The sequence below is a fragment of the Pantherophis guttatus genome, chromosome 6, assembly GCF_059756535.1.
Source record: "Pantherophis guttatus breed Tessera chromosome 6, ASM5975653v1, whole genome shotgun sequence".
In the NCBI taxonomy this organism is placed as follows: domain Eukaryota; kingdom Metazoa; phylum Chordata; class Lepidosauria; order Squamata; family Colubridae; genus Pantherophis; species Pantherophis guttatus.
Genome location: NC_142068.1, coordinates 94,339,385 through 94,411,258, shown reverse-complemented (window position 1 = coordinate 94,411,258; position 71,874 = coordinate 94,339,385). Strand labels below are relative to the sequence as shown.

The 71,874-nt window shown below is 43.3% G+C and overlaps 2 protein-coding genes across 2 annotated transcripts in view; one reads left to right on the top strand and one right to left on the bottom strand.

Annotated features, from left to right (window-relative positions):
- The window catches only part of MMRN2 (multimerin 2), a 34,392-nt gene extending 10,107 nt beyond the window's left edge, over window positions 1-24,285 (bottom strand). The window contains exons 1-5 of the mRNA XM_034435385.3: window positions 23,761-24,285; window positions 4,202-4,324; window positions 3,353-3,459; window positions 2,168-2,233; window positions 1-39 (exon numbers count right to left, since the gene is read on the bottom strand). The exon at window positions 1-39 is cut by the window's left edge and continues 114 nt beyond it. Of these exons, the coding sequence (XP_034291276.2) occupies window positions 1-39; window positions 2,168-2,233; window positions 3,353-3,459; window positions 4,202-4,324; window positions 23,761-23,993 (568 nt within the window). The 5' untranslated portion in view covers window positions 23,994-24,285. The remainder of the gene's footprint in view (window positions 40-2,167; window positions 2,234-3,352; window positions 3,460-4,201; window positions 4,325-23,760) is intronic.
- Window positions 24,286-31,265: 6,980 nt separating this feature from the next.
- On the top strand, window positions 31,266-53,012 carry SNCG (synuclein gamma). The gene is made up of 5 exons (XM_060694146.2): window positions 31,266-31,523; window positions 41,751-41,792; window positions 44,114-44,241; window positions 51,315-51,392; window positions 52,596-53,012. The coding sequence occupies exons 1-5, from the start codon at window positions 31,403-31,405 to the stop codon at window positions 52,608-52,610; spliced, it is 384 nt and encodes a 127-aa protein (XP_060550129.1). The 5' UTR covers window positions 31,266-31,402; the 3' UTR covers window positions 52,611-53,012.
- Window positions 53,013-71,874: the final 18,862 nt, after the last annotated feature.

Genomic DNA, 71,874 nt, shown 5'->3' with positions numbered 1-71,874 from the left:
ACAGTGCTTCATGACTTTGATGGGCTTCTACAACATCTCCTGAATCCAGCAAAGATGACATTATTTGCAAAGAAGCAAGACAAAGTAAAAACACATCTACCATATTTTTGGGTGTATAAGATGCACTCCCCCCCCCCAAAAAAAGTGGGTGGAAATGTCTGTGCGTCTTATACAGCAAATGTTGCTAAAGCCTCGCCCACCTGCCGACCCCCACCCTTCAGCCTCTGCCTCCCAGCAATTTACCTCCTTGCAGCAAACAGCAAAGAGACTGGTCTGCTTCAGCACAGCCTGATTTAGCACAAGCAGCTGATTAGCGGTTGGATCAGCCTCCTGAAATACCACCTATCAGCTGTTCCAAGCTGCAGGGATCGCCACTGTTTGCTGCCTATTGCTGCTGCCACCTATTGCCGCCTCCGCACACCCCATTTTCGGCCTCCACTCATCCTGTATTTGGCCCATTCCAGGCGGTGGGGATAGGCAGCTGGGGCAGCGATCCCCATTACCTGGAATGAGCCAAAAACAGGACACGTGGAGGCCAAAAACGGGTCATGCAAAGGCCAAAAACAGGATGCATGGAGGTGGCGATAGGTGGCAGCAACAATGGGCAGTGGCGGGCGGTGGCGATCCCCGCAGCCTGGAACAGCTGATAGGCAGTATTCCGGGAGGCTGATCCAACCGCCAATCAGCTACTTGTGCTAAATCAGGCTGTGCTGAAGCTGACACGGCTGTTTGCTGTTTGCTGCAAGGAGGTAAATTGCTGGGAGGCAGAGGCAGATTTTTTTCCCCCTTGTTTTCCTCCCCAAAAGTTAGGTGCGTCTTATACTTCATAGCATCTTATAGTCCAAAAAATACAGTAAATGTAATTTAGCATGGAAGGTGAACCTCCTGATTTAAAAAAAAAAAAAAACCATGTGCACATGTTGCTAATAGAAAGAAGGAAGAAGAATGTTGGTTTTTCTTGCAGTAAATGAAATTTCAAAAGAGCAAGAAATGTAGTTAGTTGTTGTCAATCAATATGGAACACGTTTAAGAAATACATCTTCAAATCAGCAATATAATTTATCTAGGTTTCAGATCACTTTAAAGTCCTTGTTTGCATCATCTTTGTGTACAATAACCTTGAACAAAAGTATACACTCCAAAACACATTAGTATTAATTTTTTTTAAAAAAATCACTGGCACATGGAATGCCCTCATCTCTATCTTGTTTATGTTTTCTTACTGCCTTTCTCTTCCATTGTTCTTATTTTGCTAATGCCTACAGGTGAGCAGTTAAAAGAGATAAACATGGGTTGTAATTTTCAGGCGTGATTTTAATGGGCAATTAAGGACTCTGTAGATAATGTTGGGTTAAGAAACCTCCAGCTTAAAAAGCTGGATGTAGCAGAAGGAGAAGACTCTTCAAAGTCTAACACAGGAGTGTCAAACTCAATTTCATTGAGGGCTGCATCAGGGTTGTGTTTGACCTCAGGGGGGTGAGGGCATGGCGTGGCCAAGGTGGACGTGGCCAGCTCGACATCACTCATATTGGGGGCACCTGTGATGGCCCAAGCACTCTGCCAGCGAAAATGGGCTCCCAAGTTCCATTTTTGGCTACCACAGCCTCCTGCAAACCTCTGCCAGTGAAATCGGAGTTCGGGAGCCTGTTTTCGCTGCCAGAAGCACCACTGGCCAGTCCCAGTGGTGGGCTGCTGCCAATTCAGACTGGTTCGGGCGAACCGGTAGTTGTGACCTGCGGATGGGCCCGCCCCCACCCACCCACCTGGGTGCAATCCTGTTCTATATCATTGTGTTGTTTGATGCCGCACGTATGTGTGGACAGTACGCGCAAGCAAATTCCCATGTTTTGTGACGCACACGCTCACATTTCCAATGCTGGGCAAACTGGTTATTACGGTATGTGACGCCCACCTCTGGCCAGTCCTTTGCTATTTCCAGGGCTACCCCGCAGGCCAGATCTAAGCACCCCACGGGCTGGATCCGGCCCCCTGGCCTTGAGTTTGACATCCCTGATCTAATACATCTGAAAAACAGCAGGTGATATGGATGAGGAAGCTGCAGAAATATCCTCCGTGCATACAATGAGGATGTGAAGTACAACTATGGACTTAAATCACTAGCAGTGTCACAGATACATTCTTCCATAAAGGATGAGTTGAAACCTACTGTGGTTTGAGAATGCTTCTTCCCAATGTTCAGGCTGACTGGTACTCACTGGAAACTGAGCTGGATCTGCAAATCAATTCCATAAGACATTTATTTCCCTTTTCCCCCCAATTTATTGTAGAAAAAATCCCCCACAACTATTAAAGGACGTTTTTCATTTGTGTGTCATCCCAGAGATCAACCTGTTTCTTAATACTAATATGTGCACTGATGCAATAGTGTTAGGAGAACACCTAGTTCCAATTCAGAAAATTCAGGTTTTTCTGCTCCTTTGAAATAATTCTCTTTTATTTTTGACCATCCTTACTTATTAGGAAGGCCGGGATGATCTTCATATTATAAGGGGACAAGAAAGTCTTAGAGACAGAGATAAAAATTCAGATTCTGAGAAGACAGGAAGGAAGGACCTTTGTGGCTTTACAATTTTCTTTGCCCTTCTGCTACTTATGACCGGGGTGGGATTGAAAAATTTTAGCAACTGGTTCTCTGCCCAATTGCTGGGTGGGCGTGGCCATGGGAGCATGGCCTAGTCGGCTTCCTGCACCATGGCAGGGGAGCGTTTTCAGGCTCCCCAGGCTCCAGAGGCTTTCCTTGAGCCTCTTGGAGTGCAAAAACAGCCTCCCCCGGGCTCCAAGGCCCTCCAGAGGCCAGAAATGGGCCTGTTTCCAGACTTCCGGTAAGCCTGTTTTTTTCCCTCCCCAGGCTCCGGAGGCTTTCCTCAGGTCTCCGGGAAGGCGAAAATGGCCTCCCCCGGACTTCGGAGGCCCTCCAGAAATCAGAAACGGGCCCGTTTCCGGACTTCCAGTACTTCTGGTAGACCCATTTATTGCCCTCCCAGAGCCTCCGTGTGGGCCCTGCACTTACCTGGCATCCAAAACAGGCCACGTGGAGACTCCTGGGAGGGGCGGGGTGGGCAGGGTCAGCCAGTCCTTGCAACTATTGGTTCGGTGAACCAGATTAAAATTAACATCCGGTTTGCCTGAACTGGTCTAAACTGGCTGAATCCACCCCTGCTTATGACCCAGCAGAGACCTTTCTCAACAGTCAATAGTCCCTTTTGGTTTCTCAACCTTCCAGATAATTGGACCTGATCGGCCAATCTGGTTGATTTCGCCAGCCTGGTTGATTAGTTGATAACACAGAGTGCACCCAACTACAGAAGGCTACTTAAAGATGTATTCTTACCATATTGTTCACAATCCTTGCCTACATAACCTGGGCAGCACTTCCAGTCTAAAAAGCTTACAACTTTCTCTTTTATCCTGTAGACTGGCTTCAACGCTGTTCTGTACCTAGAAGAAGAAGAAGAAAGGAAAGAGTGATAGATTAGAAATAAGCCTCATCTCATACCCTGAAGGTCTTGATAAAGGACCGTAGCAATTAGGGGGACCTATCAGAAGTTTTGGCTAGGGAAAAGCTATCAGCAGAAATCCAGGTGATCCTATGATATTTTTTTTCTCCCTCTACTTCTTTGCTGCTATCTCGTCTTCATCTATAGGTGCTTCATTTGCTTTTGTGTGCCAGCCCAGTTGCTGAAAGACACAGGGTTCTTTAACCATCAATCTGGTTCTGCAAAAGGCCATTCTCTGCTCGGAGGGCTTTTGGAGACACAGCCTCTCTGGGTGCCATCTCTTCCTTTCTCTGCAAAATTATCCACTTGAAGCTTAAATATGCCCTAAAGCAGACTCAAACTTAAGGCCCAGGGGCCGGATTTGGCCTGTGCGGTGCTTAGATCTGGCCTGTGGCCCTGCCCTGGAACTAGCGAAGGACCAGCCTGTGGTGCTTCTGCCAGCGAAAACAGGCTCCCGAGCTCCATTTTCAGCTATCACGGCCTCCTGCAACCCTCTGCCAGTGAAAACAGAGCTCAGGAGGGCCACACGCGCAAGTTGCCCCATTCCCTTTTTTGAGGAGAGGAAGGAAGCTCTCTTCCATGTCAAGGGAGGCACCTGACACTGGATCTCAATAGGCAACAGGCAAGGCTGCTTTAAATACTGGGTTGACTCCCCCTTCAGAAGGAAAGATGGTGCTACGTACATGATCTTCTGGCAGTCTGGAGTTCCATTCGGACATGGTTGTTGGGACCTGATTATGTATTTCTCTGTCCTGCAAACTGCAATGTACGTGGCAGTCCGATATTGAACAGAGGAGCACCAGTTCCTAAGGGAAAAGAGAGAACAGATTTAATTTGCCAAGAGAGATCTCGGAAATCAGGCAAGTCATTCATCCAAGCACATTAACAGAATAACAAGTTGGAAGGGGAGGTCTTCTACGCCAACCCCCTGTTCAAGCAGGAAGCCCCATACCATTTCAGACAAATGGCTGTCCAAACTTTTCAAAAAAACCTTCCAGTCCACCCACAACTTCTGGAGGCAAGTTGTTCCACTGATAAATTGTTCTGTCAGGAAATTTCTCCTTATTTCTAAATTGCTTCTCTCCTTGATTAGTTTTCATCCATTGCTTCTTGCCCTGCCTTCTGGTGCTTTGGAGAATAGGCTGACCCAGTGGTGAAATTCAAATTTTTATACTACCGGTTCTGTGGGCATGGCTTGGTGGGTGTGGTGTGGCTTGGTGGGCATGGCAGGGGAAGGATACTGCAAAATCTCCATTCCCTCCCCACTCCTGGGGGAAGGATATTGCAAAATCTCCATTCTCACCCCACTCTGGGGCCAGCCAGAGGTGGCATTTGCCAGTTCTCCAAACTACTCAAAATTTCCACTACTGGTTCTCCAGAACTTGTCAGAACCTGCTGGATTTCACCCCTGGATTGACCCATCTTCTTTGTGGCAGCCCAGAAAGAGAATTAATGCCATTCTCTGTTATTAAGGGGGAAATTGTCATGTTGCTGCTTTGGAAGACCATTCAAGAGCCTTCTTCTCTTCTTCTGGTGCAGTGGTACAAACCCAATGTCAGCACTTCAACCTGCATTTACTCTAGTGCTGACATAAGGAGAAGAGGGGGCAGCTGGCAAGAGGACGCTTGACTTCTCACCTACTTATTTTCCCTGAAGATAATATCCCCTAGGAGATGAGATGGGAGGGGGGACATTCCTGAGAGCTGAAGTAGTAGATATGGGGAGAATGATTTGGAAGAGGGCCAATGAGACGCAGAGAATTGGGGAACGGAAAGGGAAGGTTTGGGGTCAGGAAGGCAGTGTTGGCTACGCCACAATCGGGGACAGGTTGTCGTGCTTAATAAAATGAAAGATTTCTTCAAAGACTATTTGTTTGGAAATGCAATTTATTTTATTTGAGACGACATCGAAACCTGACACCCAATAGAAATTAAGGTCTACAAGCACTGAGTCAACCAAATTAGGACTTTATGCCTCATCTCTCCTCAACCTGGTTTCCTCTACATGCCTGAACTAGTTAGGTGATCAACCTCAGCCAAAATATCTCAAGATCTTCAAGATGGGAAAAGCTTTCAGAAGTTGTGGATGCTCCATCACTGGAGATTTTTAAGAAGAGCTTGGACAACCATTTGTCTGGAATGGTATAGGACAGTGATGGCTAACCTTTTTGCCGTCGCGTCCTGAAAGCGCGCGCACAACTGCATGCACCTGCGCATGCCAGCACCCATACTGCAATGCATGTGTGACACCCCCCCATGTACCCCACCCCTTGGGCATGTGCATCCACCCACACTCCCCCCCACCTGCATACATGCACGTGTGACCCCTCCCTGCATCCTGTTTTGGGCCTAGCAGGCCTCCCTGCAGCCTCCTTGGACCAAAAATGGGCCACAGGGATGCATGCCGCACCCCCTCGCTCTCCCTCCTGCCCCATGCACATGCCCCACCTCCCCGCACACGTGCATGTCTCCCGCATGCATCCCACCCACCCCGCCATGTGCGGCAGAGACCCAAAAATCAGCTGGCCAGCAGGAGGCGTGCATACATGCATGGTGGAACTGAGCTGGGGCAACAGCTCACATGCCCGCAGAGAGGGCTCTGCATGCCACCTGTGGCATACATGCCATTGGTTCGCCATCACAGGTATAGGATCTCCTGCTTGAGCACGGGGTTGCACTAGAAGACCCTTCCAACTCTGTTATTCTGTTAGATGTTCTGTCCTAAGGATCAACAACCAAACAAATTTTCAGAGAAGCAATGCCTAACTTGAGATACCAAAGACTGAGCTTGTATGCAAAAATGAGACCTTCTGCATTTGACCATTTTTGGATGGTGATGGTGAGTCTTTGAGTCAAACTTGACTGCAGGTGACTGCCTAAGGTAGCATCTGCAGCTTTCTTGGCAAGATTTCAAAAGTGGTTTGCCCTTGCCTGCTTCTTCCCAGGTCTGAGACAGAGTGATTGGCCCAAGATCAACCAGCTGGCTTCATGCCTAAGATAGGACTAGACCTCATGGTTTACCATGGCCTGGTACCTTCACCACTACAGAAACTGGCTCTTCTAACTCCCAGCATTCTGACCAGTGGTGGGTTGCTCCCAGTTCGGTCTGGTTCTATAGAACCGGTAGTAAAACCATCGGGAGGCTCCGCCCACCCACCATGACATCATCATGGGTGATCTGCACATGTGCAGAAGCTTCTACGTATGCATAGAAGTGCGTGCTCGAACTCCCGCTGCGAACCAGTAGTAAAGGTAAGTGGAACCCTCCCCTGGTTCTGACCTCCATGTTGCCTCCACCTCAGCTGATCCCACATGGAGTGGGTCAATCTATTGTGTTAGGATCTCTGTTCACCCAAAGTGTTGGTGTTTTGGAAAACATGAGAAGGCGGTTCCACCCAGAATTGTCCTGGATCTGTAACTGTGGCCAAGATGCCAAGAAAGTGGGGGCATTTTGTTCCCTTCTCATTGTGCTGCTATAAATACTCTTTTCTCCTAAAAGGGCAGGTAAGCGAATCAAAACAGAAATCCTCATACAAGCCTCCAGAGAGGAACTGGGAAAGGTCAGGGGCCCTTTACCCAGGGCGGCATCTGAGGACTTGCATGGACCTGGGTGTGGGCCTCCTAAGAATAGAAAGAACTTCACCCTGAGAAGAATGGCCAGTGGAGTTTACTCTCTTGACGTGGGAATTGAGGAACTGAGGTTCTGATAACCTCCTTACATGGGAAAGTTTCTGCTTTGGAGGTGGAGTGGACGAAACAACGGGAAGTGTGTAAGGCCCCTGAGGGGAAATGGACATCACAGCAGAGGTGGGGCAGAGTTGTGTTTGTGGCTATGTGGTAGAGACTGCAACTTTGCAATTGAAAGTGGTAAGCAGGCAGCAAACTAACCCCAAACCAAGGAACAGCCCGCAAAAAAAAACACTAAGGTGGCTTTTGCCATGAACTCTGTCCCTGAAATTTCTATTTATAATGGATGTTTGAATGCATATACACAAGAGGCATATACAGTATTGGCCAAAATTGTGGAAAGCTTTTGGGAAAAGTATTTTTGAGGTTTGATGACTAATAACACCATTTTGTTTTTTTGGAGTTTCAAGATAATCCTATTCCACTGCTGGAATGGCCTGGGAATAGCCCAGACCTTCTTAACCCAGTTGAAAATCTATGGAGCCGACTAAAGAAACTTGTTGGTCAGAAGCGACCCAGCAATAAAACCCAGTTCATAGACAGGGCGCGCAACTTGGGCATCCTCTTGGATTCACGGCTAAGTCTGGAGGGTCATATCACGGCTGTGACCAGGGGGGCGTTTGCCCAGGTTTGCCTGGTGCGCCAGTTGCGCCCATACTTGGACCAAGATGCCCTACACACAGTCACTCATGCGCTAGTCACTTCCCTGATCGACTACTGCAATGCTCTCTACCTGGGGCTGCTCGTGAAGACCACCCGGAGGCTTCAGCTGACACAGAATGCGGCCGCGTGGGTTGTTGCGGGAGGGACCCAATACTCCCATATTACACCACTCCTGCGTGGCTTGCATTGGTTGCCAGTTGCCCTCTGAGTGAGATTCAAGGTGCTGGTGTTAACCTATAAAGCCCTTCATGGCTTAGGCCCAGGATATTTGTCGCACCACCTGCAACCAGCGTCAACTTCCCATCGCCCGGTGCGTTCTCACAGAGAGGGCCTACTCAGGGTGCCGTCGGCTAGACAATGTTGGCTGGTGACTCCCAGGGGTAGAGCCTTCTCTGTGAGCGCCCCCCACCCTGTGGAATCAACTTCCCTTGGGGCTCCGGTTGGCCCCTGACCTTCGCACCTTCCGCCGTGAATTGAAAACCTGGCTATTTATGTCCCCCGGCCTGGACTAATGGGATAGTATATTTTAATTTTTTAAAAAAAACTTCCTTGATTTTTATGTATATTCGTTGTTTTTAACAGTCGCTTGGTCAACTGTCGTTGTGAGCCGCCCTGAGTCCTTAGAGATAGGGTGGCATACAAATTTTATAAAACAAATAAATAAAATCATTCAATCTTGGTTTCACATGATAACAGCTGCAGAACCAAAAGACTTGGTTCACTCCATGGGAAGATGTTGTAAGGCCGTCATTCATGCTAAAGATTACCCAACTAAGTATTAACTGACATGGTGATCATTTTTGTATATCTCATTTTTTCTATAGTGATAATTTTTGTATCTTGTTTTTTCTACATGTTTCACTTTTCTTCTTTATACTGCAACTGCTATTCTAATAACAAATCCTTCATAAAAGTGATTGCATTACATTCTTGATTAAATTATCTTTCCGTTGATATATAATTTTATGGCACTACTCCCCCCAAAAAAGTGGTGTTATTAGCTAGTTTTAAAAAATACACTTTTCCCAAACGGCTTCCACAATTTTGGCCACGACTGTACATTGCAAATGTATGGTACCATGGAATTGATCTTGAAAAAGCTAAGCGAATTGGAACTTGGTTAGTACTTGGATGGAAGATCAACCAGGATTGTTAGCTAGACTGAGAAGTTTAAAAATGGTTGCAGAACAAAGTAACAGTAAATGTGCATCTACCAATAGAAGAGGATATTTATAGCCCAGGGTTGAACTGTGGCATCCTTGGTATTCTCTGAAGTTGGTGGGTTTCCAAGTAAGATCTTCAGTACTTCTAGAAGGGAATGGAGTTTGCTCTCTGTTTATATACAAGTAGCTAGCCCTACCACTGTTGGTAGGTGATCGTGGCTGTTCCTTGATTAAACTAAAAGACCACAACATCTCCAGACCAACAATCAACACCAGTGATGGAATTCAAATTTTTTTACTACCGGTTCTGTGGGCGTAGCTTGGTGGGCGTGGTGTGGCTTGGTGGGCGTGGCAGGGGAAGAATACTGCAAAATCTCCATTCCCACCCTACTCCAGAGGAAGGATACTGCAAAAACTCCATTCCCACCCCATTCTGGGGCCAGCCAGAGGTGGTATTTGCCAGTTCTCCGAACTACTCAAAATTTCCACTACCGGTTCTCCAGAACCTGTCAGAACCTGCTGAATAGCACCCCTGATCAACACCTTTATAAACAGAGATTAACCACAAGCAGTAAACATCAGTAAATAGCAATAAATCCCAGTCAGGATACCACCGATTCATAAACAACAGCCTAATCAAGGAACCACCAGAAACTCCTACCAACACTGACAAAGGAAGCCAGTAGTATATACACAAAGAGCAAACCTCACTCCCAACAGCACTGAAGGTGTTACTTGTCAGGTTTTGATGCTATCTCAAAATAAATGAATTTCCAAACTGCCGATCTTTGAGGAAATTTTCTCTTTATTGAGCATAGTGATTTGTCCCTGGCTCTTTCGCGGTCAGTACTGACCTCTGCCCCCCAAGCCCTCTCTTTCCGATCCCCAATTTTCTGCGTCTCATTGGCTATCTTCCAAGCCACTCTCCTCATCCCATCTCCGTCAGATCACAGGAATGTCCCCCCCTCCTCCCATCTCCGAGGAAACAGAATCTTCAAAGGAATTAAGTAGGCAAAAGTTCAAGCTTCTCCTCTCCTTTCAATATGTCAGCGCTGGAACGCTGACAGTTATCTAGTTGGGCCATGAAACATCTGCAAGAACCTTCAGAGAGCACCAAGAACTTCATGAGCATATAGTTGCCCAGTAATTGCATGTCCATGTCCATGTAGTCATCCAGAATTGAGTTCGATGGAAGAGAAATATTCTTTTAACAGAATAACAGAGTTGGAAGCGACCTTGGAGATCTTTTAGTCCAACCCTCTGCTCACTCTTCCTTCCTTCCTTCCTTCCTTCCTTCCTTCCTTCCTTCCTTCCTTCCTTCCTTCCTTCCCTCCCTCCTCCTTCTCCCTCCCTTTTTCTTTCTTTCTTTCTTTCTCTCTTTTTTCTTTCTTTCTTTCTTTTTTTCTCCCTCTCTCTCTCTCTCTCTCTCTCACACACACACACACTTCTCATCTCTCTTATTAAAGTGAAAGAAAAATGATCTCAAGTTAAGATCGATCTGAATTTAAGACTGAAAATCAATCATAGACTGGAATCCTACGCAGTGCCTTCTTGCCAATCCCATCTAAAACAGTCCTGGAGACTTGAGCTGTTTAAAACTGAAGTAAAATGCAAAGTCCATCGATTCCCACCTGCGGTGCATATATCTATCAACCAGCCTCTCTTTCTCTCCTCTCCTCTCCAGCATAAATGAAGGACTCTTGGCTTATGACACTACCTGGGGCTTGATCAGAAATCCAATATTTTTACAAAGGAAGTTCTGCTATAAATGGGCCTCCAAGAGGCGATTCCCCCAGTCACATCCATGTGCTTTGCTTGTGCTGAAAATGTTTCCGTGCTCGTTAAGTTCTCCCCACACGACTTTATCCCCTCGGCTACTTTCTCATGCAAATGGAAACACCCACGTTGCCAACTTGGCTGGCATAATTTTATTCTGAAACAGGCTTAGTGTTTTGGGAAGCCTGCCAGCCAGAAGCACAGGCTAGCTTTCAGGAAAGGAAAACTCCTTTCAGACAGCCCTCTCTTCCTGTAATTGTTCGGTAGTCCCTCACCCCAAACCGGCTCTTGCTTCCTGAGTCAGCATCTTGCTTGCTTTCCTTAATCCAGGATCAAAAGTAAAAAAAAAATCCCAGACCAAATACACCAAGTCTGGTCTATCATCTCTCAAGCCAAGTAAGAAGCAAATTAATCTATGGTTTAAGGCAGGGGAATCCAAACTTGGCAACTCTAAGTCTTGTGGACTTGAACTCCAGAATTCCCCTGGCTGAGGAATTCTGGGAGTTGGAGTCCACAAGGTTTAGAGTTGCCAAGTTTGGAGACCCCTGATTTAGGGCTTTGAGTGGTGAATTAAACTGGGGACATCTTGGTTAGCTCCACCACTGGAGATGTTTGAGAAGAGACTGGACAACCATTTGTCTGAAATAGTATGGGGTCTCCTGCTTGAGCAGAACATCTCCAAGGTCTCTTCCAGCTCTGTTAGGAGTCTGTAGAGATTCTCCATCATCCAGGTCATGGTTGTCCCAAAGGTGCTTTTTCAGGAGGCAACTGGACTTTCTTGAGTTTTTCTTGAAAACGTTTCTCTTCTCATCCAAGTAGTTTCTCCAGTTCTGGTTTCTCTCTCACACTTTTTTTATATTCCTTGTAGACAGCTGGTCAACCTCCAAGTGCTTCAAGGACCCTCTAAAAGATGTGAATGACCAGCTGCTTGCAAGGAATATAAATCCTTCCATTCCCCACCATTCAGTCAGAGCTGAAGAAGCTTCTTGGATGAGAAGTGAAATGTCTTTTAAAAAAAAACAAAAGTCCAGTTGCCTCCTGAAAACAGCACCTTTGGGATTCCAACTTTTGTTATTCTACTCCCATTCAGTGTGCCTATACTTTCATCTTAAGGTATCTCTCAGGAAGTTGTGAAGGTAAGATGGCTGAAGAAGGTCCACACATGGTAGCTTACACTTCTTGTAAGAAAGCAAAGTGGACATCATTGACTACATATTGGATTGGATTGAATAAATGATGGACCAGGGATTGCTGTTGCTCTGCAACCATCAAGCTCTCTTCTGTTTCTGAGCTACAGACATAGGCAGGAGCCCATCGGTGTCCTATGAAGAACAGCATTCTTGGTTAAAATCACAATAATGTCCAAGGTTGTATGAATGCACCAACCCATTTCAGGTTTCTGTCCACACTGGAGGAGCAGGATTAACATTTTAGATGAACTCCTTAGCTAGGAATCATCAATTCAGTTACACCTACCATATATATACTATATATGTATATGTGTGTGTATACATATATATATATTTATTTATTCTTACTTTTCATAGGTTTTATGTGTGTTTTTCTTTTAGTCAGGTTTTTCCTACGTAACCAAGATTACGTGGTTGCACGTAGGGCTGCAGAAAAATCTTGGTTACGTAGAAATGCCGCCCTTCTCCAGAGACTCAGGGCAGCTTACAATGCGTTAAGCAATAGCCTTCATACTTTTGTATATTTTATACAAAGTCAGCTTATTGCCCCCACAAACTGGGTCCTCATTTTACCCACTTTAGAAAGGATGGAAGGCTGAGTCGACCTTGAGCCTGTGTGTCAGCATCAGCTTTCCTGCTTTAGCTGCCATAAGAAACGGGGAGGGATTAGGTATGGAGCAGAGGGGGGGAAGAGAGCAGGAGGGGGTTTGTCTTTGTAGGAGGGTACTTCGGGGAAATCGAAACTACATTTCAGAAGGGGATGGCCGACCAACTGTCCTGACATTCCTGATGGATGACGCTGCCAGACGTGTTGCCACCTGACCTTTGGAAGACCTTTAGATTGGCTGAGAAACTATAAACACGAGGGGGGGAAGAAGCTTAGTAGATGCATTTCGCGCGTTTTGATCACTTCCAGCTTTTCACTGGGATGTTAATCTTTTCATATTCAGTAAAAGTACCAGATTCTTCAAAATGCTTGAGTTTGGGGTTTTCTTTCCTGGATACTGAAGGAAGCATACCTGACACTGTGAGAATTGAACTCGCAGTAATTGCAGGCAGCTGGATGTTAAATGCTGCCTTAGTAGGAGGCATTAGCCTACACCAGGCTAGTTGTTCCCGACTCTAGGGGGATCTCTGTTTCAAAGCCGAAGACGTCCGAAGTCGTCTCCGTGGTCATGTGGCCAGCATGACTCATCGCCAAAGGTGCACGGAACACTGTTACCTTCCCACCAAAGGAGATCCCTATTTTTCTACTGTACTTGCATTTTTTATGGGTTTTTGAACTGCTAGGTTGGCAGAAGCTGGGACAAGTAACGGGAGCTCACCCCATTACGCGGCACTAGGGATTCGAACTGCTGAACTGCCAACCTTTCGATCGATAAGAGCCCTTTGCTACCACCTAGTGGTTGTTTGAAATGTTGCAGTCCATATAGGGGACCTTAACTTGAGCAGGGACTGTATGTATTAAGGAATTTTGGGTGGGGGAAAGACCACAACCAAAAACCAACAAGTTCAAAAGTTTTATAGGAAGCTGGCCTGGAAATGTGAGGTTTAAAATGAAATTTTGATTTCTGATAGGAGTCCAAGACTGTCCTCAACCCTAGAATAACTCAATTATTTTCTCTTTTCTAAAACCTGCCTTAGTTCTTCCTTTATCCACATTATCACACCAACAGGGGAGAATCCTTGAACCATTCAGGATGAATATAGCTTACAGTTCTAAGTCTGATCCTAAATCCTGGATCGGACTTAAAGGAATAGATAGAAAATAATGCCATTTGACAAAACAAGTTTCTGGAAAGGAGACCTTTTGGAGAGACTGAGATTGAAAGAAAGACCATTTAAATGTGAAACTAGAACATAGGATGGATGAGAAGCATGGAACAGTTGCTACTGAATTCTTCGCTCCTCTTGAAGAGTTGGAGAATGTTGACCTGTAGCTGATAAGTCAAGATTCATTACTGCAGATGGATTTGATTAGAAGAAGACTGCCTGGCCACAATAAGCCTCAGGTTCCAAAATGTCTTTTTGGGCTAAAAGTAGGCTCCAATTTTGTTAAGATTAAAGGCTGAACCCAACCCTGTCTGTCTGTCTGTCCATCGAGCTTCTCATAGAATGCTAAGAGTTTGGAGAGGACACTGGGCAGGGGTGGGCTTCAAAAATTTTAGCAAGGAGTTGACTACCCGGTTGCTGGGTGGGTGTGGCCATGCTGGGTGTGGCCTAGGCCTCCTGCACCATGGTGGGGGTGGCATTTTTGCCCTCCCTGGGCTCTGGAGGCTTTCCTCGAGCCTCCGGGAGGGCGAAAACGGCCTCCCCAGCCTCCGGAGGCCCTCTGGAGGCCAGAAACAGGCCTCCTGAACTTCCGGTAGGCCTGTTTTTAGCCCTCCCCAAGCCTCCATGCACACCCTGCACTTACCTGCATCCAAAACGGGCTGCGTGGGGACTCCTGGGAGGGGTGGGCAGACCCAGACGGGCCTGGGATTTGGGGGTTCTCCGAACTGCACAGAATCTTAGCTAGAGGTTCTCCCGAACCCCTCCAAACCCCCAGCAGCCCACTCCTGGCACTCGGGCCATCAAGTCTTTGCTCCATGCCAGAAAGAGGAATTTGTAAATAGCTGAATCTTCTGGCCCATTTCAGCCCCATATTTTAACTATAAATTATTGGATTAAGAATCATTTTAAGATTCCTAGGCAAAATTGCTTCTGTCAGCAAGGATGGCATTAGAGATAAAAGTCAGGTTTTACGCAAAGGAGCAGATATTTGAGCAGAAGACCCTGCCCTGCTTAGAAGGAGAGAACATTTTAGAATTTTGTCACCACATTTTGCAACGTGAAGTGTAAGGAAAATGACTTTGACAGAGATAGGCAGGCTCTGTTGCCAAGACAACAAGGGCTAAAATACCTTCCTAATTGGTTGAATTTATAAGATGGAGGTGCAGTAAAATCAAACTTGGAAATTTTTGTTATTGTAGCTAACCTCAAGAAGTAAAAGTAGTCAGTAAAACTAGTAGTATTCCTGGCAAATAGATCGGGAAGAAATGGAGGTAGTGACAGATTTTATTTTCCTGGGCTCCAAGACCACCACAGATGGGGACTGCAGCCAAGAAATTAAAAGACGCTTGATCCTGGGGAGGAAAGCTATGGCAAAGCTAGACAGCATACTAAAAAGCAGAGATATTGCCCTGCCAATAAAAGTGCGTATAGTCAAGGCTATGGTTTTCCCAGTTGCAATGTATGGCTGTGAAAGTTGGACCATAAGGAACGCTGAGCTCCAAAGAATTGAGGCCTTTGAACTATGGTGCTGGAGAAGACTCCTGCAGTCCCTTGGACTACAAGGCGATCCAACCGGTCAGTCCTAGAAGAGATCAACCCTGACTGCTCTTTAGAAGGCCAGATCCTGAAGATGAAACTCAAATACTTTGGCCACCTAATGAGAAGGAAGGACTCACTGGAGAGGAGCCTAATGCTGGGAACAATTGAGGGCAAAAGAAGAAAGGGACAACAGAAAACGAGGTGGCTGGATGGAGTCACTGAGGGTCTAGGACTCAGTAGACGTGAGTTTAAATGGACTAGGAGGGATGGTAGAGGACAGGAAGGGCTGGAGGAACATTGTCCATGGGGTCTCAATGGATCGGACACAACTTTGCAACTAACAACAAAAAAAGTAGTAGTAGACATCCACTCCATCCTATGGAGTTGATTTCATGGTCCGGTTCTACCTAATGAGTTGGACATCAGCCAGCTATTACCAAAACCACCTAAAAGAAATTGGGGTCATAAGACCATTTCTTGGTGTCTCATTTCTAGAGGAGACTCGGACCTTCTCCTAGAGTGAATTGACACCCTCAACAGTTTATGGCTTCCTTTCGATCTTGACTTGTGACTGGCTTTCTTACCAGTCACTTAGTCTTGTTCACAAGCCATGCGGAGTTTCATTTGGGTCTTCATGATGACCAACTGGGAAAGCTATCTCAATCAACTGGCATTCTACCCGATTGTTGATTCTGTCCAAGGGCTACAAACTCAAAACACCGAGGTTCTCATAGCATTCTGGTGACCAGAAGGCAACAGGATTTTCTTGGTTTTTTTCCCTTGAAAACATTTCACTTCTCATCCAAGAAGCTTCTTCAGTTCAGCTCTTCAGAACTGAAGAGAATGTTTTCAAGGGGAAAAAAACAAACAAACTCCACTTGCCATTTGGAAAAGTACCTATGTGGCAACCATGACTTGGATGATGGAGAATCTCCATAGACTAGTTCCATAACTGTTCCATAACTGGAACAGCCCACCTGGAGCTCTGTTCTGTTTTCAGTGTGAGATGAGAAGATTTTATTGATGGAAAGCCTCATTGTCTAACATGCTTTTCTTGCACCTCGCTGAATGCAGCCTCCAGTGATAGACATGAGAGGCAGCTTCAAAGATTTCCTGCTGCTAATGTATAGAACTTCCTTATATCCGGTCACATCACAAAGTTGCTTTTTTAAACATCTCCCGGATAGTCTGTCGGCGATCGTGAAGCCAAGATGAAATGGATAGAAATAATAGGACATCCCTTCTCCTCCTGCAGCTATACATTCAACCACCTGCGGTGAGATTACAGTCGGTAGGATAATGCTATATATGACCTTATATGGGAAACTGTGGACTTAGGTCGGATTTATTTATATAGGGCTGGTTGATGGATCCATCTGGCCATTGAATTGTTTCCGCTGATTATATTCTCACGCCTACACACGCCTACATGAGAGGCCATTTCAGCATCGTCACCATGTTCATATATGAAAAGCCACGTTTAGATCATCGCACTTATTTCACGCGATGATGCCAATCCAAGAAAAGAATTTGAAGAGTCCCATAAACAAAAAGCCTGGAGCTTCTGCCTCTTATCCAGAATTAACTGCAAGCACCAGAAGTTGCTTCTGTCCGTTTTGGGCGAACCGGTAGTGGCGACTGTGGGAGGCTCCGCCCACCCGCCCGGATGTAATGCGCGAGCAAAGAGCATGTGCGGAAGGCCATGCACATGCGCATAGGAGCATGCATGCTCACATTTGCAAACCGGTAGGGAAGGTAAGTGAATCCCACCTCTGGCAAGCACCCCTATTTGCAATTATGCATTTCTATCTAAGGTGCATGCAGCCTAGCCAGTAGTCCTAAACAAACATCCTAAAGGGCAGATCCATCAGAAGACTAGTTTCATCTTTGATCACCTTGCTGGATCTGAGCAATAAGAGACCATGTGGTTAAATGCAAGCAAGAAAGTTTCTATTAGCGTCCCTCAAGCTGGCACCCCTGTTGTTCTGGACTACACTTTCCATGTTTTGTTTAGTTTACTTTATTGTCACTGCACCTCGTACAACGAAATTAAATGCCATCTTCAGTGTACATTATACATATAAAAACACACCTCCTTCACATTCTATACAATTGAATTGAAAACCCCTGATATTGCATTAATATTGCACCATACGGTAGAATTCAATATAGTTACTGCTCTGGGATAGAAGCTGTTTGTCAGCCTGTTTGTCCTTGCTTTTATTATCCTGTACCGCCTGCCAGATGGTAATAGTTCAAAAAAAGGGTGCCCAGGATGAGGTGGATCTTTAAGAATGTTTTGAACTTTCTTAAGGCAGCGGGAGCTATAAAGCTCTTCCAAAGAGGGGAGACGGCAACCAATGATCCTCTGGGCCAGGGGTCAGCAACCTGCAGCTCTGGAGCCACATGTGGCTCTTTGACCCCTCTGCTGTGGCTCCCTGTCACTCAAAATATGCATCACAACCGCCAGTATGCGACACCTGCCGACATGCGGTTTATTGAGCTTTTCAACCCCCAGTAGGCCAACCATGGAGAAATCCAAGAAAAGAAAAGTTTCAGAAGAAAACAGAACATTTAATTCAACTACATATGCTAGTTTTGTGGTCGCTCAAGAAATAGTCAGGCACGGGAAGGGTTTTGTGGCTCCCGGTGTTTTTTTTTCTGTGGGAAATGGGTCCAAATGGCTCTTTGAGTGTTTAAGGTTGCAGACCCCTGCTCTAGGCAATGATGTTAACCCTCTGGAGTGCTGTCCTATCTGCCACTGTACAATTGGCAAACCATACACAGGTGCAGTAAGTTAAAATACTCTCTATGGTTGCTTGCTAACCATGAGGGCTGGAGTTGATGAGAATCAGGGGTGAAATCCAGCAGATTCTGACAGGTTCTGGAGAACCGGTAGCGGAAATTTTGAGCAGTTCGGAGAACCGGTAGTGGAAATTTTGAGTTGTTCGGAGAACCGGCAAATACCACCTCTGGCTGGCCCCAGAGTGAGGTGGGAATGGAGATTTTGCAATATCCTTCCCCTGCCACACCCACCAAGCCACGCCCACAGATCGGGTAGTAAAAAAAATTGGATTTCACCACTGATGAGAACCATAATTTGGAAGGCAATAGATTGTGAAAAGATCTTCAGAAGATTGGATGGTTATGTTACTCTCATTGCTCATATATTGTGTTGATTGCTTAGCTGCTTAGATTTTATGCATGCAGAACGTTAGGTTTTTGGAATAAGAAATGTATGAATAAAATGTGGGACTGTTTAATCATGAAAACCTGTAAAGAATTTCACACACAGAGGATACCATCAATTATAGCTTCTTTGATTACTGTGCAGAGAAAGGCAACTTTTGTCATCAGAAAAGAATAAATAACAAAAACAATCTTGGGCTTTTTTAATGCTGCACATTGCAAAAAAAAAAAAAAATCTGCAAAGAACCAACACAGGTTAATGTCAAGGGCAACAATTATACTGAATAATAATTTAGAGATGAGACAAAATGAGATACCAGGAATGGATTTTGATTTTTTGCAGATATCTAAAAGGGGATGATGGTATACAGGTGGCACCTTCCTCCCGCCCGACTATCCAAGATGTTTCCTGGACTCTCCCCAAATTGTTGGAAGTGTGGGGAGCTAGGTACCTATTTTCATGTATGGTGAACTTGCCCCAGAGTAACTGAATTTTGGAAACTCATTCAGAGGTGGTTGTTAGAAATTACTGGTTACAAACTACAACTGAAACCTGAATTTTACTTATTAAACATCAGGCCAGATAAAATAGGCACTAACAAATGGTATCTGATCGTTTACATCACAACTGCGGCTAGAATATGCCTCACCCAAAACTGGAAGGGTAAAGATCTACCGTCTGAAGATATGATTATAGGGAAAATCATGGAATGTGCAGAAGCCGGTAGGCTAACTAAAATTTTAAGAGATCAAAAAGACTCTGCCTATTTCCAATGCTGGGACCTATGGTATGTTTGGTTAGATAATAGAATAAAAAGAGGACAATGCTAGATTAGACTTTTATTTTTTATCTGTTTATTTAGATTGAATGTTATGTATTGTGTAATGTTCTCACCGTAATCTGTTTGTCAATAAATCGTCTGTTTGTACTTTTTTAAAGAAATAAAATTTATTTTTTTTAAAAAAGGAGGGGGATGATTAGGTTTGCAAGAGGAGAAAGAAATGATCCCATGGGATCTTGTGCTTGTAGGAAACTACACAGATGGCCTCAAAAAAAAAAGAAAAGAAAAGAAAAGAAAAGAAAAGAAAAGAAAAGAAAAGAAAAGAAAAGAAAAAAAAGATGCAGCAACTGTCAGAACAGCACAAGCATCATTCAGGAGAACAAATAAGTGTGAGAAAGAAACCAGAACTGAAGAAACTTCTTAATGAGAAGTTTAGTGAGAAGAAAAACATTTTCAAAAAAACCTCAAGAAACTCCAGTTGCCTTTTGAAAAGCACCTTTGAGACAACCATGATGGAAAAAACCCTCAAGACTGCCCCACTCTTGGATAGAAGAGATAGAAGGGAAAAAAAGAGAAACTGTGTCAAACTTTTGAGTTCCTGTTATTATAGCCTATATAATATGGCCACTTGTTGTGTCTGTTTCCTGGCCTGGCCAACATTGAAGGGTTAACATCATCTGCCCTTATCTAAGAACCAGAAGAAGAACTGGTTCAGGGATTTCTTGAAGTAGAACAGAGTAGGCCCTATTTAAATCTTGGAGGGTGGTGGTACTGTTCTAGAGAGACACACTTTTGGGATCACATCAGATGACCCAGTTGGTACGCAGATGACTCTGTTGGATCACATAGGCTGGGCAGCAACCAGAGGAAATATATGGTCCCTCAAGTAGCCAGGACCTCACGATGTAAGCTTTTATAAGGTAAAGTAAAGGTTCCCCTCGCACATATGTGCTAGTCATTCCCGACTCTAGGGGGCGGTGCTCATCTCCGTTTCAAAGCCCAAGAGCCAGCGCTGTCTGAAGATATCTCTGTGGTCATGTGGCAGGCAGGATTCAACGCCAAAGGCGCACGGAACACTGTTACCTTCCCACCAAAGATGGTCCCTATTTTTCTACATGCCTTTTTTACCTGCTTTCGAACTGCTAGGTTGGCAGAAGCTGGGACAAGTCACGGGAGCTCACCCCGATACGCAGCCCTAGGGATTTGAACCACTGAACTGCTGACCTTTTGATTGACAAGCTCAGCCACTGACCCATCTTAGAGGATGACAAAACCCATGAATTACAACTAGAAGGTTATTGACAACCACTGCAACTCATGAAATGGGTGTGACAGCATCATAGCAAGATTTGTTAGTGGTTTTGCAAGAATTTGGGATGAGAGAGAGAGACGGGGGGGGAGAGAGAGCGCATAAGAAAACAAATAATTTCTCTCTGGTTTTGCCCATTATATCCATCAAAGGAGAAAGTGAAATCACAAAAGCATTAGCAGCACAGACCATAAATGCAGAGAAATAGGTTGTTTCCCAAGAGTAGCCTGGTAATGAAGTGTGTTATAAAACATTCATCCATCTTTCCTCAAGATTGTTTATATTTTATCAGGTAGGAACCAGTGGATGTGCTCAGAATCTCTCAAATATACAGTTTTTAGGATTCTTGAAGATAACTCTGCACAATTTTTCTTCTCTACCTTTAGTTCTGGAAATGCAGTGTTATAAATTCTTAGTGGTCCTAGTAAATGAGGAAGATGGGTTCCATAGTTCCTACCATTTTTTTTTCAGCCATTAAATGCCTGCTAAGACCAACACTCCAGGAGGAGATTCGTTGCTTACCACCAAGGTCTCTAACCTCCTTGTTACTTCTCTAACCTGCTCCGATCTTTTAGCCAAGAAGAGTGCATCAAGAATTGTTGAGAGTTAACCAAAAAGAAGATGCAATTGCTATGACTTGTCTGATCCTTCTTGTGTCTTCCTCCAGGGATTCAGCCCAGAGGATAAGGGACACCAAGTAGTTGGTACAATGAAGAAGAGATAGTTACCACAAACATTATGGTTGAAGTCCTCCAAACATTAGAATAGAATAGAATAGAATAGAATAGAATAGAATAGAATAGAATAGAATAGAATAGAATGGAATGGAATGGAATGGAATGGAATGGAATGGAATGGAATGGAATAGAATAGAATAGAATAGAATAGAATAGAATGGAATGGAATGGAATGGAATGGAATGGAATGGAATGGAATGGAATAGAATAGAATAGAATGGAATGGAATGGAATGGAATGGAATGGAATGGAATAGAATAGAATAGAATAGAATAGAATAGAATAGAATAGAATAGAATAGAATAGAATAGAATAGAATAGAATAGAATAGAATAGAATTCTTTATTGGCCAAGTGTGATTGGACACCCCAGGAATTTGTCTTGGTGCAAATGCTCTCAGTGTACATAAAAGAAAAGATACGTTCACCAAGAATCATAAGGAACAACAACTAATGATAGTCAGAGGGAACAAATAAGCAATTAGGAAACAAATAGAAGTAATGCAGTGCAAAGACTCACGTTCTCCATTCCTTGAAGGATTGTCCTGTCCTGGTGACATAGACAACCAGTGTAGAAAAAGTACACAAAGCGCATGTACTCTTTTGAAAACTCTGAAGAAACCTGTTTACATTCCCATCAAAGGCATCTAGGGCAAGGACTGGCCAATATGACAATCATAATTTGTCTCAGCCAGTCTGCAGACCCATAATTGAGCACTGTGAAATTCCACTGACATCAACAAAAAGTAATATGCACGTCAATCTTCAAATCAGAGAGATACAGAAGTCCTTGATTTTTTTCAGTTCAGGGATCCCACATATCTTAACTCATTTTTTTACACTCTTGCACACTGCTGTCGTTTGCTGGATCTGTCCTTCTTCCTGCATTCCTATTTCACTGTGAGCTGCCTTGAATTCAAGGCAAGAGATGAATACATGTTCACTAAATATTACAATAGGAGGTAATATGAACGAAAGGTCGGCAGTTCAACGGTTCGAATCCCTAGTACCGCGTAACAGGGTGAGCTCCCGTTACTTGTCCCAGCTTCTGCCAACCTAGCAGTTCGAAAGCACATAAAAAATGCAAGTAGAAAAATAGGGACCACCTTTGGTGGGAAGGTAACAGCGTTCCGTGTGCCTTTGGCATTGAGTCATGCCACGTGACCACGGAGATGTCCATGTTTTATTATGCTGCCTCTTCTACAGGGATATAAGGAACAGGAACATGGTACCCCTTTTTAGTGAAATTCTCACGACAAACAAACGTTTTTCTACAGTCAACCACTGCTGGCAGATCAATACAATTTTACATCTCTGGCAGTGGCCAGATTCCTCTTTGCTATCTTTACAACCAGAAGCCAAATTCTGATCGAGGAAAAAGAAGAATCTACTCCTGGATTATTGTTTTTTTAAAGCCCTAACTGCACATTCTCTTTTCCATTTTTTTTTTAATTGGTTGTTCAGCAACAACAAAACCCTTTTAAAAATGTCTTCCTGTATTTTGTAGGTAAGTCCACAAACTAAACAAATAAGTGAATGAAAGGAAAAATGATTCGATGCAAATCAATAAATCTAAGATGTGTTTCATGGATTTGAAGACGGCAATGGACTTTCTCAATGATGTCCCCACTTAAGTAGCATTTAAGTGCCTTCATCCAGGATGATGGATATCGTAGTGTCTAGCTGGCATTTGGTCAGGGAAGGCAGAGTGTTCTATGCCTACTACAGCTTGAATGAGGTGTGTGCTTTGATTGTGGGACAGAAAATGATGCTCTTCAGTAATTTGCCAGCTCCACCAAGAATATGCAGATGGTCTCTAGCAGCACAAAAAAAGTTTGAGAATGAGAGATTTAGATCTGGGTCCCTATCTTCTTGTTTTGGGATTCTAACAGGGTTACAAAATGAAAAGACTGACATACTACAATATGTTTGTACTTACTCTATGGACATGAAACGCAATCCAAGTTCTGGAATTAACAGCGTGCTTTCTCCCAAAAAAAAAAAAAGGATATTTAAGTCCACCCTGTTGTGGGTGCTCCAATACTGGAGGTTTTTAAAGAAGAGACTGGACTGCCACTTGTCTGAAATAGAATAGAATAGAATAGAATAGAATAGAATAGAATAGAATAGAATAGAATAGAATAGAATAGAATAGAATAGAATAACAGAGTTAGAAGGGACCTTGGAGGTCTTCTAGTCCAACCCCCTGCTTAGGCAGGAAACCTACATGACTTCAGACAAATGGTTATCCAACATCTTCTTAAAAACTTCCAGTGTTGGAGCATTCACAACTTCTGGAGGCAAGTTGTTCCACTGATTAAATGATGAGAGTTTCCTGCGTTATTCTCTTTGTAATTCCAGAAAGAAGAGTTGAATACTATTGCAACAATTGCAGATGGATTCAATGGAGATTCTTTTTTTGGAAAAAATACTTACTCATTTCTGGATTCATGACTTGCAGGGTAAGGCTCCTCCATCTCTGCCACAGTTTCATCTTGGATGGACTCTCTTCTCCAGAATTCTTCCACTGGAGAAGACAGTTGTGGAGGTGCAGACATCTGAGGAACTTCTGGCCCTGGCCTCTGATGGTGATAACCAGGATGCCTCGAATGTGTGTCTGATTTCAGCAGCCCAACGGCCCCACAAAGCAATAAGAGTGTCGTTAGCATCTTCGGTTCTTCTCAAACTCCTTGAAACCTCTCTGATCTTCAGATCGGTCTGTTCTTACAACCTGCCTTGTCTCCTTTCTTTAACCGAAACCTTGGAACAAGGAATGGCACAGCTAACAAAAGGCGGAAACTTATCGTGTTGGCCCTCCCAGCCCTGATGGAAATGTCAGGGGTCAGATGACAATGTGGAAGAGGACCTCCGTGTGAGCGATGGTTGTATGTGAATTCTAGGGAAGGAGCCGCAGTTGATTCGAGGGGGCAAATCTTACTTTTGACTTTCTTTGGGCTTATCAACAAACACAGAGCAGCACAGCCCATTTTTTTATCAGCTGCCTTCATACAGGAAAAGGATGTTAACTTTAACTAGCAGGCAAGGAAAAGTAAATATTGAGGGCTGGAGCAGATTCCCAAGATGAATGTCGTAAAAAATATTCTGGCACTTGGCAGCAGAGACTTACAAAGCAAGTCTAGCTCTCTAAAGCGAGTGAAGATGTTGAAACTCTAGAAAGAATGCAAAGAAGAGCAACAAAGATGATTAGGGGAGCGGAGGCTAAAACATATACTGTAAAAAATGGTTGCTGGAATTGGGTATTTATTTATTTATTTATTTATTTATTTATTTATTTATTTATTTATTTATTTATGTAATTTATATGCCACCCTTCTCCCGAAGGACTCAGGGTGGCTTACAAAAGAACGGAACAAAAACTACATAAACATTAAAAATCCAATTAAAATTGATTAAAATTATTTAAAAATCACCCCCGTGGATCAGCCCATTTGATGAAAGAGCCACGTCTTCAATCCGCGGCAAAAGGAGAGGAGGGCAGGGGCTGTCCTGAGGCCATTCCAGAGGGTCGACGCTCCCACAGAGAACGCTCTCCCCCCGGGGGTCGCCAGCCGACATTGTCTGGCTGACGGCACCCTGAGGAGGCCCGCTCTATGGGAGTGCACAGGACGATGGGAGGATGGCAGGAGATGATCCTGCAGGTACCCTGGGCCTAAGCCATGTAGGGTATGTCTAGTTTAATGAAAAAAAGGACTAGGGGTGACATGGTAGCAGTGTTCCAATATCTCAGGGGCTGCCACAAAGAAGAGGGAGTCAAGCTATTCTCCAAAGCACCGGAAGGCAATGGATGCAAACTATTCAAGGAGAGAACCAACTTAGAACTAAGGAGAAATTTCGGGACTGTTAGAACAATTAACCAGTGCAACAGCTTGCCTTCAGAAGTTGTGGGTGCTCCAACACTGAAAGTTTTGAAGAAAAGATTGGACGACAATTAGTCTGCAATGGAATAGGGTTTCCTGCCTGAGCAAGGGTTGGACTAGAAGACCTCCAAGGTCCCTCCTTCCAATTCTGTTGTTGTTGTTAAGTTCTCAAGCCAAGGGGTCAGATGCCTTGCACCCCAAAAGCTGGAGACTGAGTCTTGTCTAATTGCAAGCTGGTTATAGAAGCAGAAAGGTGAGAGATAAAATTAATAATGTACATAAACCAACATGGAGCTAAGTTACAGAGCATTGCTTCCAAGGGTTTAACACTGCAAGAGAATTCTGTACTTGATTGGCACCAATGTGTTGTTATTTATTTATTTTATTTTATTTTATTAAATTTTTATACCGCCCTTCTCCTGAAGGACTCAGGGCGGTGTACAGCCAGAAATAAAACCATGACAATATAAAAATTAAAAGCAATTTAAAACAATTAAATAAATTGCCCGAAAACTCTAATAAAATAACCCATTAAAATAGTAAAATATTATTATTATTTAGGCCAGCCCTGCTTGTTGGAATAATAATGTTTTTAGGGCACGACGAAAGGTACGCAGGTCGGGAATCCTACGAATCTCCGAATTTTACGAATGTTAAAGTGTTGATCAATATTTGAAGTACAGGTAGACCTCGACTACTCAAAAATTTCTATTGCTAAGCGAGACAATTGTGAAGGGAGTTTTGCCCCATTTTATGACCTTCCTTGCCGCAGTTGTTAAGTGAATCGCTGCACAATTAGTTACACGGTTGTTAAGTGAATCTGGCTTCCGCTTTGATTTTGCTTGACAGAATGTCGCAAAAGGTGATCACCAGAGATGGTATTCAGCCGGTTCAGACCAGTTTGAGCAAACTGGTAGCGCCGACAATCAGTTGGCCCCGCCCATCCGCCCCCGCTCTATCCTGTCCTTTAGTTCGAGCTTTGTAGCTCATCTCAGTTGGGCGGCACAGCTGATTCCCCCCCCCTCGCTGTTCTATTTACCATTGCTGACTTGGAAGGTAAGCAGCTGAGCTTCTAAATGCTCCATTTTCAGTGTGGCGCGCAAGTGCCTTAGGCACCGGCAAAGCGCACACTCACCGAACCGGTTGTTAAACCAGCAGCATCCTACCACTGGTGATGACGTAACCCCAGGACACTGCAACAGTCATAAATATGTGTCAGTTCTTCAGTGTCCAAATTTTGATCACATGACCATGGGTATGCTGCAATGGTCATAAGGATGAGGAAGGGAGGGAAGGGAAGGGAAGGAATAGGGAAGGGAGGGAGGGAGGGAGGGAGGAAGGAAGGAAGGAAGGAAGGAAGGAAGGAAGGAAGGAAGGAAGGAAGCCAAAGGCCATTGATAGAAAAAGGAAACTATTACAGATGTTTATATTACACTTTTTTTTACTCTTAGCTTTCCGTGTTAATAACAAAAGGGTAAATTTCTATTTTTAGTTGATGTAGAATATGTACTGTACCTAACATAATAGTATGTTGTGTTAATATAGAAAAAACACCTTAACATGTCAGTAAGCAAAGCAACATTTCCATTAATTGAGATTCTCCAAGTCCTTTAGCAACATTTAAATTCAAATAAAGTATACTCAAAAGATAACGGTGAAGAGTAATTTCTGCAAAATAAGACCCTTATGGCAGTAAAAGTGGCCAAACAGAGATGCCAACTGTGCAAAAATTTTGGCTTTTTTTTAACACAGGACATACACTCCCCTCTTTAAATAAATGCTAAAACATAGTTTTATTTCCGGAGTGCTCTTTTAAATGCTCAGATACGACTTTAACTCAGGAAGGGAGGCATTTCATCAGGTGCATTGCACTGCACATCCTCAAATATGTTTTCTTAAATCAACAAACTCTTAACTGTTTTTCTCCAGTGGAAGGAAAACAAAATATAATTTCTATAATTAGGTTTTATAGAAAATCCGATGTAAGTTGCTTTCGGAAGCAAACATCCTCTTCTTATATGCACGCATAGACTTACCCAAAAATAGATCAACCATCTCCAGAAGCCTCTGGGATCTGAACTTCAAAGATGTCTCCACTTCCTTCTTGAGGTCCTCCATTTTGAAAGCAGGATGATGTTAGAACAGGGTTCTTTAATAATCTGGATCTTTTCCAGATTTTTTTTTAAAGAGATAGAGCCACTTAATGCTTGGAAATGTGGGAACTCAAGGCTAGACTGGAAGGCAGTAATGGGGAACACTTTCATATGGTCCTCAGAAGTCAAGTTTAGCTTCGGAAGACTTTATCTCAGTATCTCAATATCTCCAGCTTCCATATCTCAATATCTCCAGCTTCCATATCTCATCCAGCTTTCCATATCTCAATATCTCCAGCTTCCATATCTCAATATCTCCAGCTTCCATATCTCAATATCTCCAGCTTCTATACCTCAATATCTCCAGCTTCCATATCTCATCCAGATTTTCATATCTCAATATCTCCAGCTTCTGTATCTCAATATCTCCAGCTTCCATATCTCATCCAGCTTTCCATATCTCAATATCTCCAGCTTCCATATCTCAATATCTCCAGCTTCCATATCTCAATATCTCCAGCTTTCCATCCAAGAAACAGTGGGAACAATGCAGAGCAGATCATGAAGTCATTTTGGAAATACCTGGAAAGTGATAGGGTGATTCCCACATGTCAGAATGAGTGTTGCCATATTGCAATTTTTTTCCAACGGGCAACCACAATCTCAGCTGATTCCAAAAGCTAAGCAGAGACAGGTATTTTGGAGGGAGACCACCAGAAAAATCACAGGATGTCAACATTTGAGAAAGCAGAACACTTCCGTGCTGTACCTGCCCGTGAGTGTTTATGGAGATTCTCTTGTCATCCAGGTCATGGTTATCCCAAAGGTCCTTTTCCCAAAGACATCTAGACGTCCTGGATTTTTTTCTTTAGAAAACGTTTCGCTTCTCATCCAAGAAATTTCTTCACTTCTTACTTCAGTTCTAGAACTGAAGAAGCTTCTCTTGGATGAGAAGCGAAAGATTTTCAAGGAAAAAAGAAAAACCAAGAAAGCCCAGTTGCCTTTGGGAAAAGCATCTTTGGGACTATCTGTTGTGACCTAGGCTTCCTGAGTCATTAAAACATAGGAGTAGTCCCAAAAACCTCATTAACTGCAACAGCTGTGAATTACGTTCATTCACAGCTGAGTCCCAATTAGTTGCAAATATTCCTTCGGGAGAAGTCCTTTGGGATAATCACCAACCTTTATCTCCCTTGACACACTGCCAAAGACCTACTTGGCAAAGCCACACGGAATCCAGAATCAAGGAGAGATGCCGACTGGGAACAGAATTAACAACTTGCTTTCCTGCAAAGGGCCCACGTGCCTTTGCTTCTCTTTAAAGCCTTATGGGAGGGGCCAATCATCTCCGGGCCTTACTCCTGAGTCGTCCCTTTAGTTTTAACTGTCCTTGCCTTCTGGCAGCTCTGCGCATGCACACACTAGGAACAGGCTCCTCCTGTTCCTCTGCCTTTCTGATGTCCAACTCTGGAGGCTCCGGAGTCTGTGCATAACACCCAGATGGCCCTGGCCCCATCTCTGCCTCCGATGCAGAGCCTTCATCTGAGCCTTCCCCAGACTCTATAACTGTCCTATGTTTCTCTCCAGCTTCCTCACTGTCCGACTCGGTTGCCAGCTCCATAGGCTGCTGGCAGACCACAACACTACCTGCCCCTGAAGTCACCATGAGTCACGGTCATCTTTGAAGAGGTCCCTGGACTTCAGCTCCTTCATGCAATGTCCAAGCTGGTTGGGATGATAGGCAATTCATCCAGGAGACAATTAGGTTGGGAGAAGGCTACCTTAAGTAACCTTTATTTCCGCCACTTCACAGATCAGATAGCCATATATAGCCCAGAGCATGTTCTTAAATTGGGGTGTTTTTTTTTCCTTTCCTGGATTTCAGGTCAGGAATCCACACTGATCATGCCTGCAATGGCTAAATAAAATAGTGATTTATGCTGCATTGCAGTAATCGATTTATTGCTATTGACCAGGTCTCATCAATTATGATGAAAGGTCTTTCTCTTTCTTGCGTTCCTTCCCTTCCCCTTTCTCTGTGAAGCTGTCAACAACCTGCATTTTCAAGGGGGAGTACAAAGAACACTCAGTGACAACTCAAGCGGGTGCATCTAAGTCCCTCCTCTTTATCCAGAGACTTCAGGAGATGTTATATATTTTTAAATAAATATATATATTTTATTGTTTAGACATAAATATATTGCAGTTGTCCTGGCATTCCACTTGCCATGAAACAAAGGTAAAAGCAAACTAACATATATATTATTTTAAACCGTGCTTGTGCTGTACAATTATTTCTGACCATCATATTCTAGAGTATCAAATTTATCTTTCATTCTAGTACCTACATCCTAATACATATATAGTATCTCTTCCCATTTCCACCTAACCTGATTCTGTCGCATTCTAACTTCCAACCATTGATAGAATCTATACCATATAGCAGAGGATTCGGTATGCCTTTTATCTTTTATTTTTAACGTTAGTCTGTCCCTTTGTCTGTCCAGATGTTATAATTTAAACTAGGGAAATCATTGATCTGATTTTTACCCCTTGTTAGCTTTTTTTGGTGTGTGAGGAGGGAGGCAGTTCTCTTCCCCAATCTGCATGATTGGCTGTATTTATCTATTGTCGAAATGACTATTCTCTCGTAATCCATTTTTCCCAATTGTTTCTTTCTGTTATAATCAGAGAACTTCAATTCCAGTGGCAACTCAATAATGCAAAGGCCTCTTCATACAACGGCAGGCAAGTTTTAGCATTGCATTTGCCTTACCTATATTTTCCTGGAGAAAATCTATACGATCACTAAGAGTCAACCCTGACTTGATGGCGTAAGATCCATCGATTAATCACATAGGTTTATTGGGAGGCACTTGCTTGAATAAGGATTGTATTCTTTCTCTGGTTTTTTTTTTTTTTTACCTCCTTGTCATTTGTACTGAATGATTTGATCTTCCACCGAAAATGGAGCAAAATAGTAAGTCATCCTTCATTTAATAAATTGATACAAAAGCTTCTCTGTTCTCTTTCTCTCTCTCTCTCTCTCTTTCTCTCTTTCTTTCTCCCTTTCTTTCTCTCCCTCTCTCTCTCTCTCTCTTTCTCTCTCTCTCTCTTTCTCTCTCCCCTCCCCCCAATAATCTTTTCTTCAAATTTTAAGATCAGGAAGATGTTTCCAAATGGCTTGCAGTCATGCTGAATGCCTACCTGTCATAGGTATGGACAGCGCCATTAATAAGGTAAGAGGTGTATTTGAGTTAAACCACATTCAAATGTTCTTGGGAGAGCTGATATTTTATGATAAGTTACTGTAGAAAAGAAAAGGAAGGCATATTTTTAATATAGATTTTTTTAAGCAAAACAAAAAACTCAATTTCATATTCCTTTTCTTTACATAGCAATTTATTCTCTACACATGCATGCATACATACGTGCGTATCTATGTACATACGTACATACACACCCAAGCCCATACACAAATTTATTTCTGATCACTCTTATTTGTTTGAGGTTTACAAAGAGCAGCAAAAGGCTGGCTAGATTAAAGCCTCATTGAAAGGTGAGACGGTTGGATGGTTTCTCTGCCCCTATTCCCCCTTTGATCTCCCATTTACCTTCCTGGGAGATACTTGCTTTAAAAAGTGGAAAAAAATGAAACGCTTTGGGCAGCTAAACGCTTCTTCTCCTGCTGCAAAAGGTTTGTAGAATATGTGACCTTGAGTAAGCATTGCTGCAGCTCTTTAAAGGACATCTAAACATCTTCTGGAGCTTTTCCAAACCAAGCCTCTCACTTACCTTGGTACCCTCCTCCTCCTCCTCCTCCCTACCCCCCCCCCTTTCTCTGCTGCTTCTCTCTCTAAAACCTTATAGGCAAATCCATGCCATTAATATTTCAGCATCGGTGTCTCGCAGGCATTGGCTGTCCTCTGATGTGTTGCCTCAATAAGAGCCAGGAAGGACGAGCTACTCGCCCAGCCCTGCATCTGGCATCTGGCAGAGAAGGAAGAGCAGGAGTGTCTCCAGGAGAAGAGGCTGCAGAGAAGCAGGCAGTAAAACTCCCATCCTCAGCAACGCGATTGCCAAGGCCAGCCAGACAGCCGGGACACCATGGATGTCTTTAAAAAGGGCTTCTCCATTGCGAAGGAGGGAGTGGTGGCCGCAGCTGAGAAGACCAAGCAGGGAGTCACCGAAGCAGCCGAGAAGACCAAAGAAGGGGTGATGTACGTAGGTAAGGTTGAACCATGTCCCTTCTGCACAGGCAGCCAGCACTGCAGTGCTCGGCGTGAAAGAAATCTGTGTTTGTGTGTGACCTTGCAGAATCTTCCCCCACTAAGCAGAGGGTGGGGGAAGATTCTCTCATGAGAAAGAAAGAAAGAAAGAAAGAAAGAAAGAAAGAAAGAAAGAAAGAAAGAAAGAAAGAAAGAAAGAAAGAGGGAAGGAGGGAGGGAGGGAGGGAGGGAGGGAGGAAGAAGGAAGGAGGGAGGGAGGGAGGGAAGGAAGGAAGGAAGGAAGGAAGGAAGGAAGGAAGGAAGGAAGGAAGGAAGGAAGGACAGAGGGAGGGAGGCAGGGAAGGAAGGAAGGAAGGAAGGGTTTTCCCTGCAAAATGCCACCCTACTAATCCCCCCCTCCCCCCAGGGTTCACCAATAGAGGACTGTCAATATGGAATTTGTAGTTCTGAATAATTTGAAGGCATCCTTTTAGGAAAGAGTAGTCTATGCATGTCCTTTCCTCCTTCTCCTATGAAATTTACTCTGATGAAAACTAATAGTTTGACCTATTAGTTGCTCTGGGTTCCAAAGAAGTCTGAGGAAGGGAGGGAGGGACGGAGAAAGGAAGAAAGGAAGAAAGGAAGAAAGGAGGGAAGGAAGGAAGGAAGGAAGGAAGGAAGGAAGGAAGGAAGGAAGGAAGGAAGGAAGGAGTGAGGGAGGAAGGGAGGAGGGAGGGAGGGAGGGAGGGAGGGAGGGTTATGTGAGACAAATCTTTTCTGCCTTGGTTGGAGAATTGCTTTGGGGAAGAAGAGCTGGAGGCAAATAAAAGCTTGGTTGTGAATTTATTTATTTATTTATTTTTAAAATTATTTGCCACCCATTTCGTCGTAGGGCAACGCTAGGCAGCTGGCGAATGGTGAGGCATATGGGCCTGGGTCACTCCTGGTAACTTTCCCCTCCCCCAAAGACTTTTTTGTGAGAATAAACTATAAAAGGCATGAATTGAGGATCAAAGAATTTCTTTCAATATGATTCCTCAGCCTTCGCTTCTGCTTGCATTCAGTCTCTTTGCAGTTCCTCTGGGAAGGAAAAAAATCTCAGAGAGGTAAAATCTCTTTTGGCTGATTCCCAGAAACTGAATGGCAGTATCAGTTAAGAGCTGCATCAAAAATATGCACATATATCCAGTCTCTGCGAAGGCAACAGATTCACTCTTCGTTCCCTGCAAAGGGCAACGAAATGGAGAAACTGTTCAGAGCATTGACACAGTCTATATCTAAGAGAATTTTGACTTTTTTGTATCTTTACCTTGGCTTCTTTTTCCCCCTAGCTACTTCAGTGTGCAATTCACCCATCCGTTATTTTGCTCTGAATTCCCTGGCATTGTTCCTTAATTTATGGTGGCCACCAAAAGAGAGCTCCTAATAGAAATAGCAAATAGCACTTATATCCCACTTCACAGAGCTTTACAGCCTTCTCTAAGTGGTTTACAGAGCCAGCCTCTTTTCCCCCAATAATCTGGATCCTCATTTTACCGACCTCGGAAGGATGGAAGGCTGAGTCAACCTTGAGCCAGTCAGGATCAAAGTTAATCATACTTGTCCGCTTGAGTGATCCAGTAGCCCTGCAGTGTCCTCTGATTTCTGGAGCTTAACAGAGACTGTTATCAATAAATAAATAAATAAATAAATAAATAAATAAATAAATAAATAAATAAATAAATAAATACCGAATAAGTAAGTTGGAAGGGACCTTGGAGGTCTTCTAGTCCAACCTCCTGCTCAAACAGGAGACCCTATCTTTTCTTTTCTTTTTTTTTTTAATTTGATTTATATGCCGCCCTTCTCTGAAGACTCAGGGTGGCTTACAATGTGCTCAGCAATAGCCTTCATCCTTTTGTATATTTATACAAAGTCAGCTTATTGCCCCCACAAACTGGGTCCTCATTTCACCTACCTTAGAAAGGATGGAAGGCTGAGTCAACCTTGAGCCTTGGCGAGATTCGAACCCTGCAGTAATTGCAGGCAGCTGGTCTTAATAAGCTTAATAACAGGGTGCCTTAAACCCCTGTACTACCAAGGCTCTTCTTCTATATACACCGAGAGCGTATGCACCAAGACAAATTCCTTGTGTGTCCAATCACACTTGGCCAATAAAGAATTCTATTCTATTCTATACCATTTTGGAGAAATGGCTGTCCAGTCTCTTCTTGACAATATTGATATTGTTTCCTGATTGCTTATTTGTACCCTAGGACTATCATTAAGTGTTGTACCTTATGATTCTTGACGAACGTATCTTTTCTTTTATGTACACTGAGAGCGTATGCACCAAAGACAAATTCCTTGTGTGTCCAATCACACTTGGCCAATAAAAAATTCTATTCTGTTCTATTCTATTGAAAACCTCCAGTGATAGAGCCACTCCACCACTTCTGGAGGCAAGCTGTTCCACTGATTAATTCAGGGATCAAATTTTGACACGGATGTAGCCAGAACAAATTCTGCATCCAGCAAATGTGCCAGAATCATAAACTACAGTTCAATGGAGGCAGTAAACTCTCCTTGGTCTTAATTCCAATACGAAGGGTCGACCAATGTTCCTTCATCTAATAAATAACTATTTAAATCTGGGGTTGCCAACCTTGGCAACTTTAAGGTTGGTGGACTTCAAAGAGCCTTGATAGTACAGTGGTTTAATGCACCCTGTTATTAACACAGCTGCCTGCAATTTCTGCTGGTTCGAATCTCTCCAAGGCTCAAGGTTGACTCAGCCTTCCATCCTTTCTAAGGTAGGTGAAATGAGGACCCAGTTTGTGGGGGCAATAAGCTGACTTTGTATAAAATATACAAAAGAATGAAGGCTATTGCTTAATGCACTGTAAGCCGCCCTGAGTCTCCGGAGAAGGGCGGCATATAAATCAAATTAAAAAAACAACAACACCTCCCAGAATTCCCCAGCCAGCTGTGCTGGCTGGGGAATACTGGAAGTTTAAGTCCTCCAGGCTTAAAGTTGCCAAGGTTGGAGACCCCTGAATCCATTACTTTAGCATGAAAACATCATCAGGCAGTTATCTGACAATAAAATAAGGAATTGCATTCCCTTTGAATCTCAAGTGCTCGGTTTTTCTAATGCACAAATCTTCATTCACCTCAAGTTCAGAAACATTGATCATCCTGTATCTGCCAAAGAAAATGGCTTTTCCTTTAATTGCTATATAAACTCCCTCCTTCTTTCTTCTGCATTCCTCTTTTCCCCTTTCCCTTCATTTCCTGGGGTGCGGTTGTATAATATTTTGACCAACGTTTTCCCATTCGTAAATACAGAAAATTCTCCCTTCTCTTTCTTGTGACCTTCGCATTTCATCTCAGCATGGATAATTCCTGCTAAGCTGCTTTAAAAAAAATAAAAATCTTACAACTCATTAGCCTGGGAAATGAGCTTGCTGGGAAATATCAAAAGATATTTGCAGATATTCCTCTAAATTCAATTTCTCTCGAGACTGCAGACTCAGCTTTAAAAGTTGGGCCTTCAAGGGACACATTTTTTGGAAAAGACAAAGAAAGACAAAGAAAAGAAAGCAGGGAAAAAAAGGATGAAATTGGGATAGTTGAGATAGTCATCTCTTTGCTGTCCTTTTAAAGCATGATTATATCCCAACACCAGTGGTGAAATCCAATTTTTTTACTACCGGTTCTGTGGGCGTAGCTTGGTGTGGCTTGGTGGGTGTGGCAGGGGAAGGATACTTCAAAATCCCCATTCCCTCCCCATTCCTGGGGGAAGGATACTGCAAAATCTCCATTCCCACCCCACTCCAGGGGAAGGATACTTCAAAATCCCCATTCCCTCCCCACTCCAGGGGAAGGATACTTCAAAATCCCCATTCCCTCCCCATTCCTGGGAGAAGGATACTGCAAAATCTCCATTCCCACCCCACTCCAGGGGAAGGATACTGCAAAATCCCTATTCCCTCCCCATTCCTGGGGGAAGGATATTGCAAAATCTCCATTCCCACCCTACTCTGGGGCCAGCCAGAGGAGGTATTTGCCGGTTCTCCAAACTACTCAAAATTTCCGCTACCGGTTCTCCAGAACCTGTCAGAACCTGCTGGATTTCACCCCTGCCCAACACATCCCCCTTCATCTGAAAAAAAATGCCCCCATCTTAATTTCCAGATTAATAGGCATCTCCACCCTTCTCTCTTTACTTCATGGTATCTCTTCCTCTCTCTCTCTCCTTTTCCTGAAATTCTTCTCCAAATTGTAAACTGAGGCTATCCACACAACCTCTGCAGCAAATGTCAAAAGATGCTCAGCATCATGGATCACTGATAGACAGGAGGAAGTTTGCATTCCAGTAGAACAATCTCCGCCCTGCCCCACCGATGGAAAAATATCAGCAGCAAAAATCCGAAGCAGAATTAATCAACCGAGCAAGGGGTTTCTTCGACCCACCCTCTCTGGTTTTGCAGATTACGTTGAACTTCTGATTTCAATGTGGAGAATCTGAATCTGTAGTCTTCTGCTTAACTTCGATTATTACATGGATGCCCTGAGCAAAACATGGCTAGGAAGGTGTAGGGCAGTGATGGCTAACTTTTTTGCCGTTGCGTGCCAAAAGTGGGGGGAGCGCAGGGGGGTCACGCACGCACATGCCCACACCTATAATTCAATGCACCCTGCCCCCCACGGGCGACCTCCCCATGCTCCCATGCTTTTGGCACGCAATGGCACGGTGGGCCCGGTAGGCCCATTTTTCGCCCTCCCCAGGCTCCAGAGGCTTTTCTGGAGCCTGGGGAGGGCAAAAACGGCCTTCTCCACCCCCCAGAGGCCCTCCGGAGGTCAGAAACAGCCCGTTTCCCGACTTCCAGTGGGCCTAGAAGGCCTGAAAATTAGGTGGCTGGCGCGCACATGCACGCTGGAGCTGAGCTAGGGCACCGCTCACGTGCCCATAGATATGGCTCCGTGTGCCACCTGTGGCATGCGTGCCATAGGTTCGCCATCATGGGTCTAGGGGAAGGTGTGGCAGAACCTGAGGACGGAGTCAAAAGAGGAATCAGCCTAGAGTCACTACATAGCCACAAATGGACAAAGCCAACCTCTTTTCAATTCTGTTGACCCTTATCTAGTGCCAAAATAGTGCTAACCGTTAGTTGAGTAGATTTCTCTGCATAGGCATGAATAGTAATACATCAGTTTAATTGGAACTTCACATGTGGACCTGATCTTCTGCATCCAAGACTATTTTGAGTCTTGGAGTTAGGTCCTGTCCCCACTGTGGCATCTCCAGGGTCTTCCAGGTTTCCCTGGAGATGCCACAGTGGGGACAGGACCTAACTCCTCTTCGAGCTTACTTTGGTCCTTAAATAGATGTATTGGGCTTCCTTTGATTTCCATTCACTGGAATCACGTTTCTTCGTGGTTAACTTGTCTCCCTTAATCACATCTAAGAGACGTGGGTTTTCCATTTTTAAAATTCCAGCAGTAAAGCAGGTAGAACTTTTCCTGGGTTGCAGTTAGTTTCTAGCCACCTTTGGCTGATCTCAAAAAAAAAATCTAAGCAGGACCAAACCTGGTTAATATTTGAGAGGGAGAAGAGCTGGATACTCCAGGGCCACGTGCTGATGATGGGGAAGTTTTAAAACAAAATTAGTTTTAAACTGTCCTTGGGTCTTAAACTGCTTACCGTTAATATATTCCAAAGGTCTCTCATGATACAACAGTTTGGTATTTTGCTGTCAGCCATTTATTGGAGGCAGACAATTCTTTAGGCAAACAAAGGCAGTCTGGGAATATTGAATTATTGGCCCACGTCTGTGTATGCTATTGTATGCATAGATATATGAGTATCTGCTTATAGAAAATTCCTATCACCTATAGTAAATTTCTATTCTTTATATAACCAGATTAAATGTACATGAAGTCCCTTTTGGCACTCCAACCCCAAAACAACACAAAGTGTCACTGAGGTTTGCAGATGGAGCTTTTGCATCCTATTAGGATGTCATGATGTCTTTTTTCCTTGAATTTTATTTTGATGTTTTTGAGGAATCTGTGCCATCATAAAGGATAAAGTCAACCACTTCCATGTTGTTGGACAGGACCTGAGCCAACCCCAAGAGACTTTGCTGTTATCTTACAGCTCATCATAGTCCTATATAACAAGTGTCTTCTCTCACATAGCTACATGATTCAGGAGGGCCAAGGCATTGTGAATGGATTCAGCCATCCTAACCCCCGTGACCAACATTCTTCTCTCCAGCTCCACCACTTATTTTGAAACCACACCCAACTCCTGCATTTAAGTGGATGCATCTTCTTGGAACATCAGGCATCCTTCCAGCAATTGTGTTAGTGTGCTAGGCCTTGATGTGCTTAATCATGGTGGGTTGAATAAACCAGAATGACTGTGTCTGCAGTCTGGCCAAAAAAATTGCATTTGTGAGAGGGATCTTGGAGTCCTAGTGGACAACCATTTAAATATGAACCAGCCGTGTGCAGCAGCTGCCAAAAAAGCCAACACAGTTCTAGGCTGCCTCAACAGAGGGATAGAATCAAGATCACGTGAAGTGTTAATACCACTTTATAATGCCTTGGTAAGTCCAAGCTTTGAGTATTGCATCCAGTTTTGGTCACCATGATGTAAAGAAGATGTTGAGACTCTAGAAAGAGTGAAGAGAAGAGCAACCAAGATGATTAGGGAACTGGAGGCTAAAACATATGAAGAATGGTTTCAGGAACTAGGTATGTCTAATTTAATGGAAAGAAGGACTAGGGGAGAGATGGTAGTAGTGTTCCAATATCTCAGGGGCTGCCACAAAAAAGAGGGAGTCAAGTTATTCTACAAAGCACCTGAGGGTAGGACAAGAAGCAATGGGTGGAAACTAATCAAGGAGAGAAGCAACTTAGAACTAAGGAGAAATTTCCTGACAATCAGAACAATTAATCAGTGGAACAATTTCCCTCCAGAAGTTGTGAATGCTCCAACACTGGAAGTTTTTAAGAAGAGGTTGGATAACCATTTGTCTGAAGTGGTGTAGGGTTTCCTGCCTAAGCAGGGGGTTGGACTAGAAGACCTCCAAGGTCCCTTCCAACTCTGTTATAACAAGAATGGCTTAGTGTATTGGCTGGATCCAGAAACTGTGTACCATTCCATGAATATATGTAGGTCTGGCTAGCGTGTGCATCCTGAGCAGTTTCACCAAAGGAGAGCAACACTGTATCTATTTCTTCTTCTCTGGATCTCCTGTGTTCCTCATGCTCTGTTGGGTGAGTACAGAGGTTGGAAGATACTTCTGACAAAGTCAAGAGATAAGAGGAGACACATTTGCCTCTCTCCTCATGTGGTAGGAAATGTCACAAAGGTCCATCTGGTGAGATGTTCACCTTACACAGTGTTTCTCAACCTTGGTAGCTTGAAGATGGGGGATTCTGGGATTTGAAGTCCACCCATCTTCAAGCTTCCAAGGTTGAGAAACACTGACCATACAGAATCCTCCTTGATCCAAGATGCAACCCGAGAACTGACAGTAGAACATCTTCCCTGAGCTTTAGATGAACCCCAACCTCATTGGCCATCCAGAAGGCCTTAAAAACCTGGTTCTTTCCTGAGGCTTTAGGGAAGAGGAATCCAGTTTGCGTCTTTCTTTTCTCTGGATTGAAGATGGTTATTTATTTCGACTTTTCTAAATTTTACATGCATGTTTTTGTGCTTTTGTTGGGCTACCTACCCAGAGTTGTTTGAGTAGAAGAAGCAGATACGTATATTTGCATAATATCCTGCTTCCCCTAAAATAAGACATCCCCTGATAATGACCAATAGGGCTTCTGAGTGCATGCGCTAAAATAAACCCCCCCAAAAAATAAGCCCGCCTCAAAAAATAAGCTCTCCCCGAAAATATTTAAATGCATATGCAGCCAGTCCCCGCCATTTCCTCTGGTTAGGGTTAGGGAGACAGAGCTGGAAATCAGGTAAGATGGCAAGAGGATCCCTGTCTTGCTCCACGCGCCCCAAAATAATAAGACCTCCCTGAAAATAAGGCCAATCACTTATTTCGGGGTTCAAAAAATATAAGACAGGGTCTTATTTTCGGGAAAACATGGTAAATACGTAAGTCGATGCCTAAATGTAATTAGACAGTTCTATCTAACCATATTACAGTACTTGCTGACAGCACAAATCCATTTCGGGTTTTTTTTTTAAAAAAAATTATCTGGGTTGAAATCATGGACTATATATATATATATTTTTTTTTAAATTAAATAAATGCTCCTTTGCTGTTACTGTGGAATAAAGTTTCAGAGCCTAATAAATTTGTACAGAAACTCTTAGCAAAGGATAAATAGAGTGTGTGCAGCCTGATTAACATTAGTTCTGAGTTCTTTTTCCAGGCTGAGAATTTAGTAGGCAAGTCCTTGGCCTGGCACCACTTCTCAAATTTGGCACTGTGTTTTGCAGTTCATTAGCAGAAAAGATCTCTCTGCCTTTATGAAATGTTCTTCCCTATGTTCTCCTGCCTCTCTGGCCTCCCTCCCTTCTCCACCCCGTGACTCCTGTTGACTATAAACAAGCCCCAATAATGTTGAGTCATTGCAACGAGAGAGAACAGTGGCAGGATCAAACAAATTGTGCCGGCCAAGGACTCCAGCTTTTGTCTGCTTCTATTAGAACAAAAAGAATCACCAACCAGAGACAGAGTCAAGAGACAGGAATTTAGAATAAGGAACCAGGAACGTCTGGCCACCTTTTCAGGCCTGAGAATCTGCAGAATAAAAAGAGAATTTGTGCCAACGCCATGCCAGTCAGCCCAGGGGAATTAACAGCCCCCTTTCTGCTTGCTTTTAAAGATTACCTGGATGATGTTGTTTGAGCCAAAAATTTAGGTCAAGGATGGTTGAAGCCCCTCCTGATCTAAACTAAGCCAGATTTTTTTATACAGTTTTTATTTTGCATGAACGGCAAGAATTTGACTGCAGTGCAGCTGAGGTTTGCAAGGGCACTCTTTTGACGTTTTCCTTTCTCTTCCTTCGTCATCTCTGTGGCGTCTTTCCCAAACAAAACAAAACAAAAAGCAAAACGAAAGGTGTGCCATCTTCACAATCCTGCGAACCGATGCAGAGATGCTTAGAAGCAGAGTAACGGGCTCCACTAAAAGCTCTACAGCTTTAGACAAATCCGTAGGATGGCCCTGACTATTTCACACACGCATGCACAAGGAGGAGAAAGAGGACAGGCTGACTCGGCGTGTAACAGCTTTACAGAGATGAATTAGGAAAATAGGGCCACGGTAGGGGAACACGGTGGCTTAGTGGCTAAGACGCTGAGCTTGTCGATTGAAAGGTTGGCAGTTCAGCGGCTCGAATCCCTAGTGCTGCGTAACGGGGTGAGCTCCCGTTACTTGTCCCAGCTTCTGCCAACCTAGCAGTTCAAAAGCACATAAAAAATGCAAGTAGAAAAATAGGGACCACCTTTGGTGGGAAGGTAACAGCGTTCCATGCACCTTTGGCGTTGAGTCATGCTGGCCACATGACCACAGAGACGTCTTTGGACAGCGCTGGCTCTTCGGCTTTGAAACGGAGATGAGCACTGCCCCCTAGAGTTGGGAACGACTAGCACATATGTGCGAGGGGAACTTTTACCTTTACCTTTTTAGAGGAAGATGGAGATGTGTTCCTGTCTGCTGGCCAGAGGCTATTGGCCCAAGATCCTTGCTCTTCCCATCTTAGAGTTATTTACTTTAAATCAAATTTGGGGGAATAACCCTTTTGAGTAGAAAAATGCTGTCCGCCAACACAGCTTCAAGTCGAGAACTGATGTGTAACGTTGGCCCATCTACCTACTAGCTTTTTCCCCTTCCCCCGCAAGAATTTTTTTTAAAAATAGCTGCACCTGAAATCTGTTTTGTTTGCGGGCTTTGTATTTGAATGGATGCTCAACCAGCCACTTGTCTGAAATGCTACATTCATCTTGAAAGAAGAAGGAAACTCGAAACCTTTTATCCGGTGACTCACTCTCTGCTGAGCTGCCCTAAGCACTGCAAATCTTAATGGATGGTTTTTGAAAGCAAAACTAATCAATTATTCTCTTTGTGTCTCTCTCTTCTCCCTCTCTCCCTCCCTTTCTCCGTCCCTCTTCTGTCCTTTGTCCTCTCCCTCTCTTCTTTCTCCTCTCTCTTTCCCTCTCCCTCCCTCTTTCCTTCCTTCCTTCCTTCTCTCCCTCCCTCCCCCTTTCTCTCTTCTCTTTACAGGCACAAAAACCAAAGAAGGAGTGGTGCAAAGTGTCACTTCTGGTAAGAGCTACACAAAAAGTTGGCCTGGTGGAATTGCTTCTGGATTTTTTGTTTTGAATTATTTATTTATTATTTAAACTTGTATGCCGCCCTATCTCCGAAAGGACTCAGGACGGCTCACAACAATAAAAATTAATGACATCCTCTCCTGTCTATACCCAGGCATGGCATAAATACATGGGACTTTACTTATTTTCCAAAAATTGATCCATCTATGAATATGATTTATTTTTATTTTTTATTTTATTTTTGGATTTATATACCGCCCTACTCCCGAAGGACTCAGGGCGGTGAACAGCCAAAAAGATAAAACACGCAAACTACAAAATTTAGAAGACAATATAAAAACCCATCAAATGATTTGGCCCAAAACAAATTAAAACACCCCTAATGTTTTAAAACAAATTTAAAATTTACAATTAAAAGGGAAGTTAGGCCAGGCCAGCCTGTTGAAATAAAAAGGTCTTGAGGGCACGGCGGAAGGTGCGTAAATCCGGGATCCTCCGTATCTCCGGGGGGAGCTCATTCCAGATGGCAGGTGCCCCCACAGAGAAGGCTCTCCCCCTGGGGGCCGCCAGTCGACACTGTTTGGCCGATGAATATTCATATAGTGTGGCTTTTTCTTCAACATTGGAAAAATAGAGATAAGGGCCCAATATCACCAGGTCTGCCAATGTTGATGGTATTAGCATAATTTTTGTTTGCTTTGGATGAATCGGTTATCAATATAGATTATCAAAGGACAGTTGTAATGAAATATGGCCATTGTTCCATGAAATGCTTTTTATACAACTTGTATATTTGCAAAAAAATATCCCATATATAGTTTCTATTTTCTTCTTCTTCTTCTTCTTCTTCTTCTTCTTCTTCTTCTTCTTCTTCTTCTTCTTCTTCTTCTTCTTCTTCTTCTTCTTCTTCTTCTTCTTCTTCTTCTCCTCCTCCTCCTCCTCCTCCTCCTCCTCCTTCCTCTTCCTCTTCTTCTCCTCCTCCTCCTCTTTCTTTCTTTCCTTCCTTCTTTCTTTCTTCCTTCCTTCCTGTACAAGCTTTTTCTTTCTCTTTGCTGCAGTCAATCAATAAAAGCAAAAAGCAAAAAAAAATTATGCTACAATGTGATTTATTTTTAGTTTACAGAGAAAATAAGATTATAGCCCCAGTGGATTTGCACATCAAGAGAAACCAGACGTAAGCCAATTATTTTGTGGTTGAATCTTGAATGTGAGCTAGCATTTATTTACCTGCCATTTTCTGGCTTAAGAATCCTTGGAAAAGAAACCGTTTCAGTAATTCAAGACCCATATTTTTGCTTGTGGACAAAAGTTACACTTTCACTTGTGCAAAACCACAAAAACAGTTTGCCATGTGTTTGAAAAATAATTCCCAGCATGTGGAGAAATGATTGATCGAGAGAACAAGGAAGTCTTGATTCATCTCTTTGGACATCAGAAAAGAGAAAGCATCTTGGCAGCTCTCAAGAAAGTTACCTGAAGGCAGAGAGAGGAAATAATCCATTATTAGAGTCTCTCTAGCTAGCAGGTTAAAAAGGGATGCAGTGGCTCAGTGGCTAAGACACTGAGCTTGTCGATCGAAAGGTCAGCAGTTCAGCTGTTCGAATCCCTAGTGCCGCATAATGGGGTGAGCTCCCGTTACTTGTCCCAGCTTCTGCCAACCTAGCAGTTCGAAAGCATGTAAAAAATGCAAGTAGAAAAATAGGGACCATCTTTGGTGGGAAGGTAACAGCGTTCCATGTGCCTTTGGCATTGAGTTATGCCGGCACATGACCATGGAGACGTCTTCAGACAGCACTGGCTCTTCAGCTTTGAAACGGAGATGAGCACCACCCCCTAGAGTTGGGAACAACTAGCACATATGTGCGAGGGGAACCTTTACCTTTACCTAGGTAGCAGGTCAACTCAAGAACTTCTGAGGGAAAGACCAGAGGGTATTTCCCAATCCACTTGTACATCTTCTTTTGTCCTTCATCTTCAGGGCTTTGCTATTCTATATTCTGAAAATGGGGGCAGACTTGACATATTCTTGGGGTGGGCGTAAACCCCCTTCAAAATTCCAGAAAGCACACAGTGAGGGCTAAACAATCTGCCTCCATACAATTTTGGGCTTGCGGAGATCACAAAAGGAACGCTGGTTTCAAGACTCCAAGACCTGGGTTGTAAAAATCCAGGGAAGACACCTGATCCTTTCAAAACTGACCTCCATTGAAGGATCCCAGATAATCTTAGTAGCTTCCAAAACCACATCTGAAGAAGTGGGACTTCCACCTTATCGTGAGTCATCCTCTCAGCTTCTTTGTGCTTCAACTACAGTTGCTGAGAAGACCAAAGAACAGGCCAATCTCGTGGGAGACAGTGTGGTGTCCAGCGTGAACACAGTGGCAAAGCAAACAGTGGAAGGAGCAGAGACGGTTGTAACCACCAGTGGTCTGGTCAAGAAGGTAGGTGTGATTTTTTTTCCACCAATGAGACTGTTTTGTGTTCCTAACACTTTGTCTGTGAGACAAGTCCAGTGCAGGAGGTGCTGGTATTTGCTGGGGGGGGAACCATTCAGCGGATTTTAACCTTCCGCCATAACCTCTTAATCAGATTATTTTTTCTTGGCTTTTAGACCAGGGAAAGGGAAAGGATGCCAGGTCAGGAAACTGTCAAGCACGGGTGGAAGCTAAACAGTTATTTCCCCTCACTGACCCATTCCTCCCATGAAAAAGTTTGTAAATTTTGCACGTGACTTATTTCACCCAATCAAAGGAATCCCAAGAAGGTAGAAATCTTAAGTCGGTAGATTTCAAGAAGTGGAACCTCTTCCCATTTCCTGTCCAATCTTCTTAGCACAAATACAATCTTGCTGGAAGGTGTGGCCGGCGTATCTCCCTGATTATGCAGTTAGGAATATTTTAAAGCCGTGATGGCGAACCTATGGGACGCGTGCCAGAGATGGCATGCAGAGCTCTCTTTGTGGACACGTGTGCCATCGCCAGCTGCTCTTCTGGTTTCTGGCAAGCACATGCGCGCACCAGCCGGCTGGTCTTCATGGGCGCCGGAGCACCAGAAAACAGCCTGAAAACAGCCTGAAAACAGCCTGAAAATGCCTAAAAAACTCCCAGACCATTTTCGGGCCATTTTCCAGGCTGTTTTGGGGCCTTTTTCAGGCTGTTTTCAGGGTGTTTTCAGGCCATTATTTTGGCCATTTTCAGGCCTTTTTTTTTTTTTGAGACTTTTTATGGGCTGTTTTTGAGCCATTTTCAGGCCATTTTCTGGGCTGTTTCCAGGCCATTTTTGGGCCATTTTCCAGGCCTTTTGGGGCCATTTTGGGGGCATTTTTAGGCTGCTTTTCAGGCCATTTTCAGACTATTTTTGGGCCATTTTCAGGCTGTTTTGGGGCCTTTTCATAGGCCGTTTTTGAGCCATTTTCAGGCCATTTTCTGGGCTGTTTTCAGGCAGTTTTTTGAGCCATTTTCTGGGGCATTTTCAGACCAATTTCAGGCTGCTTTTGGGGCCATTTTCAGGCCAGTTTTGAGCCATTTTCTGGACCGTTAACAGGCAGCTTTTTGGGCCATTTTCTGGGCCATTTTCAGGCCGGTTTCTGGGCCATTTTCAGGCCGGTTTTGAGCTAACTGAATCTCTATATTCTGTTGTTCCTCATTTTCAAGGTACATTTTCTGGGCCATTTTCTGGGCTGTTTGCAGGCCGTTTGCAGACCAGTTTTCAGGCCATTTTCTGGGCAGTTTTGGGGGCATTTTTGGGGCCAAAAATGGCTTGAAAACCAGCCCAAAAACCAGCCTGAAAACGGCCTGAAAAATTCCCCAAAACAGGCATGCGCCTGCTGACCAGCTGGTCTTCATGTTTCCAGTGCTGCAGCATGCACCCATTCACATGCATGCATGCACGTATGTTTTGGTTTGGGCACTTGGTGCCGAAAATGTTCCCCATCACTGTTTTAAAGAACCATTAAGGTTGGTGTTATTAGACAATACATTTGCAGCTTACTCTCTGCTGGGAGGGCAAAAAACGGGCCTACCGGAGGTTACAGAAGTCTGGAAACGGGCCTGTTTCTGGCCTCCGGAGGGCCTCTGGACCCTGTGGGAAGCTGTTTTTGCCCTCCTGGAGGCTTGAAGAAAGCCTCCAGAGCCTGGGAAGGACAAAAAACGCCCCCCACTGCCCTGGTGCAGGCGGTTGACTAGGCAACGCCCATCATGGCCACGCCCACCCAGCAACAGGGCAGCGAACCTGTTGTTAAAGGATCTGAAGCCAGGGAATCACTGAACATAGGATAGAATTGACACCAGAACTATGTTTTTTAGGCATACTAGACCCAAAAACAGACAAAAACTATCAATATATAACATTACATATAATAACTGCTGCTAGGATCGTTTTCGCACAAGACTGGAAACAAAAAACTACCCCCTCAGATGAAATGGTAATTAGGAAGATACTTGAAAGTGCTGAAATGGACAGGATGACTATGGAGTTAAAAGAAAGAGAAGCGTCGGACTATTATAAAATCTGGAGTAGACTGTACAAGTGGCTAGAGAATAGAAGTCCAAATAAGAAATAAATGTTCAACACTTTAGAAGTTTTCTTTTTGGCAACGTTTCGACAAGCTCTCTAACCTGTCATCATCGGGCCCCTACTTTCAGTTTAGAAACTGTGGGTGTGCTGCGAGATCGGAGTTGTCGCTTTTCTATGTTCGCTGCTGCTGACGTATGCTGGTTGGCCTGCAACTCTGTGTCCTGATTGGAGGGCAGCAGTTTTTTCTCCTGCTTCATTATCCTAGCTGCAGCCTGACTGCGTGTTAAAGGCCCAGCTTTCTCTGGTTCCCTATTACTAACTGTCAATTGCAAAGAAGGAAAGATTCTGGTAGGCATCACAACCCCGCTGATTGCCTGTTGAGATCTCAGCCTATCTTCTGGCTCGGTTCTCTCTCTCTCTCTATTGCTAGCTATCATCTGCGAAGAGGGAAGGACTCTGGCAGGTATTACAACAACACTGGTTGCCTGTTGGGATCTCTGCCTATCCTCTGATGTTAAAACTCGAGTTTCTCTCAGTGCAGGTCTCCAAATACTTGATAACCTAGAAGCGTCATCTCGTCTATTCATATTCTGCGGCCTCTTTTCAATTTCGATAGCCTCCCTAATTATTCTCTTATTAAGATGTTCCTCTTTCACCACTGTTCTAATATTGTTGAAGTCGATATTATGTCCCGTGGCCTTCATGTGTTGTACCAAGGAAGAAGTTCGCTCTTCTTTTTTCACTACGTTTTTGTGTTCTTCTAAATATTATTCTAAAAATATGAGTTCCAGGTATATTAGTAAAGAAAGAAGCAGACATCCTGCGAGCTCTGGAACTTAAAATTTTAAAATAATTAGTAAAATAAAATTTTAATTATTTTAAAATTTTAAGTTCCGGAGCTCGCAGGATGTTTGCTCCTTTCTTTACATATACATATACATATACATATACATATACATATACATATACATATACATATACATATACATCAGGGGTGAAATGCTCCCGGTTCGGACTGGCTCGGGCGAGTAGGTAGCGATGATGGCCGGTGGTTCGGAGAACTGGTAGCAATGGCAACCTGAGGTTCCGCCTACCCGCCCAGTCGTCGTTACTTCCTGCTTTTACTTCCAGAGAACTGGTAGTAAAAAAATGCTTAAAAAGTTTTTAAAAAAAAGTTCCGACGATCAGCTGAGCGATGCGTGACCGTGGGAACTTTTTTTTTTTTTTTTTACTTTTTAAGCATTTTTTTCTACCGGTTCTGGAGAAACAAAGCACTCGGCTGCTCCCCCTTTTCACTCACCCCGAGCTTCCTGCTGTGGATTTTCATGCCTTGCTTCACACGCCCCGGGATTGTCGCCCTCATCTTCTTCCTCCTCCTCCTCCTCTTCTCCTAGTGGAAAAACTCCAGGAGCGTAAAAAGAAGCGCTTGCTTGCTCCTGACGTTTTTCCATTTGTAACGAAGCTTTCGTGAAGGCAAGTCTGGCTTCCTGTGCTGCTCGCTAAAAACCTCACCATTACTGCTATGCACACAGCTTGTGTGTGTGTGTGTGTGTGTCTTTTTTTTTTTTAATTTGATTTATATGCCGCCCTTCTCCGGAGACTCAGGGCGGCTTACAATGCGTTAAGCAATAGCCTTCATATTTTTGTATATTTATACAAAGTCAGCTTATTGCCCCCACAAACTGGGTCCTCATTTCACCTACCTTAGAAAGGATGGAAGGCTGAGTCAACCTTGAGCCTGGGGAGATTCGAACTTACTAATTGCAGACAGCTGGAGTTAAATTACAATGCATTAGTCTGCTGAGCTATCCAGGCTCCTTTTTGCTCCTGGTCTTTCGCAGCAGCCTGTGCCTGCCGTCCCATCCCCAGCCGGATGAACCAGAGTTGGGGAATCCACCCCTTCAATCCACCCCCACCTTCATTCCTCTTTTCTTTGGAGGCCAACCTGAAGGAGCCTCAAGTCATTCAAAAGGTCTTTTAAAGTGTGTGTGTGTGTGTGTGTGTGTGTGTGTGTGTGTACTGCACTGAATGTCGAAGGGAGGGGGAGGGAAATGACCCCTCCAATCCACCCCCGCCTTCATTCAAAGGTCTTTTAAAGCCTCTGTGTGTGTGTGTGTGTTTGCTCCTGGTCTTCGCAACAGCCCATGCCCAACATCCACACACACACACACACACACACAGCGGTATTGGTGAGATTTTTAGCGCAGGAAGCCAGACTTGCCTTCACAAGGTACGAAAGCTTCCTTACAAACGGAAAAACGGCAGGAGCAAGCAAGCGCTTCTTTTTGTGCTCCTGGCATTTTTCCACTTGGAGAGGAGGAGGAAGAAGAAGACGAGGGTGACAATCCCAGGCGTGTGAAGAAAGGTGTGAAAATCCGCAACTCATCTCCCTGACTGGGTGGCCGAGGTAGAAAGGCTTGCAATCTTTGGGGCTAGGAGACGTTGGATCTGGCTTGGCGAGGGGGGTCAGGCTGGTCAAGTGCTGATCATCGGAAACTTTATTTTAACTTTTTAAAACAATTTTTACTAGTTAAAAATGCTTTAAAAAGTTTTAAAAATTGCCCACGCCCATCCAGTCACATGACCACCACCAGGCCATGCCCCCAAGCCATACCCACAGAACCGGTGGCAAAAAAAATTAGATTTCACCCCTGATATACATATACATATACATATACATATACATATACATATACATATACGTATACATATACGTATACGTATACGTATACATATACGGAGCCTGAGTGGCGTAGGAGGCTAATGCCTCCTACTAAGGCAGCATTTAACATCCAGCTGCCTGCAATTACTGTGAGTTCAATTCTCACCAGGCTCAAGGTCGATTCAGCCTTCCATCCTTTCTAAGGCGGGTAAAATGAGGACCCAATTTGTGGGGGCAATAAGCTGACTTTGTATAAATATACAAAAAGTATGAAGGCTATTGCTTAACGCATTGTAAGCCGCCCTGAGTCTCCAGAGAAGGTCGGCATATAAAAATAAATAAATAAATAAATAAATAAATAAATAAATAAATAAATAAATAAATATAAAAAATATACATATACATATACATATACATATAATCAGAAGACATTATATATTATTACAATATAATTATTATACTATTGCTAGAGTTGTATTTTATGAGAAGGCAAATATTGAATAGCAAATTATAAAGGCAGAACATACCGTACATGCTGATACGTAAAGCTGTAGAATTATACTATATTGTTGAGTTGTTTGTGTATTTTGTTTGCATTTGTATTTTTTCTTTTTTTCTTTTTTCTTTTTTACTTGTGATTTTTAACATTTTGGAAAATGTTCAATAAAAACTATTTTTTAAAAAAAAAAGTGGGATCTGAAGCCCACCCCTGATTAAGCTGGTTGGCTTTGGGTCAGCGTTCTTGATTTTGAGAGTGGCTGTGTGTGTCCAGGTTTTGTGCCTCAAAGTTGTCAAATTTATATTGGCTTGTGGAGAGAAGGAATACACAGCCCCAACACGACTTCTTCCTGTAATTGTGCTCCGGTTGAGAAAGAAAGGGGGAGAAATAAGATCTCGAGATGCTCCTTTCCTGCCGGGTTAAAAATAGAAGATGAGTCAGAGGCATGAAATCATGATGGGGGATGCAGATCCAAGAGAAACAAACAGAGGATGTGATTCTTAAACCACCATTCATAATTAGAGATGAGCTTGAAGTTTTCCTCCAGGCCAAGGAAACAGACAACCAATTGTTTGCATCTAAAACGTATGCTTGCCTCATTTGTGGATAAATGCTTGGTGAGGAGGCAGGGCAGGGAAAGAGCTAAATCCATTCCTTTCCTAATTTACGTTCCTAAATTTAAACAATTAACGCCATGTATCAAAGCAGTCGTATGGGAAAGAAAATTATACAAACAAACAAACCCAGAAGGAATCAAGAGACTTGTTTGTATCCAGCCAAAACCGAGTTTGAAGTTCAGCAAGAATGGGATGGAACATTATATTTGCATTGATTGTATGCAGGGGTGGGCTGCTGGGAGTTTGCAGGGGTTCGGGACAACCTCTAAGATTCTGTGCAGTTCGGAGAACCCCCAAATCCCACTCCTGGCTGGCCCCACCTACCCCGCCCCTCCCAGGAGTCCCCACGTGGCCTGTTTTGAATGCAGGTAAATGCAGGGCACGTGCGAAGGCTCAGGGAGGGCAAAAAACCGGCCTATTGAATGTTCAGGAAGGCCAGAAACGGCCCTATTTCGGGCCTCCAGAGGGCCTCCAGAGCCTGGGGAGGCCATTTTCATGCTCCCGGAGGCTTGAGGAAAGCCTCCGGAGCCTGGGGAGGGCAAAAATGCCCCCCCACCGTGGTGCAGGAGGCTGACTAGGCCACGCCCACCATGGCCACGCCCACCCAGCAACCGGACAGAGAACCCCTTGCTAAAATTTTTGAAGCCCAGCCCTGATTGTATGTCTGCAACAGAGAAAAACAAAACAATACTCTGTGTGATATATATAGCAAATAGTATTCAACTTGAGTAAGCGTTTCCGTCTTTAAAGTCTACGTGCCTGGTCCTTTTGGACAGAGGAACAGTCTTTATAGGTCATCTCAGTCCAGCATTTTGTTCCAGGTGTATGCAGTGCACTCGACCCTTGCTCAGCAATCTGGGAACCGTAGTCCATAAACATTTGGAAGGTGCTTTTTCAAGAGGCAACTGGATTTTCTGGTTTTTCTTTGAAGACGTTTTGCTTCTCATCCAAGAAGCTTCTTCAGCTCTGACTGGATGGGTGGGGAATCACCATCCAATCAGAGCTGAAGAAGCTTCCTGGACAAGAAGCGAAACGTCTTCAAAGTAAAATCAGAAAGTCCAGCTGCCTCTTGAAAATGCACCTTTGGGACAACCATGACCTGGATGACGGAGAATCTCCATAGACATTTACACATCTGGAAGCTAGTCAAAATGGGAAACCCTGACCTCTGGTCTTTGTGGCATCTGATGATACTTTGGTCTGTTCTTGTGTGTTCTATAGGAGGAACTTCATCCAGATCAACACAAAGACCAGCCTGCTGGGGTTGGAGAAGAGGACATCCCGGTGGAAGCCACAGAGGTAAATTTCAGCTCGCCTAACCCCAGAGTCTTTGATTCGGTGGGGACAAAGGGATGTCAGGGAGTGTCATAAAAAATCCAAGATCATAAATTGGTCTTCAAAACTCTACTTCCCTTCTGAGTTGATTACCCTTTCTTTTCTCCATAAAGTGATGACAAAAATTTGCTCTACTGATTTTTATGTCAAAATACTCCCTTCTGTTTTTTTTCCTCCCCACCCCCACTTGTTCCCTACCCCAATTTCTAGACAATTTTGATATTTTGGGTGACAGTGAAGAATTGAAAATAGATTGAAAATTATTCTTCGGCTTCAGCCATTCATTATTTGTGAACTTCCAGATATAGTCCAATAACCGCCACACTAATTCAGTGATCAACGGTTATTAATTGAATCATTAATTAATGATATTGATTTAGCTTAAAATTAATAATAAAGGCACGTCATTTCTTGAGATCTGTTTAGCAGAATTCCTTTGCATTAAGTATGTTAATAGCTCAGAATGGCTTTTTTTCAGATGAAAAGCTTCCTTAAAGCATGGATCCATTTATTTACATATGTATGTAAATCTCAACTTAACGCTGTCATTTTAATAATTTCATGCTTTTTACAATGCTATTGTTATTGCCGTTTAAATGGCAGCATTCGAGGTAATTCATTCTAAGTCTTGCTTAATATGGACTTTAAAGAAATATGGAAATGCGCTAGGCACCTGCAAATAATGCAAATGACATAATTTGCCTACTGTTCTTGTTATCATTGCCATAGCAGTAGTAGCAGTCTTAATTATATTTTTATACCGCACCAAATAATTAAGATTCCCCGTAGCTTGCAACAAGATTGCACAATATATCCACGGCAAAGAAAAACAATTGCAGTAAACAAATCAATCCAGCTCATAAACCTAAGAACAACCAAATCCCCAAAAAACTCATTGGAGTTTATACTGGAGGCTCTACTGGCCAGCCATATTTTGATATCCACACTGGAGTAGAGTGGGTGGCTTTTTTGAAAGATAAATTAACTTATTTTCTTGATTTCTTCTTCTTCTTCTTCTTCTTCTTCTTCTTCTTCTTCTTCTTCTTCTTCTTCTTCTTCTTCTTCTTCTTCTTCTTCTTCTTCTTCTTCTTCTCCTCCTCCTCCTCCTCCTCCTCCTCCTCCTCCTCCTCCTCCTCCTCCTCCTCCTCCTCCTCCTTCTTCTTCCAGATTGAAGGAAATTAACCTTCTCCAGAACGTCTGCTACATTATGAAAAATGAGAAGACCAGGAATAAATGCAGGCCTATTAGAGGATGCAAACAGCAGGGAAATCTCTCCTATTCCTAAGCTAACTTCATGCAGCACAACAAATGCTCACTTATCTTAATTCTCACCTATCCTAGCTGGGTGGCAAAACTCTCGATTGTACGTTTTAGGGCAATTCTATGCGTCTCCCTTTGTGTCTCTTTTGTGGCTTCCTTCTTTGCCCATCTTTGAGCCTTCCAAAGTGTGTCCATTTCACACCCTTGTGGTTGGAATCACTGATTCATGTCCTTCGGCTCATTAGCAACAGCATTTGATTTCCCTAGAAAGGGTGGACGTGTTTTTTTTTTTAAGAGACAAAATAAAATCTTGTTTCAACTAAGCCCTTGTTCTTGTTCTTGTTCTTTTTTTTTTTTAATTCATCAGGCTGAACATGATCTGTTGTGGCCCACCAGTGGCCAGCGGAGCTGGTGGCAGATTCAGATAGTGAGGAGGTTGGGGAGGAACATGGGCCAGTCCTGGAGTCTGGGGAAGGCTCGGATGAGGGCTCTGCGTCGGAGGCAGAGAGGGGGCCAGGGCCGTCTGACAGTTATCAATTGCCTTCGGAGTCAGACATCAGTGAGGCAGACGAACAGCTGGAGCCTGTTCCCAGTGTGAGCATGCGCAGAATTGCCAGATGAAGGGAACAGCTAAAGAACAAGGGTCGACTTGGGAGTAAAGGCACAAGTGGATGGTGAATGGCCCCTCCCATAGGGAATAAAGAGGAGCCAAGGGGAGGGGAGTTTGTAGGAGACAATCAGTTCAATTCATGAGGGTGAAGATCTGTTCCTGACTTCTTGCCAAGTAATTGCTGCTCCAGCGTGGCGTTTGGAAGATATCCGCCTGGCAACTCTCCAAGCCTGATAAAGGTCTGTAGTTGTGAAATCTCATGAAAGACTCTTTGCCGAGACTTTGCTGGAGAGGAATCTCCCTTTAATCTAAATAAAAGAGGTTTTATCGGGACGAGGAGTCTGCTTCATGGTTTGGGGAAGCCTAGGTCAGACCCAATTTGTGGGGGCAATAAGCTGACTTTGTATAAAATATACAAAAGTATGAAGGCTATTGCTTAACGCACTGTAAGCTGCTCTGAGTCTCCAGAGAAGGGCGGCATATAAATCAAATTTAAAACAAAACAAAACATGATCATAAGAGAGCCTATGGGGACTTGGGGGAATGAAAATAGTACAAGGACCACTATTTCTGTTTTTTTCCCCCAGAAATACAAAATACAGTTGCCATCTCACTTAATAAGTTTCCTTTTAGCAATGCCGTCATCCCCTAAATGACAGAAATGACCTCCTGCCATCATTTCAAGATGCAGGCCTGCAGTTCATGCCCTTTTTATGATAACGTGACGAGACACGCATTGTCGCTGGTTCCCTCTGGGGATGCCCATGGCCAGAAGAATTAGCTCGACACATTGGGAGAAAAGCTGTAGGGAAACTTCCTTAAACAGCTTCACGGAAACTTTTATTGCAGTCCAAATTTCCAGGCAGGAAGACAAACAGCAAATGTTCATCTAAGAGTCAATGGAAAGGGAAGGGAATAAAAACAACCGGAAAACATCCTGTTTTTAGAAGGATGAGGTAGTAATTGTGAAAAGGCACCTAGAACTGAAGCCTCAGAAATATTTAGAGCGTGTGAGCCCCAGGAGAGGAGAAAAAAACCTCCTATAGATCCTACCAATCCAACATTGTTAGTGAACGTATTTTCGGAGACATTCAAGAACATATCAACACATATACCCTGTTTTCCCAAAAATAAGACATCCCCTGATAATAAGCCCAATTGGGCTTTCGAGCACATGCACTAAAATAAGCCTCTCCCCAAAAATAAGCCCTCCCTGAAAATATTTAAATGCAGAGCTGGAAATCAGGTAAGATGGCAAGAGGAGCCCCATCTTGCTCCACGCGCCCCAAAATAATAAGACCTCCCCGAAAACAAGGCCAAGCGCTTATTTTGGGGTTCAAGAAATATAAGACAGGGTCTTATTTTTGGGTAAATACGGTAATACAACATAAAGCAAGTCTATCACAGACACAAATAGTATTCTTTATTGGCCAAGTGTGATTGGACACACCAGGAACTTGTCTTGGTGCATATGCCCTCAGTGTACATAAAAAGACAAGATACATTCATCAAGAATCATAAGGTACAACACTTAATGATAGTCATAGGGAAACAGTCAATATAAATCTTAAGGATACCAGCAACAAGGTTACAGTCATACAGTCATAAGTGGGAGGAGATGGGTGATAGGAACGATGAGAAGATTAATAGTAATAGTAATACAGACTTAGTGAATAGTTTGACAGTGTTGACAGAATTGTTTAGCAGAGTGATGGCGTTCGGGAAAAAACTATCCTTGTGTCTAGTTGTTCTGGTGTGCAGTGCTCTATAGCGTCGTTTTGAGGGTAGGAGTTGAAACAGTTTATGTCCAGGATGCGAGGGGTCTGTAAATATTTTCACTGCCCTCTTTTTTGACTTGTGCAGTATACAGGTCCTCCATGGAAGGCAGGTTGGTAGCCATTGTTTTTTCTGCAGTTCTAATTATCCTCTGAAGTCTTTGTCTGTCTTGTTGGGTTGCAGAGCCAAACCAGACAGTTATGGAGGTGCAGATGACAGACTCAATAATTTCTCTGTAGAACTGGATCAGCAGCTCTTCGGGCAGTTTGAGCTTTCTGAGTTGGTGCAGAAAGAACATTCTTAATTGTGCTTTTTTGACGACGTTTTTGATGCTGGGTGTCCATTTTAGATCATGAGATATGGTAAAACCTAGAAATTTGAAGGTTTCTACTATTGATACTGTGTTATCTAGTATTGTAAGCGGTGGTAGTATGGGAGGGTTTCTTCTAAAGTCCACCACCATTTCTACGGTTTTGAGTGTGTTCAGTTCTAGATTGTTCCAGTCGCACCACAAGGCTAGTTGTTCAACCTCCCGTCTGTATGCAGATTCATCATTGTCCACTGGCCTTGTTCTCTTAAGTTCAGGAAAAAAATAGCATGTTTATTTATTTATTTTTATTTATTTGTTTTAATTTGTATACCACCTTTCTCCAGCGGGACTCAGGGCGGTGAACAGCCAGAATAAAAACAGAACATACAAAATTTAAAAACAGTTTAAAAATAATTAAATATTTTTGGCCACAATTTAAAACAACCCAATTAAAATCAATTCAACTTAACCGTTTCAAATACTGTTTTGAATTTAGTGTATGTATCAGGTGTATTCTGCAAAAAAAAAAAAAAAAAAAATTGTTTACCAGGAATCACTGATGCAAAATTTCCAGGAGACACTACACAATATTTTGCAAGCAATCCAATTCTGTATAGAGCCAAGCTTGCATTGTAGATGCCCCAATTTATGTCACAACCATATACTTTTCTAGCTTAAAAGCTGCAACTTTCCAGTTCAGACCTCACAACCAGCTTATTTTGCTTAGTTTTCTTCTCTCTTCTGAGAAGTTAACGTGTCGGTCTTTGTGTGTGTGTGTATCCAATTCCCTTGAATCTGGCCTGGACGTAATGTTCAATTTCCAATCTCCAATGACTATTTGCTCTTTTCTCCTCACTGAAATTCCAGCTCAAAAGACTTGAGCCATTAAAGGCCAGTCTGGTGCTGCATTAAATGGTGAGAAAGCATGCCTGATTTACCAAAATAAACCACTTGGGTAATGCAATTGCCTAAGTCAATATTGGCAATCCTACCGATGAAGCATAAAGACCATTGACCTAAACCCAACAGAAGTGGATTGGAAGTTCAGCTTTGGCTTACCTGAAGTAGGAAACCTAAGAAGAAAGCAAGCATTAATTATCAATAATCATAGGGATATTATTTATTCCCCTCTACGTTATTAGGCCATCGTTCAATAAGGTTTGGGGCTGATCCAGTTCAGCCTTTGCTCAACTCTTGAGGAAGGACTCCAACCACCAAAATGATATTGTCAATGCTGATTATTGACCGATGGTGATTTTGTGAATACCAATATGAATCAGTGGTGGGATTCAGCCGGTTTGGGCAAACCGGTTGTTAGATTGCTGGCTGGCCCTGCCCCTCCCTACCCCGCCCCTTCCAGGAATCCCTACGCGCCCCATTTTGGCTCCCAGGTAAGTGCAGGGAGGACTACTAGGCCCAAAATGAGGCACGGGGGTGTGTGGCATGCCCCCCACTCAGCCTGTTTTTGCTCCCAGGAGGCTGCAAGGAGGCCTACTAGGCCCAAAACAGGGCGCGGAGGGGCGGTGCGACACATACACACACCCAGCGGCCCGTTTTTGCTCCCAGGGGGGTGCAGGAGACCGAATGCTGCCTGTCACACACCCCGGCCATGCCCACCATGGCCACGCTCACCCAGCCGGTCATTAGGGCAGAGAACCAGTTGTTAAATTATTTGAATCCCATCACTGGATATGATTATCTTTTGTCACTTCACTGGTTATTAATTGTTTACTATAATTATTACACACAAGTGTGAAACCACAGTGGTCAGATCTTTAGTTGATTTGTCCGTCATACGTTCTTCCCAAGAACCTAGAATATCATAATGTACAGGCAAGTCTATGACTTACAAACATTCATTTAGTGACCAAAGTTACGACGTCACTAGAAAAAGTATTTCACACTTACAACTGCTGCAGCCTCTCTGTGGTCACATGATCAAAATTTGGACATTTGGCATCTGGCATGTGCTTATGACAGTTGCAGCATCCAAGGCAGAGGTGGGTTTCAGCAGGTTCTGACCAGTTCTGGAGAACCGGTAACAGAAATTTTGAGTAGTTCGGAGAACCGGTAGTAAAAATTCTGACTGGCCCCGCCCCCATCTATTCTCTGCCTCCTAAGTCCCAGCTGATCGGGAGGAAATGGGGATTTTGCAGTATCCTTCCCCTAGATTGGGGTGGGAATGGAGATTTTACAGTATCCTTCCCCTGCCACGTCCACCAAGCCACATCCACAGAACCGGTAGTAAAAAATTTTGAAACCCAGAGGAGTTGCGCGTACCTTAAATAAATGGATGTTTCAAAACGGCGTGGTGGACGTCTGGAGAGAAGTGAAAGGAACTGAAAGAGTGTACACTTTTTACTCTAAGATACATAATACATATTCAAGAATTGACTATATCTTAGTTTCTAAAGATTTGTTGAATAATGTGGATAAGATAGATGTGGGAATTTTTAAGGATTCTGATCATGCAGAAGTTACGATGGAAATAGATTTTAATTTTGAGAAAAAAGGAAGTTGTTGGAGATATGATGAAAAACTGTATAAAAATGAGGAGGATAAAAAATGGATATTTAAAAAATGGGAAGAATGTTGGAGATTGAATGATAATGGAGAGGTTAAATTTGAAATTGTTTGGGATGCGATGAAAGCAGTGTTTAGAGGGGAAAGTATCAAGTTATCAAGCAGAAAATATAAAAATTATAAAAATAAAATTGAAAAAGATAAAAGCCAGATTAAAGAATTGGAAAATCAATATTTGCTTACTAAAGAAAAAAATTTTTTGGAGGAATTAAATTTGCTAAAAAATAAATTGATAGAAGAAGATATAGAATTGGTAAAAAAGAATATGAGATATTTAAATAGGAATTTTTTTGAATTTAGCAATAAAAACTCTAAGTTATTGGCAAGGATGGCGAAAAATAAAAGAGAGAAGAGAGAAATTGGAGCCTTGATAGATGATAAGGGTATAAGACGCTATAAAAAATTAGAAAAATGTGAAGTGGTCAGGAACTTTTTTCAAAATATATATTCGAAAAAATTAATTGATCGGGGAAAACTGAGAAGCTATTTAGAAAAACATGTTGTGAAAATTGACCAAACATATAAAGATTTAATGGAAGAAGATATAACACAAGACGAGATTAATGGAGTAATACAAAAAATAAAATTAGGGAAAGCTCCAGGTGAAGATGGATTACCTGCTGAGTTTTATAAAGAATTTAAGGAAATAATAATACCAAAATTGCAAAAACTATTTAACGGAATTTTACATGGTGGAGAAGTTCCGTTGTCATGGAACAGAACGGTGATATCTATAATCCCTAAACCAGATAAAGACTTAGAAAGGATTGAGTCCTATCGGCCCATCTCTTTAATTAATCAAGATGCAAAGATATTTACTGCCATTATAAATAATAGATTAAGTAGATTTGTAGATAGATATATAAGTTATAACCAAGTAGGTTTTGTGAAGGGTAGATACATGAGTGATATTGTCAGAAGAGTATTAAATATTATAGATGTTGCTGAATATAATGCTGATAAAATAGGTATAATATCATTAGATATTTTCAAAGCTTTTGACTCTGTACAATGGGAAACGATTAAAACAATTGTTGAGGTACTAGGTTTTGGTAATAAGTTTATACATGTTATTTCAAAACTGTATCAAAAAAGTAGTGCAAGAGTGAAGGTGAATGGAAGGCTGACAGAAGAGATAAGATTGGAAGCGGGTACAAGACAAGGATGTCCCCTGTCTCCAACATTATTTTTATTAGTTATGGAAATTTTGACTAAAATGGTAGAAAAAGATGAAGAATTGGAAGGGTATAAGGGATATAAGATAAATCTGTATGCGGATGATACTTTGATTATTTTGAAAGATATAGAGAAAGATTTGAAAAGGATACATAAGCATTTGGAAGAATTTGAGGAAATGACAGGTTTGAAAATAAATTGGTCAAAATCGGAATTATTAATGAATAATAATGGTAAGGAGTGGGAGAATATGCAAGAACAACTTGGGATAAGGATTAAAAAAACATTGAAATATTTGGGCATAACACTTTCACTCAAAGTTAAAGAAATGAAAAAATTAAATTATGATGTGGTGATGAATGAAATTGAGAAAAAGATAGATAAATATAAAATGATAAAGTTGTCTTGGTTTGGTAGAATTGCAATGTGTAAGATGATGTTGTTGCCAAAGTTTAATTTTTTATTTGAGATGTTACCGTTAAACTTGACAGAGAAAGATATTGAAGGATATCAGAAGAAATTGGATAAATTTTGTAATGGTGGGAAAAGACCTAGATTAGTGAAGAAAATGTGGTATCAAAATCAAAAGGAAGGTGGATTAGGAATCCCCAAATTACTCAATTATTATTGGGCTTATGCTATTCGGACTGTGGTAAAAATATTTAAAGGAGAAGATAGTCATTGGAGAGATTTAGAATTAAAGGACATCAAGAGATTTGGCTCAACATGGTTTTTAGATAAAGCAAAATCAAAATGTGTAATTAATAGCTATTGGTTAAAGGGACTGAGTAAAATTTGGAACAAATTTGTTAAAATTTTAATTCCAGATATAATTTTCTTAGGGAAGACAATTGAAAATTGGCCGATTAAAACTAATATAAGTCGTGATAGGGTAATGGAAGATGAAAATATACAAACTATAATAGATTGGTTAAAAACTTCAGAAAATGAAAGGAGGAAAAAAGAAATCATTGAAAAATTGGGTTTAGGCTGGTTTGAAAAAATACAGATAGAAAAATGGACTAAGAAGGTAAGGGACAATTGTTCGATAAGTAGAAGTAAAACTGAATTTGAATATTTAGTATTCCAAATTATGAAAGATGAAATTGGGCTAAAGGGACTCGTTAGTAAGATATATAAGATTATAAATTTTGATGGAAAACCACAAAGGGTGATAAAGATGAATTGGGAAAAAGAACTTAATATTAAAATATCAGATTTAGATTGGAACGTGAATTGGAAGAGTAGAATTATGAAGACTTTATCTGTAAGGATTAAAGAGCATAATTATAAGGTTGTTTGGAAATGGTATTTGACTCCATTAAGATTGTCATTGATGGATAAAAAAATTAGTAAACAATGTTGGAGATGTGATATGGAATTAGGGACTTATGAACATATGTGGTACAAATGTGATAAAATTAAAAAGTTTTGGCAACAATTGGAGGAAATGATATTTGAAATGATGGGGAAAGCAATAATATTGAGACCAGAAACTATATTACTGTTGATAATTAAGGAAATAGAACCAATAAAATATGAGAAAGAATTGATTAGAATTATGATTATAATGGGTAGAATTATAATAGCCAGATATTGGAAATTAGATGTGAATATTAGAATAGAAGAATGGTATTGTGAAATGTGGAAATTAGCTTTAAATGATAAAATGACATGTGATATTAAAATTAGAAATGGTGACTATAAAGAAGACATTTTCTGGAAAATTTGGAAACCATTTGTGGACTATGCGCTGGGAAAATTGGATGCTTCGGTACCTGTACCCCGAGAACGTGGATTTTGGCGATCATGAGGATATATCCGAAGAACCAAATCTTCCTTTCTTATGTATAGCACAGGGTGAAATATTGTACATGTTGTTTGTAATGTTAGTAATTTAAAATATAAAATGTTAAAAATAAAATAAAAAAAAAAAATTTGAAACCTACCACTGATCCAAGGGTCACATGATCACCGTTTGTGACCTTCCCCTTCCGCAAAGCAAAGTCAATGAGGGAAGCCAGATTCGCTTAACGGCCACACAACTCACCTAATGACTGCAATGATTTTCTGCATAACGATGGCAAAAAGGTTGTCAATGGAGAGAAAATTCACGTAACAACTGATCTCATTTAGCAACAGAAATTTTGGACTCAGTTGTGGTCGTAAGTCAAGGACTGCTTGTACTGACCGCATGTATGCGTGGATACATGGGACAGATGGGAATTTTGATAACGTGCATATATTATTATTCTACAGGACATGTGAAGTTATTGCATCCCAGCTATTTCAACACAAGAGGGAATTTATTTGATTCTTTTTGTTAGTTTTTATTGTTTCAAATGGGGCTTTATATTCTGTAAACTGCCTTGAGTCACCATGGGCGAATAGGTGGCAATATAAATTCAGTAAATAAATAAATAAAAATAATTCAATCCAATTTGTAGAATTAAGAAAAGTAGCAATTACATGAGAAAAAAAAAATCATCTGTTGCAGTTTTTCATTTCAACCACAAGAGGGAGCACACGTCCACAAAGATGTGCAGCTGAATTATTTCTGTTTCCTATGGCATTTTTTTTAAAGAAATGATGCATTCTGAGATTAAACACAAAGGCTACCATTATTATTATTATTATTATTATTATTATTATTATTATTATTATTATTATTATTATTATTATTATTATTATTAATTATTATTATTATTATTATTATTATTATTATTATTATTATTATTATTATTATTATTATTATTTAATCTTTAGTGAGATTCACAGCCTTTGAGGCTGGTTAATAGCTCAGCAGCTCGAGTCCCAACCAAGGACCTAGGAACTGTTAAGGTATCGTCGGAGGATGTAAGCTGTTCCGAGTAAGGTGGTTTTTTGAAGAGTCAAAATGTCCAAGTCCGGCAATTTTAGAATTTCTAAATAGCGGGGTAGCCCTTTGGGTATTGTTCCAAGGGCTCCAATTACAATCGGGACAACACACGATTTCTTTTTCCACAGTCGCTCAACTTCAATTTGCAAGTCCCGGTACTTTGTGGTTTTTTTCTTGCTGCTTATCTTCAATCCGTGCATCACCAGGTATTGCAATGTCAATGAGCCATACTTTTTTCTTTTCAACTATTGTTATGTCAGGTGTGTTGTGGACCAAGTGCCTGTCAGTCTGAATCCTAAAGTCCCACAAGATCTTGAGTTTCTCATTCTCCAAAACTTTCTCAACCTGATGTTCCCAGTGGTTTTTGCTGTACTCAAATCCAATATTATTATTATTATTATTATTATTATTATTATTATTTAATCTTTAGTGAGATTCACAGCCTTTGCGGCTGGTTAATAGCTCAGCAGCTCGAGTCCTAACCAAGGACCTAGGAGAATCCAAGACCTCGGTGCCTTCCGCCGTGCCCTTAAAACTTTCTTTTTTCAGCAAGCCGGGCTGGCTTAACATATTTTTTAACATATTTTTAAATATTTTTAATTGGTTTGTTATCTTAAATTGGGGCCAAATTAATATATATCCTTTTAATTGTTTTTAATGTTTGTATTGTATGTTTTTATCTGGCTGTACACCGCCCTGAGTCCCTCGGGAGAAGGTGTGGTATATAAATTCGAAATAAAATTAAAAAAAAAAAAATAAACTGTTAAGTATCGTCGGAGGATGTAAGCTATTCCAAGTAAGGTGGTTTTATTATTATTATTATTATTATTATTATTATTATTATTATTACTATTATTATTACTATTACTATTATTATTATTATTATTATCATCATCATCATCATTACTATTACTATTACTATTACTATTATCATTATGTGGATCAAACTGATGCAAGAGCTACAAACAAGAAAAAGCACAGCTCAAATCCCACCTTGGCTATGACAGTCACAGGAAATTTGGAGACCGACGCCAGTCCAGATGTTATCCTAACCTCTGGAGCAGCTTTGCAGACAAAAATAGCCCTTTGAGGAAATGCTGGATGGGACATGTAGGTCCTAAATGTGGTTGCATTTAAATATGTCTAACTCAGTAACTCAGTAACTTTAAACCGTTTATATGTCTAACTCAATCTAACTCTGTTTCCTGAGGTCGTACCATCCGTGGAATCCAGAGGTGGGTGTCACATAATGTAACTAACAGTTCGCCCAGCACTGAAAATGTGAGCATGTGCGCAGCTTCAAAAACACACCAACTATACAGAACAGGATAGCGCCAAGGCGGATGGGTGGGCCCAGCCACTGGTCGGAACTACCGGTTCACCTGAACTGGTCCGAACTGGCAGCAGCCCACCTCTGGTGGAATCATACACTAAGTTTGCAAAGCACATCAAATCAGCTTTGCACAGGTAATGTTGGGCCCCGCCAGCGGAGCTGGTGGCAGACTCAGACAATGAGGCGGTTGGGGAGGAACATGGGCCAATCCTAGAGTCTGGGGAAGGCTCTGATGAGGGCTCTGCATTGGAGGCAGAGATGGGGCCAGGGTCGCCCCAGCTGCCCCAGCTGCCTTCGGAGTTGGACATCAGTGGGGCAGAAGAACAGCTGGAGCCTGTTCCCAGTGTGTGCATGCGCAGAGCTGCCAGCTAAGGAACAAGGGTCGACTCAGGAGTAAAGCCACAGGTGGACGGTGAATGGCCCCTTCCATAGGGAATAAAAAGGAGAGAAAGGGGAGTGGCGTTTGCAGGAGACAATTTTATTTTATTTTATTTTATATTGGATTTCTATACCGCCCTTCTCCCTGAGGACTCAGGGCGGTGTACAGCCAGATTAAAAAACATGCAGAACAAATATTAAAAACAATTAAAAGATATATAAATTTGGCCCAATTAAAACTCATTTGCCAATTAAAAACGTTTAAAACATTTAAAAACAGTTAAAAATTTCATCTTAAGCCAGCCCGGCTTGTTTAAATAAATGGGTTTTAAGGGCGCGACGGAAGGCACTGAGGTCTTGGATTCTCCTTATCTCTGGGGGGAGCTGATTCCAGAGGGTGGGAGCCCCCACAGAGAAGGCTCTCCCCCTGGGGGTCACCAGCCTACATTGTCTGGCTGATGGCACCCCGAGGAGGCCCTCTCTGTGGGAGCGCACGGGTCGATGGGAGGTCGTTGGTAGCAGCAGGCGGTCTCGAAGATAGCTAGGCCCTATGCCATGGAGCGCTTTAAAGGTGATAACCAACACCTTGAAGCGCACCCGGAAGACAACTGGGAGCCAGTGCAGCTCGCGCAGGAGCGGTGTTACATGGGAGTGCCATGCTGCTCCCGTCACTACCCGCGCTGCTGCGTTCTGGACCAGCTGGAGCCTCCGGGTGCTCTTCAAGGGGAGCCCCATGTAGAGAGCGTTGCAATAGTCAAGGCGAGAGGTGACGAGGGCGTGAGTGACTGTGCACAGGGAATCCCGATCAAGAAAGGGCCGCAACTGGCGAATCAGGCGAACCTGATAAAAGGTCCCCCTGGTTACAGCCGTCAGATGTTCCTCCAAGGACAGCTGCATATCCAGGAGGACTCCCAGATTGCGAGCCCTCTCTGTGGGGGCCAATGACTCGCCCCCAATAGTCAGTGATGGAGTCAACTGACTATATCGGGATGCCGGGAGCCACAGCCACTCAGTCTTGGAAGGGTTGAGCTTGAGCCTGTTCCTCCCCATCCAGATCCGTACAGCCTCCAGGCACTGGGACATCACTTCAAGGGCATCGTTGGGGTGGCCTGGGGTGGAGATGTACAGCTGGGTGTCATCAGCATACTGGTGGTATCTCACCCCAAAGCCACGGATGATCTCACCCAGCGGCTTCACATAAATGTTGAACAGGAGAGGCGAGAGGACCGATCCCTGCGGCACTCCACAAATGAGAGGCCTCGAGGTCGACCTCTGCCCCCCTGCCAACACAAACTGCGACCGGTCGGAGAGAAAGGAGGAGAACCACCGCAACACGGTGCCTCCCACCCCCAACTCTTCCAGCCGGTGCAGCATGATACCATGGTCGATGGTATCAAAAGCCGCTGAGAGGTCTAACAGGACCAGAACAGAGGAACAACCCCTGTCCCGAGCCCTCCAGAGATCATCAACCAACGCGACCAATGCCGTTTCTGTGCTGTGCCCAGACCTGAAACCCGACTGGAACAGATCTAGATAAGATGTTTCCTCCAGGAATTGCGGAAACTGTCGTGCGACCACACTCTCAACAACCTTCGCCATAAAGCGAAGGTTGGAGACAGGACGATAGTTGGCCAATATTGCCGGATCCAGGGACGGCTTCTTGAGGAGAGGCCTCACCACCGCCTCTTTCAAGGCGGTGGGGAAGTAACCCTCACTCAACGAAGCGTTGATAACACCCTGGAGCCAGCCTCGTGTAACCTCCCGGGAAGCCAGTACCAACCAGGAGGGACACGGGTCCAGTAAACATGTGGCCGCACTAAGTCTCCCCAAAATCCTGTCCACATCATCAGGAGTCACAGCATCAAACTCCTCCCAGATAACATTCTCAAGACTATTCCTCGTCACCCTGCCCTGATCTACCCAGTCAGAGTCCAAATCCCCCCGGATCTGGGCGATTTTGTCATACAGGTATTGTCCGAAATCCTCCGCCCTGCCTTCTAAGGGATCCTCCCGCACTCCCGGATGGAGCAGGGCGCGGGTCACCCTAAACAGGGTGGCCGGACGATTCCCTGATGACGCAATAGAGGCGGAAAAGTAGTTAGACTTTGCCGTCTCTATCGCCACTAGGTAGGCCTTAATATGCGACCTTACCAGTGTTCGATCAGATTCAGCGAGACTGGCCCTCCAACCGCTCTCCAGGCGTCTTTTCCGGCGCTTCATTTCCCTCAGCTCCTCAGTAAACCAAGGAGCCGCACGGGATCGGCATCGGGTCAGAGGCCGCAAAGGCACAACTCGGTCCAAGGCCCCACCAGCCGCCCGATCCCAGGCGGCTACCAGGTCCTCGGCCGAGTCATGTGCTAGATCCTCAGGAAATGGCCCAAGCTCCATCTGGAACCTATCAGGATCCATCAGGCGCTTGGGGCGGATCCATCTAATTGGATCCGCCTCCCTGCGGCGAGGGGTCGCGGTTCGAAGATCTAGGCGAAGGAGTGAGTGGTCAGACCATGACAAGGGTTCCATGTCTATATCCCCTATAACAAGACCACTCAACCACTGGCCAGAGACAAAAATCAGATCCAGAGTGTGACCTCCCCTGTGAGTAGGGCCATGAACTAACTGGGTCAGGTCCATGGCCGTCATGGAAGCCATGAACTCCCGAGCCACCTCAGACGCTTCACCGACGGATGGCAAGTTGAAATCACCCATGACTAAAAGCCTGGGTGTATCTACTGCCACCGTGGCTATCACGTCGAGTAGCTCAGGTAGGGCTGTTGCCACGCGGCAGGGAGCCAGGTACGTAAGCAACAAGCCCATCTGAACCCCACGGCCCCACCTCACAAGGAGGGACTCACATCCGGCTATCTGAGGCACAGCGGTCTCCCTCGGACCCAGATCCTCGTTAATAATAACCGCCACCCCCCCGCCCCTCCCCTGAGCCCTCGGCTGATGGAATGCTCTGAAGCCTGGTGGGCACATTTCAACCAGAGGGACGCCACCCTCCGGGCCCAACCAGGTCTCCGTAATACCCGCCAGGTCCGCTCCTCCCTCTTGTATAAGATCGTGGATGAGGGGGGCCTTATTGACCACGGACCTGGCATTGCACAGCATCAGCCGAAGGCCCAGCTCCTGAGTATCTAAGCCACCTAGTGTCCGAGCAGAGCCTTGGGGACCGGGGCAAGCAATTGCTCTCAGACAGCAAGTGCGAGCCCCCAGCACCTGATGTGGTCCCCTGCTCCCGCCATATCTGCCCCTCCCATTCACCGTGCCGATGGTATAGCCCTCATAGATATCGTCCCCCATCCCTTTCCCAATCCCTCGTCCGGTGCCCCCCGAATCGTTACCCTGTGCCGGGCACGGCTCTGACCCTGGTGGATTTCCCCCCCAATCCGCCCTAGTCATCTTCCCAATATCTTTAAAAGAATAATTACAACCCCCTCCCCCAGAACCCCTTAAAATCTTTAAAAATTTCCCTAAAAAGCCCCATAAATTCTTCCTTGCTCCATGCCATCTCTTAGTTCGCTTAATTGGTTTGTGATTCTCCAAGACTCTTTGCCAAGTTTTGAAGATATCGACCTGGCAGCTCTCCAAGCCAGATAAGATCTGTGACTATAAATTCTCCCTTGAAAGACTTTGCTGGATGTGAATGAGAGGAATTCACAGTAACTTAATAAAAAGGGTTTTTTTATCGGGACAAGGAGTCTGCTTCATGCTCTTGGGAAGCCTAGGTCAGAACAGGTAAGTACAGTACTAGATCACCTGATCTAACCTGCTGAACATGTGACTCATACATAACCCTCTTATTTTTAAAGTATTCATAATGATATATGTGTTGACATTAGCCTTAATTGAAAGAACGTGTTCACTGGGTGAGAACCAGAACAGAGACATGTGATTCAAAACTTCAATGCTGAAATAGATACTCTCATCTCCAATGAATGACACTACTTGGATGGGGAAGAGGAGCTTCTCTCTCTCCTCTACACCAAAAAGCCTGGAGTTTCTTTTTGAGTTTTAGTAAGCTCAGGAAATATCCCAGAAGGGTATGAAATTCACGCATTCACATAGATTTAAGGAGAAATTTCCTGACAATGAGAACAATTAACTCTAGGAAGGCCACACCTGGAATACTGCAACCAATTTTGGTCACCATATTACAAAAAAGGTGTTGAGACTTTGGAAAGAGTTCAGAGAAGAGCATCTAAGATGATCAAAGGCCCGGAGACTAAAACATCTGAAAAACAGCTGCACAGTGGTGAAATCCAAATTTTTTTTACTACTGGTTCTGTGGGCGTGGCTTGGCGGGCATGGCAGGGGAAAAGATACTGCAAAATCTCCATTCCCACCCCACCCTGGAGCCAGCCAGAGGTGGTATTTGCCGGTTCTCCGAACTGCTCAAAATTTCTGCTACCGGTTTGTCAGAACCTGCTGGATTTCAACCCTGCGTCTGCAGGATTTGGATTTGGCTAGTCTAAAGAAAAAAAGAATTAGGGGTGATATGATAGCAGCATTTCAGTATTTCAGGGGCTGCCACAAAGAAGAGGGGGTCAAAATATTCTCCAAAGCACCGAAAGGCAGGACAAGAAACAATGTTTGGAAACTGATCAAGGAGAGAAGCAACCTGGAATTAAGGAGAAACTTCCTAACAGTGAGGACAATTAACAGCTTGCCTTCAGAAATTGTGGGTGCTCCATCACTGGAGGCTTTTAAGAAGAGATTGGACAGTCACTTGTCTAAAATGGTATAGGTCTCCTGCCTAAGCAGGGGGTTGGACTAGAAGACCTCCAAGGTCCCTTCCAATTTTATTATTCTGTTATTCATTCCCCCGTGCCTTCAATTGATGTGCCCATAATATCCTTCTACATGACATTCTTGTATGAAAGCAGAGAAACTGGAAATATGCCAATGAGCTGGTTAATGTGGAAGTGAAGCTACTTCCACTATTGAGAAATATTCTAAATCTTCCAAGATAAATGTGTGCAACACGTCTCATCATCATCCACCAAATATTAACCTACAGGAAGGCCTATGACTTTGGGGGATGACAAAGCAACTGTTGGGAAAGATCCTAATTAAAAATTTTAAGGATCATGTATTTTTATTAAGAATCAAATGAAGGTTATTTGTACAGATTGTACAGATTAACAAAGTTGGAAGGGACCTTGTAGGTCATCTAGTCCAACCCACAGCCCAAGCAGGAAACCCTACTCCATTTCTGACAGATGGCAGTCCAGTCTCTTCTTGAAAGTGATGAAGCTCCCACAACTTCTGAAAGCAACTTCTGTTCCATTGGTTGATTGTTCTCACTGTCAGAAAGTTCCTCCTTATTTCTAAGTTAAATCTCTCCTTGATCAGTTTCCATCCGTCAATCCTTGTCTGGCCTGGATGGATTTGGTCCTGATGCATTGGAGACAATGATTATGGAGATCTGTGGTAGATAGAAAGCTATTTGTAGGCTTTCTGAGAGTTAAATACAATAACAAATTGTTAAAAGAGGGTTTTGAAATTTAATTTCATTCTTGGATTATCTGTCAACTACCTTTTTTAATATACAGCAGATAAATGGCAGGTCAATTGGGTTGCAAATAGATTGATAGGAGTTTATAAATTGTGGGCCTGTTTTGCAAGGGGAGGAACCTATTATTACTGTAATACTATCTCTCATTATTCAATGCAGGGGGATAATATTTTCATAAGCGTTTTTGCCTTTTATTAATGCACCTTTTTTTTTGATTTGTCTGGTTTTGTTTTGCTTTTGTAATTTATTTTCTTTCTCATTTTGAACTTCGTATTTTAAATTTCTGAATAAAATAAAAATTATGGGGGGGGGAAACACCCATCAAGTACAGGTAGTCCTCAACTTACAACAACAACTGAGCCCAAAATGGATGTTGCTAAGTGAGAAATTTTGTTACGTGAGTTTTGCCCCATTTTACGACTTCTCTTGCCATGTTTGTTAAGTGAATCACTGCGGTTGTTAAATGAGTCACACGGTTGTTAAGTGAATCTGGCTTCCCCGTTGTCAGAAGGTCACAAAAGGGGATCGTATGACTCCGTGGACACTGCATCCGTCATAAATATGAGTCAGGTGTCAAGCATCCAAATGTAAATCACCTGGCCACAGGCATGCTGCAATGGATGGTCATAAATGTGAAAAATGGTCATAAGTCACTTTTTCAGTGCCGTTGTAACCTCGAACGGTCACTAAGCAAACTGTTGTAAGTTGAGGACTAATGTATTCTGGAGAACTGAATCTGAAGTGTTGCCAACCGTCTTATTTGCTTAGTTTAAATCTTTCTATCCTTTCTATCTTATAGACTGGGGTGTCCAACCTTGGCAAGTTTTGGACTTCAACCAGGGGTGGTATTAACTTACTTTCCCTACCGGTTCGGAAATGTGAGCGCGCGCACATCCATGAAATGCATCTGGCCTTCCGCACATGCGCTCAGACTCAAAAACGTGCCTGAATAGCAAGACTTGGAGCCAGGGTGGGTGATTTCCATGATTTCCGCTACCAGTTCAGGCGAAACGATCCGAACTGGCTGAATACCACCTCTGACTTCAACCCCCAAAATTCCTCAGCCAGCCATGCCGGCAATTTACTCATACTGTGCCCCACTTCTGAATTCAATCCACACTCATTTATCCCAGCCGCAGCAATTCCAGCCCCACCGTCTGTTTCTCAGCTTTTCTAAAATCTGGGCCAGGCTTTGTTCTGTTTCTGTGTGGCAGGGTAAACATTGGACCCATTCATTGCCATGGTCACTCCCCAAAAACAGGGCTAGCCAACATCCTGCCACGTTTCCAACTCTCCAAGGCTCTGCTGCATTGCAATTCAGCAATAGGGCCCCCTGTGTCCTTCCTGGGGACGGCTCTGAATCCTTCCTGGCTGAAGCTGTCCTAAACCCTTTCTCCTGTCAACCCTGGAGCCATCTTTGAGCGTCTTCAGGGTTGCCACAGCAAGGCTGGCTGGAACTGTGGGAGAGGGAGTGGGGAGTAGAGATAGCTGAGGGGAATATGTAGCCAAAATAACATTCTTTCTTCTGGGAACCAAGGACAGTCTCCCCAGCACCTGGAGGGGAATGGATGGGAGGCATCTGGGATGGAGAGAGAGACCTGATTGGGGCATGTGATGGTTGTGTGTTATGTGGGGAAGAACTTTGGATTTTGAACTGGGTGGGGGAAACCTGAGGGACTTCAGATTTGGGTTTTCACTACCTGTGCCAATATGACATGCCTAATAAATCTATACTTTGAGGAACCCTGCCTTTGAGTTTTGATTTCATATGGGCTGTTACTTGAAACCCTGACACCTCCTCCGTAAGATGCAAATATTCCATCAATACAGACACCCCAATAGCACCTAAGACTCTAAGTGTTTTACGCTGAGCCATGGTGGCGCAGTGGTTAGAATGCAGTACTGCAGGCTAATTTTGCTGACTGCCAGCAGTTCGGCAGTCCGATTCTCACCGGCTCAAGGTTGACTCAGCCTTCCATCCATCCGAGGTGGGTAAAATGAGGACTCAAGATTGTTGGGGGCAAGAGGCTGACTCTGTAAACTGCTTAGAGAGGGCTGTAAAAAGCAGTGTGAAGCGATATAGAAGTCTAAGTGCTATTGCAATTGCTGCAGAATCAGTCTATTGCCCCCAACAATCTAGGTCCTCATTTTACTCACTTCGGAAGGATGGAAGGATGAGTCAAGCCTTGAACCGGTCAGGATTGAACTCTTGCCAGTGAGTAGTGAGTTAGCCTGCAATACTGAATTCTAACTACTGTGCCTATACAGCTCACACACCCACTTTCTGGTCTATTTTTGTTTTGAAACGCATGTTGAGAGATGCTGATTGCGGACTAGGCCAGTTTTGTTAAGTAGGAAGACAGGCAACACGGTTATTTGAGGGGTCCTTGGTCCTCTCTGAGCTTGGTTTGTTTTCCTGCAGATGTTTCATTACCCAGATTAGGTAACATCATCAGTGCAAGTCCTAGTTTGGGTAATGAAACATCTGCAGGAAAACAACCAAGCTCAGAGAGGACCAAAGACTTGTCCTTTCAACTCTGAGTTACAACTGTTCTCAATAAAGGAGAATATTTGTAGCTCAGGGTTGAAATGAGGAGTCCTTGGGGCTCTCTGAGCTTGGTTGTTTT

What these genes read in the sequence shown, in the direction of transcription:
- SNCG (XM_060694146.2), top strand. Translation starts at nt 31,403, where the DNA reads ATGGATGTCTTTAAAAAGGGCTTCTCCATTGCGAAGGAGGGAGTGGTG. An exon ending in GGTGCAAAGTGTCACTTCTG is followed by an intron (nt 41,793 to 44,113) that starts GTAAGAGCTACA and finishes CTTCAACTACAG; the next exon opens with TTGCTGAGAAGACCAAAGAA. An exon ending in CCAGTGGTCTGGTCAAGAAG is followed by an intron (nt 44,242 to 51,314) that starts GTAGGTGTGATT and finishes TGTGTTCTATAG; the next exon opens with GAGGAACTTCATCCAGATCA.